The sequence below is a fragment of the Falco peregrinus genome, chromosome 7 (assembly GCF_023634155.1).
Source record: "Falco peregrinus isolate bFalPer1 chromosome 7, bFalPer1.pri, whole genome shotgun sequence".
NCBI lineage: Eukaryota > Metazoa > Chordata > Aves > Falconiformes > Falconidae > Falco > Falco peregrinus.
Window position 1 is genome coordinate 12,261,376 of NC_073727.1, and position 60,948 is coordinate 12,322,323.

The 60,948-nt window shown below is 36.9% G+C and overlaps 2 protein-coding genes across 7 annotated transcripts; one reads left to right on the forward strand and one right to left on the reverse strand.

Annotated features, from left to right (window-relative positions):
• Positions 1-2,821: 2,821 nt before the first annotated feature.
• On the reverse strand, positions 2,822-45,112 carry TTC13 (tetratricopeptide repeat domain 13). Of its 4 annotated transcripts, none has more exons than XM_055810356.1 (23): positions 44,878-45,112; positions 41,306-41,400; positions 38,329-38,404; positions 35,449-35,519; positions 33,252-33,317; positions 31,107-31,199; positions 29,891-30,007; positions 28,980-29,090; positions 26,532-26,614; positions 23,818-23,959; positions 22,334-22,508; positions 21,722-21,878; positions 20,513-20,643; positions 20,041-20,173; positions 19,448-19,540; positions 15,263-15,346; positions 13,698-13,782; positions 11,269-11,375; positions 9,756-9,891; positions 8,970-9,049; positions 7,737-7,815; positions 5,720-5,799; positions 2,822-2,972 (listed from the first exon to the last, which is right to left on the reverse strand). In XM_055810356.1, the coding sequence occupies exons 1-23, from the start codon at positions 45,095-45,097 to the stop codon at positions 2,849-2,851; spliced, it is 2,538 nt and encodes an 845-aa protein (XP_055666331.1). In that variant the 5' UTR covers positions 45,098-45,112; the 3' UTR covers positions 2,822-2,848. The 4 variants fall into 4 exon arrangements, with proteins under 4 accessions (XP_055666331.1, XP_055666330.1, XP_055666332.1 ...); XM_055810355.1 differs by having other exon boundaries at positions 11,269-11,378; XM_055810357.1 differs by lacking the exons at positions 35,449-35,519; positions 38,329-38,404 and having other exon boundaries at positions 11,269-11,378.
• A 163-nt stretch (positions 45,113-45,275) lies between these two features.
• ARV1 (ARV1 homolog, fatty acid homeostasis modulator) lies at positions 45,276-60,298 on the forward strand. 3 transcript variants are annotated; one of them, XM_055810026.1, is made up of 6 exons: positions 45,293-45,429; positions 47,685-48,236; positions 55,068-55,187; positions 56,857-57,010; positions 58,882-59,106; positions 59,576-60,298. In XM_055810026.1, the coding sequence occupies exons 2-6, from the start codon at positions 48,120-48,122 to the stop codon at positions 59,680-59,682; spliced, it is 723 nt and encodes a 240-aa protein (XP_055666001.1). In that variant the 5' UTR covers positions 45,293-45,429; positions 47,685-48,119; the 3' UTR covers positions 59,683-60,298. The 3 variants fall into 3 exon arrangements, with proteins under 3 accessions (XP_055666002.1, XP_055666001.1, XP_027644883.1); XM_055810027.1 differs by lacking the exon at positions 47,685-48,236 and having other exon boundaries at positions 45,276-45,429; XM_027789082.2 differs by lacking the exons at positions 45,293-45,429; positions 47,685-48,236 and adding an exon at positions 48,256-51,212.
• The last annotated feature ends 650 nt before the right edge of the window (positions 60,299-60,948 follow it).

The following is a 60,948-nucleotide window of genomic DNA, read 5'->3' on the forward strand; positions in this document are numbered from 1 at the left end:
ACCTTAGGTCTGCATATGAAATTCTGCTTCTATTGTTGGGTTTTGGTTTTGTTTTTTGTTTTTGTTTTTTGTTTTTTTGTTTTTTTTCTGGTGAGTGTTACTTGCTCAAAATTATACTCATCCCTCCAAATGGTTAGCAACACTACAAAGTGCATTAGTGCTCATTAATAGCTAACAACTTGATTTCAAACGGGTATTTTCTATATATTTCCTTGCATTTTGCACACTCATCTGTTACACATCCCCTGATCAGATAACCTATGCCTGAACTTACTTAATAATTTCCCCTGGAAACAAGCAGGAGAAGGGAAAAATAAGCTTTATGAAAAATGAGCTCAGACACGGGCATACCATTTACTTTCCGTTATTTGCAAAAAAAAATGTTTATTTCTACAGTTTGAGATAGCATTAGACCATTCTTCCCTTGGCTGGGATTTGGGTCGCTACTTTTTAATGAAATCTAACCATGTTATCACTGTAGCTCCAATACAGACCAAGAAAACTTTGAGATAGATTCTAGACCTAATCTCAGACATACCAGAATCAGGAGTAAAAAAAAAAAAAAAATATCTAAAAAAACCCTCTGCTTCCTGTTCCTTCCCCTGCCTTCATACAGCAGTACTTCTGCTGTGGTTAGTCTGGTAACAGTACCATAAGTTAGCATGGTAAGAAGTTAATACTGTAACAGCACTTTACTCTTAGGGAGGAAGAATTACTACACAGAGTAACATTTGTTTCTGCAATAGATGGTAAAAGATGTTAAGTGGAAGCAAAGGACATTCTTTCCCTACCCATGTACTCTCAATATGCAATCTTAAAATGCAGGAAAAAGTTCCCACAGGTATATATGCACCACTGATTTAATTTTAATTGGCAGCACACTTTTGAGGTGCATCTCCTAATTTTCTCCACTTACCACGTTTTGGTTCACAGTGCAGAGAGGTTTCAGAATACAAGTTGTTTCATCCAAAAGACATCCAAACTGGAAGATGCCTTGCTAACATGCACTCCAAATGCAATAAGCAGCCAGTTTCTAAGCTAGACAAGCAGATAAAAGTAAAGCCTCTGAAATACATATCATGTGGGAAGTGAGCTACTCATACTGGGTGGGATGCACTGCTTGCTAATGTAGGCATAGTATGCATCTACTTTCTGGGATTCATTTTCTATCTCTGAAAATCCTTCATACACGTAAACACTCCGGTCTCTAGGTACCCATAGATGTCTTATTCTGCCAGTGATCAAGGTGACAAATAATGAAATCTAACTTTAAATCAACAGGGCTTTTCTTACAATGGATGTCAGTATTCACAGCAGCTTCTAACTTAACCTGTGGCACTCTGCCCTCTCTCCCTCCACCAAACTCAAAACACACAAAACAGAGAGTCCACTTGGAATACTTGTGTGGAAGAACCAAGAAAAGACCCTCCATTCAATAAATCCAACCTGTTTTCAGTTCCGCTGTTAAAGTAGGTCACCTATATCAACATTCTTGATGTCTTGCTGTGTTTTTTCTTCCTGCGTTAAAGAGGGGACTGAGAGAGCCCTGTGCTGTAGCCAGAGAACAGCAATCACACTGCTGCTACTGGTACGCTTGCAGTATGTGGGATGTTGTCCCCTCTCCCCTGGGAAATAACTTATTCTTTAGCATATGTTGTATTACATGGTTAGGCCAGATATTTACAACTACCCTACAAGGCCCTAACCTCTGGAAAATCGGAAGCAAGCAAAGTAAAGAATAGACTATTTGCATAAACGATGACAGCAACAGAATCACAGTTTAGATCATCAGTATTAAACAAGTTAAAAGCTATATCTAAACCAGAACAGTTTTGTAGATTTTCTGAAATGCTGAATATTAAGGCAGGAAAAAAACATTGATCAAAACCACTGAAGAAACCAGAGATCTGCCCCACCGTTGCTTGCTGTTTCTGAAATCACTTAACCTAATAAAGAGTATTAAAGTCACTGAGCTCAAGCTGAAATGAGTGTAATTCAGTCAGAACTCACCAGAAATACCACCATCACTATTACAATCAGAAATTGGTTCATGGTGCTATCCGCGTTGTTTGAACTGAATTAGCCCTGCCCTGCAGGAAGCCTGCCTTCCCAGAACGCTGCCAGGCCCTCCCAACAAAAACAACTCAAGGAGCTAGCTTGCCCAATATACTGTCATTGATGTCTCTGCCAGCCACCACCACCAATGGGTACTTGGAAAGGGAGACTGATGTAGAGTTGCTGTGTTTCTGGCATTTACTCACCAAGAGCCTAACTCCAAAGATGTCATATGTTTGTTTGGTTTTGTTCCCAAACGATATTTTCCTGAAACCCATTCTTTTTAAGCTGACATCTGTTCCTCACTGGATTGCATTACATGAAACGCTTGTGCATTTACCAATTACTCACACATGTACAGTTCATGAAGTTTCCCATGCAGAAGACAGGCTTGGAAAAAAAAAAAAACCCAAACCCAAAACACCCCACAAATAGGAAGTAGTCTAATGGTATTCCCAATGCAGATTAAAAAAAAATAAAAAGAGAAAAGTAAATAAATTTTCACCTGCAGTATGTTCAGACCATAACTGTGATCAAGTTTCTTAGTGCTCTTCAGTGTGGCCCCTGAACAACTGTATTTCCTGTTAAGAGTATGTTTCAATACAAGAAATCAGCTGTTCTGTTTCTTTTTTCCTTTTTACCATTATTGGTCACAGACAGACTCTTTTTATTCTAGTGATAACTAGTCAAGTAAGTTTACTCTATTAAAAACCAAAACAAAACCGTTCTGATCATAATTTCCCCTTCAAAATAATTTACGAAGCAGTACCTCTTGGCCTTTTATTTGTATAAATCATACAACAACTATAGTTTTTTTTAAACAATGAGACGAGTCTGTATTTAGTACTTCAATCATCGTTCTCAGGGTTGGAAATGTCTCCGATACTGATGGCAGGCTCTTGTAAGAAGGTGAAATACTGAAAGAGAAGGTAAAAAAAAAAGTTACTTATCTTTTTCTGAGCTTTATGATTTACCTGGAAGTTAACACATTAGCTTATACTTCTCTTCATCCTCTTCTCCAACAAATCTGGGACCTGAAGTCAAGAATCTGTTGCCCACAACCAGCTCCTGCTCCTCTGACTCCTCACTCGCTATACAGAACAAAGATAATGACTACATAAAAGAGCCTTTGGAAGTGGCAGAAGTTAAAGCAAAATTTTATTGCTTTAAGTCTTCAAGTTTTACTTGCCTTACCCGCTATTATTCTTCTAACACAGACAAATTAGCCACTCAGGTTGATTACCTTCATAATATTACTTCAAGTCCTTTGTGCTGTAGTTCTACAGATATTTTTCTCAGCATCATGCAAAGCCAACTTCAGCAATTTTCGCGACTCTCATTCTTGCCCATTATACATCTCTCATTTGAGACAGCAATACTATTGGTGGGACTATGCTACGAAATGGTCTCAGTTAGAAATAATTTTTGGTTTTAACAAGCTTATTTTAAACACAAATCACTTCCCTGATCTGGTTTGCTATGGATTCCCATAAATTTCAACAGTACAACTGAGAGGGTCAGAAACGCATCAGTAGGGTTCAAATGGCTTAAGCTGACTTTGCTCTCAAGAGAGCAGTTCCCCTTTGGTAAAGTTATGTCTTAAGGAAAAAAAAAGAAGGAAAAAAAAAAAGAAAAAAAAGAGACACATGAACAGAGGACTAAGAAAGAAACTGAATATATAAATTGGGAGATTTACAGTAAAAAACTGTGGGAACCATAAATATTTTGTATTTCCAAGACAACCAAGTCACAACATTTGCGCAGACTACTTTTAATAAAAACCACAACTTGCTACACTGTAGGTTAAAAATCTTATTCCTTAATAAATTAATTTGACTGCATTTACATGTAGATTTTTAGCCTAAGCCCAACAAAGGTGCCCATGAGTCTTCTTAATAGCCATCTTCATTCAGGAAGGATTTTATATCTATTGAAACTTACCAGGGTGAGAACCACCGACAGGGAAGTTAAGCAAGGCTAAGCAGTATGAGATATTCGGCACTAACAGCAGCTGCAGAGTTCCTCAGGCTCTCAGAATAACTCGGGTTGGACCAGACCTCAGGAAGTCTGTGATCCAACATCTTGCTCAAAGCAAGGTCAACTGCCAAGTCAGACCAGGGTGTCAGGGTTTTATCCTGTCAGGTCTTGAAAATCTCCAGGGATGAAAAATGCACAGCCTTTCCAGGCAGCCTGCCCTGCTGCTTGACTACCCTCTGGGTGAAAAGATTATGTTCAGTCTGAACCTCCTTTCAGCTCATGCATGTTGCCTTTTGTCCTCCCACCAAGCACTGCCCAGCTCCATTTTCTTAATACTCACAGGTACTGTGAAGCTGCTGTTAGGTCAAAGCCTTTTCTTCAAGCTGAACAAGCCCAATTAACTCCTGATAAGGCATGTGGCTCCAGCCCTCCAACTATCTTGGTGGCTCCCTACTGAATTTGCTCCATTTTATCACAGTCTTTAACGCAGCTGCCCCCAAACTGGATACAGTATTCTACGTGTCGTCTGAAGGGCTGAGCATGCCCTAAATCTGATTATCCAAACCAGCTTTTTACCCATCTAGCTGTCCATTCATCCAGACCATAATGTGCTATCTTGGTATGAGAGTATTGTGGGTGTCCCTCCTGAAGTAACTAAGCAACGTCCATTGCTCTCTTATCCACAAATGAGTCATTTTATCACAGAAAGCGATCATATTGGGTCTCACAACATTTAGTAAACCCATATTGACTGTCCCCAGTCACCTTCATATACCCTGAAATGCTTTCCGAGAGGACCCACTTGATGACTTTCCTAGGGACCAAAGCAAGGCTGACCAGCCTATAGTTTTTTTTCCCTGGGTTGTCCTTCTGGCTTTCTGGAAGATGGATACCAGATTTCCTGTCTTGCAGTCACCAAGGATGTCCCCGGATGTGCACCACCTTTCACAGATTACAGGTGGCCTTGCAGAGGATATTGGCCAGATCTCTCAGCACCCTTCAAGTGTTTTGACCCCAAACTAAAGGATACTGAAACTGATTTTTTCTGGCCTGATTTTTAGATTTTGTATGGGGAATAACTGCTAAGGGACAAATGAAATGCACCAGATTTGTAACATTGACAAGGAATCAGTATGTTCAGTAGTCAAAAATCAATTAATATGAAAAACAAAGTTTTAAAGCATTGTACAAAAGTTATACTAAGTAACATAATTCTGTATATTCGTAACTGCCATCTGCTTTGAAAATACTTATTCTCCAAATTAAAATAGCACTAGAGGATAAGTAAGTGACTTTTGATATATAGTTTGAAGAGATCCATGAGAATGGGAAAAAGTTAAAATTTTCCCTCATTCAATCACCAAATTTACTAATGATAAAAAAAGTAACAACAAAAAGGCAAATCTGACCGCCAGACAAAGAAAGTATTAACCGAAATAGTTTATCAGAGGATAACACTCACATTACTGAATATCTAGTCTACTAACCACTCCGTTAGACTAGAAATATATTACTCTGTGTGTAAACTCAAATCTTTTCTTATCAATTCCTAAACTGTTAAAAAATTCACTGAATCATTTAATAAACTTGTAATTTCCAAGTACCTTTTTTAGTATAAGTTTACATTTTACATATAAAGTCTTTCATATTTTATTTTCCCATCCCCCACCTGAACAGAAAGACTTACCTTTTTAGATTCATCCAGCTCCTTGCTATCTTGCTAAAAGCTTCAGACCCTGGTGCTGTCATTGCTTCAAAATCAACCAGCTGAAAACGCAACAAAATAAAGGTCTTAAGTTCTCTCATTTCAGGAAGTTAATCCTCAAATATTCTTAACATATAAATTAAACTTTCAAAATATAACCTTCCTTTTGTGAGAAAATCCAGGGTTTTTTTTTTCTTTTTTAACAAGGTGTTTATATTAATGAGTTAGTGCCAGAAAATATTGACTGTCTTCAACCTTTTATGACAATGTTCAAATAAAAGGGGGATATTTCTCATTTCTACATACGGAATTCTGCAAAATACTGTATCACATGAGTGGTAGATTTATATTGAACTTTCCAGGCATTCTGTATTACTTCTTTCCACAGTGGGTTTTCAGACAAGTTTGACTACATATAGCCAAGAAATGTGTGCAACTTCGTATCTACAGCTGAAAATAAGTTTTCAGCAAAACAATGTTTTTCAGTTAAAAACCTTAGTTCACTAGTCCTGAAACATTTAAGCTGACACATTTGTAGTTCAGTGAACTTTGCCTGAATGCAAGGAGGGGTTCTGAGAGCATGCTACCTACATTCTTGTAAGACAGGAGTAAGCTTACTAACTAGTCTGTGCCCAGACTACTTTGTCCCTCATCACCAGTTTGAGAGTCAGCATGCATGCCAGGCACTAAAAGTCTCTGTGTGTTTGCACACTCCACCACAACCAACACCAGAAGCTACACTGGCCATGGCTACCGACTAACCTGCCAGGCCATTACAGGACTCTTGACTACTGGGCATCTTTGTCTTCAGAGCAGTCAGATAATACATGCTGTCATAAGCTTGGGACCAGACAGAAATACCCTTCTAAGAAATCTGGCAAGAAAAACAATTTCCCAGTTTCATTCAACTGGGGAAAACTATTTCTTCCAGCTGGTGAAAACTGTTCTAAAAAAAAAAAAAAAAAAAAAAAGTTTTGTTCCAATTCAGGCACTCTGTTTCAGAAAAAACCCTCAAATGTAAAAATGTTCACAAAGCTGCCTGTAGTCAGAAATCCTGCGTTTTAATAATGCTGAAACTCTGCTTGCCTGCATAAAATCAGACAAAATGTACTACCCTAGTAAGTCCTAAGAAGATCCATGAGAAAACCCACCTAAGTCTTTTACCTTAGCTTGAACTCCCACAGAATGGTGAAGATACCAGCTTAACGGCATACTGAAAAGGCATCTTGTTCTTAAAAGCTACTAGCTCATTGTCCTGAAAGGACAAACTTCGTTGTTTTCAGAAATTTCTAGAACAAAGGGAAAGCTGCTCTTTCTTCAGTTATCCACACAGGGTATTTTCTTCAACAACTTCAATTCTCACTGGAATTTCACTGATTCTTTGACGATATGTTAAATAGACAGAGGTGCTCTCACTCCTTTCATACGGAAAAGGTAACAGCTAACAGACCAATAGTTGAATACCCTTTATTGAGCAAGGTGGTATAATATTCAGATGTAGTCACTCAAAACTAGGACTTATTTTAAATTTAGCAGAATACAGAGGGGAAGGAAAAATCAAGAAGAGTTGCTAATACATTTCTATTTACCAAGCCCTAAATGCTCTGAAGGACATTGACAGCAAAGAGAGAAAATTTCTGCTGTGTGCCAGAAGAGTCATTAATTCTGCCCAAGTATTCTCAGAACCCTTCTCAAAGTGGAAGAAAGCAGCTCGGCACACTAGAAATGCTTTGGTTACAAATATGTAATTACTGTGGGACACAAACTGCTACAATTTGACTAACCAGAATTATCCCACATACTATATCTAAATCTCACTTACTGTCATAACAGCAATGAAATTTTCAAACCTCTCTCTGGCTGCAAGACACCATAGTATGCAGCTAATCCATCTCCAGTTAACAACTGTGGAACTTCTGTTCATTCTTGCAGCTCCTTCCTCACGTTTACAAGTGCTACCTCCTCCATCAAGGCTGAACCAGTGTATTTTGATACTTGCCTTTCCTTTAGGGATTTTTCCTGATACTTCCTTCCCACTTGCCATTAGTGCTCCCATGATCACTGAATAAGCTATCACACTAAAAAAAAAACATCAAAACCAAAGCAGTACAGTAAAAGTTTTTCCACAGTGCCATTTTAGACTACAAAACAAATACAGTACTGTTTCATAGAAGGCTAGTAAAAATTACTGTGCTAGTTACTATTTTAGAAATTTAAACAAGCATGAAACACTTAAAAAGTGAAATCACTGTTACTTTGCAACACCACTGGAATGAAGTTATGATCCTATGGAGTTTAACTACTGAAAAGCATTGTTTCTACAGTAGTCAGAACCATAATTTCAGACTTAGGAGTTCTTAAGACTCCATAGAGCTAAAAACCAAAGCAAACTCCTGTTCCCAATGAGCTTAGCTGTATCCCAGAGAAGCCGATGAACTCTACTGCAACAGAGCTAGAGGCGCTGTAAAGCTATTCAGTTATTTAACTTTTTCTTTATTTAACTTAAATTTCTAAAAATTGTGAAACTCAAGACAGAATTTCTGTTAATTTTTACATTCTGTAAGATAAAGGCAAAATCTGATTATAAAAAAGTCTCAGGATTTCTTTAAATTTTGTTTTCTACTGAACTATGTTTAATAATAAGATCAAAGATCTTAAGTGCTTTGTGGAACAGGGATTCATAATATAGTCTTAGATGTAGCCAGGTTTGAATTAAACTAGAATTTCAGTTAAGGATATCTGTGACATGCGGGGCTATTCTAGGGTTTCATCTGGTGACCCTAACAGTTGCAAAAAATTACCAAAATAATTTTATTAAAATATACTAAAATATAAGTTATCTCAAAGTAAACTTTATCTTAAATATATGTTTCAGTAAAGCTTCTTGAGTGAGATTACAGTGGTGTAACATAATACGGATTAGGAGCCAAATCACTGCAATTTTAAAATGACACTCTTCAATCTGTGAGCTGAAGTCTATAAACACAGACTACTCAAGATTTTCAATATACATGCAGCTCCAAATAGTTATCATCAGCAACTACAAACTAGCTTTTAAAACAGTACTAAGTCAGTACCCATCATCACAGCACCACAAGATGAGCGACTGTGCAGGACAAACAGCTCAACCCAGAGCTTTTTTAATATTAAAAAAAATCCTAAGATACTCCAACAAATTGACATTTTACAGCATGCATCCAAGATAACAGACATGATCAAGACAATCACTAACCTAGATCCTCTCGAAAGTGGCATTAAATTATAGAAGTAATAAACTAATGACAGGATCAAATTGCAAACAGCATCTACTTCCTAAAAGGAAAAAAAATAATTAAATAGCCAGGTAATACACTACAAAGAAACACATATAGGAAAGTGTTACGGTACTGTGATAATTTTTTTAAAAGAACCATTTCAAATGTGAAAAAAGTCAACTTGAGAAGATGAAGTCTGATTAATAGAAGTTTAAGCAAATTATTTTGTTACATCTTTAAAATGTAGGTGAAACAGTTCACCCACACTGTGTTAAAGGGTGAAGAACGGAAAGCACAAGCTCAAATGCAGTCAGATTCTCATTGCAATACAGATCAACAATGTGTTGATCAAAACCTTCACAATTCTAGTGCTTCTCATGAATTCTTGTTACTTCTGATCTTATATGTAGCCACCATGAGCCAAATCCTAAGCAATACTTTATAAGGATGATGAAACAGTGAATATAGACCCATGAGAAAAATAAAGAAAATAAGAGGAGAGAGAAAAAAATAAGAATACACTGCAATATTGAGACCTTGTCTGCACTCTCCCTATAACTGCAGCAAAGCACAGCAAATCTTAAAAGTAACAGGATTATGGCAACTTCCTATGGTATTTGTCATAAACGTGTTTAAGTAAACAGTCAGTTTTATTACTTAATATCTCTGTCAAAAAATATGAACCAGTGACTGTTATACGGAAGGTATAAAAACATAATAGAATTTTATCAAGGAATCCATAATTTCTATTAAAACAGCCTTACCCCCAGCTCTGCAGACAGAATTAGAATTTTTCCTTTAGCTGTTAGATCCTTATATAGCGCATCTATTTCTGCATGATACAGCTGTGTTCTCTCTTCTGTTGTCTGGGTTTCTACTGAAAATAGTATGTTCCCCACTCTATGAAGTGGGTGAAACAAAAAATGAGGTAAGACATTGCTGAACAGAACTCGATGCATAACCTAATATGCAGGGTAAGTTACAGAGGTACAGATGTTAAATACCACATCATAACCTTTTTCCTATCATTTTTCCTTAAGCAGGAGATTATGCGCATTGCCCCCCTTTTAATAAAAAAGAAACACCTAAAAAAACCTCATTGAATTAAAAACATTGTCATGTTGTAAGTTTGTCTGAAAGAATACATAAACATTGCTGTTTAATCACAGATGAAGTATTTCTATTGAAGAATACCTGACAAGCATTAGTGTTTCACTTAAAGCATAGTAAAAAATTAAGAAATATGGAATTTTAAAAGATTTTCATGGGCTTGAGAGTTTTGTACTGAGTGTAAAGTGTAGTTTTGTTAACTTTTAGACTACCAAAATTGAACTGTTTTGGTACAAAAGCATAGCTACAAATTATGGATCAAAACAGACTGGCTGATACAGAACAAATTTTGTGCAGAACAAAATTAGACTGTCTTACCAAGACCAAAATATTTTCCCCAAAATAGTGAGGCCATATATTTAATGCCATTTCACTGTATATAGCCATATGACTTAGAATGTAAGATTGAAAACCAAGAGATATGTTAACATTTTAGAAGAGAAGTTTGGCTTCCATGCCACTCATTGGAAGCACACAAGTTTTGGGAAGAATTCCAATGCATAGAATTTTAAATCCCATAAGTCCAAGTTTTTAGTTAGTAGTAGGACAGCACTTCAGAGCTTCAGATTAATGCTCATTCTTCAGGAAGACAAGGAGCCAGTATCCATAAAGTGAGAAATTTACTACCACACCCAAAGAGTGGCCCAAAGCCTGCTGTTTATATCCTCATACATTCGGGTACTATCTAAATTGATATTTGCAGATAGGTCTGCAAACATTTCAAAAAATAAACATTAAAAAAGGCTAACAATACAAATAGAAGGAAGTCTCTTCCATTCTTAGATCACATAAATTTCCATTCCATTTAGGATTTTTTCAGTCATCAGAGCAGATAAGAGTCTCACAACAAGAAATGTATTTTGATATGGATAAAGACAGAGATTTTCCCACTTCAGGCACTTAATCATATAAGCTGAGTAACAAGGTCTCTCCTCACTTTTGTGCTATATATTAGAGAATCATCTCAACTGGGCCTACTCCATCAACATTATCCATATTCCCTCTTTGTTAGGGAATGCAACAAAAATCAGAAGTTCTCAAATGAACCAGTTTTTCAGTTATTTACAAAACCCACTTTATGCAAGTAGAAATGGCATTTGAGAAGATTAGCTGCTAATACTTCATCATTAATTAATGTACTTGAACACCTGAAAATAGCAAACGTACTTATCTCCTGTTATTGTGATTGTGAAGCCATCATATTCTTTCCCTTGATCCTTAAGGCTGGGGACTTTTGTGTTCACAGTAAACCCATCTCTTGTTTTACTGTTAAACTGCTTTCAAAAGAAAAAAAGGTAACATTAGTGTGAACAGAGACAGACTGCCTGCCTAGCTATTGTTTTGAAACACCTAAAAATACATGGAGCAAAAATGAAAATGGGCAAAATGAGGGAAAAGAACAAAATGTTACTGTCAACTATATTATTTCATTTATTCTTTATTTCATACTGAAAAGAAATCAGATACTGAAGGAGGCATATTGACATTCAACTTTATAACCATATAGGGAATATAAAGTGGCATTGTTTATGAAAAGCAATTGTACATTTGAGCTGTACAGATTTCTTCCCAAACTGCATGTTGATAGCGACCTTTTGGTATAACAATGTAAATGCAAAAGCAGGGATTAGAGAGCCTGTTTTATGTTTACACTAAGCAGCCACATTAGTCTAAGTATGGATTCCAGAATAGAGCTCACAGCAACGATTTCTTGACTGTGATTCAGTTTCAGTTAAAGTTCATCACCATCAGAAGGAAAAATATCGCAAAGTTTAAGAATTTTACAAAGCTACATTATCTAAGTGTACTACTGTAGCCAAAGAGTTGTATAAGCCAGGTATTGAAGTAAAGCCAAGAGCCCAGCTTTTGATATTCAACATTCACCAGCTACACCAATAGCCAAACTACATCAGTATTAGCAGACTTTCATTTTATTACAGGCACTATTAATGACTATTATGCAATAGGATTGAATGAATTACTCAGGCTACTATTTAAAGAGAGAACTTGTGATCCAGGATGTTTTCTTCAAAGAGAATCTGCATTTATTTTAAAGAAACAAATTTAAAAGCCTCTAACGAAAGACAGCATTCCACTTTGATACAATTTGGAATGGGATGCAGGAGATTCAAACCAGAGGAAAACTTAGAGGTTATGACAACTAGGAAGAATATTTGCTGCTAATTGAGGCATTTATTTTGAAGTGTCATGTATAGTCCGCTGTTTATATATTTTCATCATCCTCTTGAAGTAACCTATATTTTTAACTCCACTAATAACATTTTTATGGTCTACAATTCCACAATAGCCATATTAGGTGATCTACAGGGACCTATTTGCACATTTGTCTGTCTGTAGAGAACACTTCATTGTCTATCCACTCCAACACCTACTACCTGTTCATCACAAGTTTTTGTTTAGCCTCAGTTAGCATCAACTTGGCTTTATCTTTCAAGGACAAGGACAATACAGGAATACAAAAAGGACCTCCAAAATTATGGTACGTCTTGGAAGACACTTATGTTAGTAATATATATTAAAAAATATATAGAAAAATTTAGTGCTTGAGCCACGTAGCTTCTGTAAAGGTATCTGTAGTGCACAAGTGAGCACTACTACTGCAAACAAATCCAAACCCAGTCTATCAGTAGCAGCAGCAATAAATCTCCAGAGAGCTCTGTTCTATGGCAAACTGTCAGCTTTGCTTAGATACAAAATTGCAACGTGGACACACCCGATAAGAAAGCAATGCCTTTGTCTTTATTTAGAACGACTTGCTTCCCATTTTTGTTGTAGTCTAAATAAAATCCTGTCCAATTCTTAAAAAAACAAGCAAACAAAAAAAAACCACAACAAACAAAACCCACTTTGTAACACTGTTTCCCCAAATGCAAACACTTACACACTGCTCATCCTAGATGAATTTGGGGAACTCAGGGGAGAGAGGCAAGAACTTTACTTAAACTTAGCTCAAGCCTTATGACTTAAGTTGAGATAAGAGTATAAATAACTTTGCACATCATATATCCAAGGTTTTTCTGAAGACCACCACCCAGCAGGTTTCCCCATTCCTGACATTCTTCCAAAGCACCAAAACAAACCAAGATTTCATTTCAGATTAGCTATTGTTCACTAAGGGCAATTATTTCCCCCGGCCAGCCCTACTATGTAGTGATCTGCACCAAGGAAGCTAAGGTAAAAAGAGCTTCCATGTTCCTACTCTCCGACACACACCTTCAATTTTCTCCTTCGTACTGTACAGACATACCGCGAGCCCATTATGGTGGATCTGACCACAAACCCTCCCCGCTGATAAAGCTGGCTTCAAAGAATTACATTCAGTGTTCTGTTTTCCCATCATTTCTTTACCAATTCACAGCTAGGCAAAGCCTTGTCAATATACATCACATATATCAAAGGGAAAGTCATACCCTAACACATGCAGATTTGAAATAACACGAGTTATTTAAAAAAACCTAGTGTTTGCAGTTACTCATTCTAAACTTAAGCACAATGGTTATATTCTGAGGAACTGGGTAGCTCCCAGAATAAATTTTGTTATTTTCATCATATTTTAAAGTTTTTCTTTAATTTACCTTCATTATGGGAAGAAGATCTTCTACTTTATGTACCTTTTCCAAAGCTTCTCGAACCTCTAATAGTCCTTTTGGATTATTAGCACTGGAAAAAAATTAAATATGGAATCACAATGGTTGAACACATAGCATTTCTGGAAATCCATCTAGCTTTAACCTAATTAGCCATAGCAGAGTAAGTTATTGAAAGTTATTTAATTATTTCTTTTCTGAAAATTAGTTTCTTTGTACTTGGCCACATGCTGTCTTGCTCTTCAAAAAGTAATTTCCTCCTATTTTATGTCAGCTTTTTTTTTTTTTTGGCTTCAAACTTCAACTTCAGGTTTATTTTAGTCATTTGCTGTTGGCCACTGCAAAGCATTAAACTGTTTGCATGAGTGCATGTGAGCAAGGGGTTGCTGACAAGGAAAGACAGAAGATGACTAGTGTTAATGTTAGAAATAGTCTTCTCAAAATACATGCATCTGTGTAGCCTCAAAGGTATGTAAATACTACAGATGCAGGCACAGATGGTCCATGAAGAAACCTATTGAACTAGTGCTGTAATACTTTTTTTTAATTACTGTACACCTAGATTTTAAGAACAGAATTCTTTTCAAAAAAATCACAACACAAATTGCTCTGGCTTAAGATCAAATGCTGCTGGCTCACTCCAAACAAACTTTCTCCCAACAGAAGAGGACAGACTTCCCAGTTACTACAGAACTTACACATCTCAAGCAACTATCATAAATTTTCTAAAACTTAAGTGTTTTCAACTGTTATAAGGATTTTTTGCACTTTCATTTTTTTATATTTAAGTAGCATAATGAGATTGAAAAACAGAACTCAATATTTAATAAAAGTTACCAGGCCAAAGAAAAATTAGAGGGTTTAAACCTCAAAGTTTCTTAATTTTTAATGTTATCAGAACACTGTTGCCACAAATGATCCACAGGTGGGCAAGACATTTTACTCATAAAAATCTGATCACAGTTTGAAATAGAAGCCAACATCAATTTTCAGCTTGAGTCACATTCCTTCATTCAATATTCTACAACTGTCTTCTGTTCCTGGACAAAGTCTACCAACCCATCTACGTAACAGGTAGTAAAGATTCTCTGCTCCTTTAAAACTACTTGTCAAACACCAGTTTCAATTAAAATTACCTTCCATATATTCTTTTCTCTTTTCTCCTCACTCCTACTATTTAATAAATTAACCTCAATATTCACAGAAATTGTACTCCATTCTACCAGGAGGAAACAAAATCTTTAATAAAACGCATTTTTAGAAAGAATTGAGACACACTCATGCCAAAACTGTGGCTACAAATTCAACACTGTTAATAGTTTTTAGGTATACTGTAATTCACAATGTTTTTTCCTATTAGTTAAGTTTCTTTACATAGCAATAGACAAGATTTGCATTTCTAGTAGGAAATAAGACAATTATAGATACTAAGAAAACTAGAACTTACTAAAATAAAGAAAATAGCCCTCAGATTTTCTGAAATGAGTATTATGTAAATTTCAGACCAATATTATCAGGGGAGTGAAGCAGGGAGAAAAATATCAGTAATTTACCCATGATAAACAAGGATCCTATCTTTAATAAAATGAAGAATTTTCTCAAAATATTCCAGGTACCGCATGTTAATGACTTGTCCCCTACAAAGAAAAGGAAAGGTTTTTTTCAGGTCTTGTTTTTCAACCCAACATTCCAGGGCTAAGACACAAATATTACTTACTCATTAATATTTGAACGAGTTTTATTCACAGATGCTTTGTAAATTAAAGGAATGAACGAGAGGTTTGAAGTGATGAATTGCCCATCCCCCATTTTAATATAGCTTCTGCAGTGAACTTGGAAACGCTCAGTGCTGTTGTTCTCTGATAAACTACATTTCATACATATTTCCCCATTTTCAGTGTGCCCATGTCCAGTAAGTCTTATCTAAATTATAATTATCAATTTGTACAAAAATGTAATCTTTCTTAGTTATCTGCACTTGTAGATATTGCAGAACTAGGACAATTCTCAATCTGCACATTGGTTTACTTTGAGAACTGACACTCTTCAGTTTACCATTTTTTTGCCAATACATATGCCTATCTGTTCTGACAGTCTACATACATTTTTCTTTATTCACTTATGTCCCTCTATTAAAGCAATTTTCCTTTGACTCCTAACAATTACAAGTAGTAACTGTTAAACAAAAACATCAAAAAGGTGTTGTTTTTTTCCCTTGGATTACTATGGGAAAAAAAAATAGTAAAAACTTGAAACAGTAGAAACCTGCTAGGATTATAGCCACTCTGCGAGCAAAAATTACATACCATTATTGCTTTTGTAGGAGTCCTTCCTCTTCTCCCAGTCTACAAAACAAGATTTTATAAAGCAAATGTTATCGCTCTCTGACAAAGCAAAACCACTGTCAATCACAGGAAGGTGTGTACACCTAGCTTAATTCCACTCTGCACGATCTTTGCAGCTTAAGTCCCTGTCTAATGTCTCACTCTACAGTCTCACACTTCAGTAAGCCTAGTCTCAGAACAATGGCAGAATCAGTCTTTAAAAACTGAACAGAATTAGAACACATACACATATCTGCACATAGGAAAGGGAGGTAGGGAAAGCGGAAGGATGAAGACAAATGTATATACATAATTTGCCCTTGTTGTACGTCCCATCATTTTCCATCTGTTTTAAAAAAATATCTGTACAACAGGCAGAAGCGTGTCAGTATAAGAAACTGGATTTTCCTTTAGTGGCATCGTGGAAAATACATCAAAACGTGACCTAGCATTCTGTAAGGACATCCAGAAGCAGCAGTACCAAGAAAAGACTTTTGGTGGGTGGTCATAAGTGATTTGTGCTTATTCCCACTCTTTCTCCTTGTTTAATAAACACTACCACCAAGAATTCAAAAGTAGCAGTATTCCAGAGAGCATCTTCATTTTTTTACATAAGAATATTGAGTATATTATTAATGTTTAGCTGATCCCAAATCCTTGTTTTGCCTATGAAAATAACTTAAGCTTTCAAAAACATTTTCTCTACTTTAAATGAAACTTGGTAGCTTCGATCATTTAAGCCAGAAAGGAGATAAGCCAAAGTTGCACTTGTCTATAGACCCACGAAAAGTAGTGACAGACAATACACTTGCACCTTGAGAATATTAAGATCTGGAAGCTCACGAAACACTGCAAAGTGCAAGATGTTTCTAATACACCTTTAACAAGAGATCCCCAAACTGACTCAAAACAAGAAAAGGTTTTGTTTTCTGAGACTCTCCAAACATCTTGCCTCTCTGGAAAAGAATCTTTGATCCAGTAGTCACCAAATGCTAGTGTCTCCGTGCAAAGATTCATTTGACAGGAATCACTGAACAATAATGGACTTTAAATGCAAAGAATTCTGAGTAAAGAAAAAGGTTAACAGATATCTAATTCAAGTATTTTTGCACACAGAAATTACTGGTGTACAATTTAGATCAAACAAAACCTAGAGACAGCTTGAGCTCAGCATGACAAGATCTGTTACAAATACTAGAAGAAACTCAATTGCTATTGTTACACTTCTTATTTGACTGAACAGCTTATTTGTATATTTAATGACCATGAAGGCTGCCATTTGTCAGCCTAAATAATCTACTGTTACACCTGGTTTTCAGGTAGCCGTGCTACAGAACTTACGACTAAGGCTGAATTCTTTATGAGAATAACTTTGAAATTATAAACCAAATATAAAGCAATGTGTTTCTTCCCGAAAAACAGTCAAAAGACCATAAAGTGATCTCAATTACTAACAAAAGGGTGTCAGCTTTGTAGTCTTAGTATCTTCATTCAGCAGCCATTTTACAGTTGAGTAACGCAAGAAGGACATTATACAGATCTGTATAATCCATGAAGAGTAAGCTGTCATTTAGAAATCACAATGGACTAGAACATGCTTCAAAAGTGAAATAAAATAAACTTTAAAAAACCTATTACCACTTCATATACTAATTTCATTTATCCCTCACCTCATGTGAAATCATCAGCAGGGAATCCAAAAGCAGAAACAAATCACTACAGCAAGGTGACCAATGAAAGCAGCTACTGCTTGGAATGCAGAATGATCAAACAAATACAGGTTTCCAGAATCAAAAAATAAATGCAATCACTATCCGGTACTAAAGTATGATTAAATCGTGGGGCAGTAGTATGTAGACTGCTTCCCGAAAGTCAAAGCTGAACAAACCCAAAAGACTAGAATTAGATTCACTGTGTGCCTACCATTCTGAATGTTCAGGAAGCTTATTTCGGATCTCTATGAAATCACCAAAATAGCTGGAACAGTAAATCATGAGTTTTGCTAGCATTCTCTGATGAGAGGAGAATAAGTACCTTGGCCAGTGAAAAACAGAGTTGCTAACACAGAGATCCTGCACAGGGACATATTTCCCTAGATTAAATGTTATTTTCAGCATGGTAATCAAGTGTTGCGACATGAATGTCCTTCTGCCAGCACAGGTCACCTAGGAATTAAGCTTTTACTCTCCAATTTAAAAGTAAACTAGGAAGAAATAGATGTATGGAAAGCATCTTTGTCTCAAAGTACAGATAGGTGTGGCTTCTGCTGTGTTGTACGTGTGATAAGAGAGAAATGCAGCAATAGCAAAGATGGATGGAGCTTGGAGCCCAAATGTGATACCTAGCTTGAGAGAAGACAGACCTGAGCATAAGACTGTTCAAGAGGCAGCACATCCTGCAAGGCAACTACTGATCTGCACTGGAGTTTGATGCTACATTGTAACCACTCCCTAAAGTAAAGCAGAGGCTGCTGGTGTCCTCTGTGGAGTGGAAGGCAGAGTGTGGACTCATTCTCATCAGCCTCTGTATGTAAACATTACAGTATCACTTTTTCTCTGCCTGAAACAATTCTTAAGTCTTTCCTTACCCTCCTTTTTCCACACAGCTTCTCAAAAGAGAAAGAAAGAGATATAAAAGCAGAATGACAGACCGAAGATGCAATACTTCCCATGGGGGGATGGGGGTGGCTAAGGTGAAACCTGGCTACTAAACCTATTTACTTACACAAACACACTTTGCTCCTGTGATTGACAGTGATGTGGCCACATTGAGCCTCTCACTTTTACCGCTTCATGGGAGGTAGCACTGTCATGACCCACAACACTGAGTCTTGCAGCATGGGAGAAGATGGAACGTACAACAGTGGTTGAATCTTAAATTTTACCTTTCTTTGGAAGTGCAAATGTTACCTTCCACAGGTTACTTATTTTGTCATTTTTGCTTTACTTTGGTCTGCTTTGAAAACAACTACAAGAACTATGTTTTTCCTCTCCACTGTAAAGTGCTACTAAAACTAATTAAACAGCATTGTTTCATTAGTGCTGCCACTATCTTTGAGAAGCAGCATTTGCAAAAATTACAGCTGTGATGAACGTAATCTAATCTTCACATTTAAAGTAATGTGGAGTTTAAAACAGCATGTAAAAATATGCATCTTCTGGATCCTAGTTAGATCTTGCTATAACCCAGCTGTACAACTGAAATCCAGGAAAAAAGAGGAAATGTCACAAAGGAAAATTTGAGGTGCACAAAACACAGATGTTCCATTAGAAAATATAAAATAAATACTAAAGCAAAACAATAAGCACATATACATTCAATAAATACTGTAATGTGCTGTTTCATAAACAGCCAGGAAGTTTTGGTACAATCCTTTAGTGGATGTGGGAAGGCTGTTTGGTAAAACTCTCGTACCTGATTAAGTTAATGTGATTATTGAAACCTCTGCTAAGGCTTCGGGCAGGCATTTGGTCCAACCAAAGCACAGGCTGGTCAGGGTCAGCTATCCTACAAGGACAGAGAACATTAATATTGGCACACATTTCACTCCATGTAATATTTTTAACTGAGCTTTGTTTAAACAGAATAATTTTAGGCAAAAAATAGAGTTCAGAGACTACAAAAAAGAACTTTTTATTGAAATGCATGTACAATTTTGCTAAGAAAAAACCCAACCCATAACCATTTTATGTTGCTGGAGTTCAAAACTGTTTGTTTTTGTCAGCCTAAGCTAAAAGGTACCCTAAGGTCTTTCACAGCTTCGCCTCAACCTGAAAATGCTATTCCCAACAATTTCCCTCTCTTAAAAAAGAAGAAAAATTGAGTATTTTCAGAAGTGTACTCCCTGTACCTAAACCATCCTCTCTTATCAGAACACTTCCTAGTTAAGTGGCAGCAAGTGTTCATTTTCTCCTCTATGACTTCAGCCCTCCGGTTAACTGAAGCATGCATCATTATTACAACCAACGTAAGGCTTGCTCTCTTTTTTGGTTTTTTTTTACCATTACCTTCGCCACTTCACAGCAATATCAAACATATCTCTCCACTGCATCAGTCTGGTTTTCCCATTCATACGAACTTTTGAGTTTGCCCAAGTCCGCTGCACAGCTTGCATTACTTCTAAAGTGGCCAATCCCATTGCTGGGGGTAGGGGAGGAAGAGAGGGGGGCAAACAACAACACGAACAGAGAATCAGTTAGAACCAAACATTCATTTCTGGACAGACCAGAAAATTGAAGCAGCAAAGCGATGTATTTCTAGGAAAAGAATTGCCAACATCAATAAGATATGGGAAATGATCATTTCCAGTCCCCAATTAGGTCAAGAAAGTGCTGACATAACGATTATTTTAATTTTAAACTTTTTTATCTGACTTGAAAGGAGTGTAAAATTTGCAGGTAGCAAAGATACAGCATTAAATTATCACCACATTGACTTCCCCCCTGCCGCCCTCAAATTTACCAAGTATTTTCAGTATACCTCTATGTATTCTTTTATTTGGAAGAAATCCTGGTGTCTCATACTGCATCATGGAACCCAGATGATCAGCCACACATACAAGTTCTTGCACGTCAGGCTTATAGCTTTCAAAATTCTGAAATAACACATCTCTTACAGAGGAGAAAAACATGCATCAGACATAACTTGCCAACAAAAATCCTGAAAGTTGTAAAACACAGATTTGTTTGTATAATAATCAATATCATTTGTGTGAGAAATACTTCAAAACAGTATAAGGAACACTCATTCCTCCTCCCACACCACTGAATACACACGGTAGTTACACTTAATATCTCAAATAAAATTCCAGTCTTACCGAGTTCAATGGTGGATCTTATTACTGTCACAACTAGTATTTCATCTTTAGATTTCCTCATAGTAAGTGATACTAAATAAAGTTCACAGATAATATACTGTCCTTCAATGTTACATTCACCCTGAGGAATTTTAACATTAACAATATGTATAGAAACCAGAAGCCTTATTCCATAACTTCTCCTGTAACTCTGTAAAAACTTCTTGTGCTAAAAAGGTGGATTCTAATCTGTATACAGAAAAGCCATAAATTTTTAACTCAGCAATTTTTTACATAGATAAAGCGAGTACATCTAGAAACTAGCTTACAGCAGGAGAAATTGCTGTATTTCCTTTAACTACGTCTTTTGAAGCCTAGCCTATTAAATCCCATGCTTTGTTGATTGAAATAACCCTCCTCCTAAAATACTGGTTATCTAAATTACTGCAGAGAATTTTTTTCCCAGTGAAACCCAGCTACCATTAAAAATCTATTAAGGATCTAGGAAATTAAACCTGTAACAAAATAAAACCTTAACACACAAGAAGAAACTGTAATAAGGGTGCTACACAATGCTACACTGAGCATCTCAAACTTATCAACTCCTTAACATCAACTGAAAGAAAAAAAAAAATAGTTTATCAGTCAGGCCATAGAATAAGAAACAACATTATGTGAATATTATTCAGGTGAAGACAGAAGTGAAGAAAATCATCCCAGGCTTCATTCTTTCTCTGAGCTAAAGCAACTCCAATCCCCTATGACTTGAAAACTGTTTACAAACCACTTTCATATATTAAACTTTTATGCTGCAATGCCTCAGAATAGCACTTTAAAAAGCCAAACTGAATAAAACATTTGGAGTAGTCTTTCAAAAAAAAAAAATTACTCACTTTATATGTGGCTGTAACCCTGGCTGTTCCTCATAATTTTCTATAAGAAAAGGAAGATTTTTGGCCCAGTGGTCCTTGAAATTTCCAGGAAGATCTATATCAATATTATACTCTGCAAGGGGAGTATCCAAATGTGCATGCAAGTATCTAGAATACTCTGGAGTAAAGAAATAAAATTAAATACCGTTTGCATAATTAGCCTTACTACATAAAACCAAAAAAACCCAGATTATATGTCTGTCGGTTATCCAACATGACTTTAATTTAAAGTCATTACTCTTAGATAATTTCATTTTGCTATTAGCTAATTTACAAGACAGAAATAAGTCTATTTCAACTAAGTACTCTTTACCATTACAAAGAAATGTATATTTCATTTGTGGTCCTAGCATTTAATTGTATGAACGAGTAAGAATAACAAAAAAATATGAACAACTAAAATCAGCATACTTTTTTTTTTTTAACAGACATACTCAACAGTGCTGATGAGAATGTACAGAGTTTTCTTTAAAATGGCCATAACTACAAGCATACTTGCACTCTTAGGGTTCTCAGAGGATTTAAGAAAATAAATTAAAAAAAAAAAAAAAGAGAAAACCAGTTCCAACTTACCTCGGAGGTATTTCACTTTCAGATATTCTGGGCTGGCCTTCTGACCGGGTAGTGGATCATTTAACATAACTTTAGTCTGAGCTTTTATACCTTCATAAAACTGTCCCATTGCAACATGGCTGAGACCTTTCATGTATTGGCATACTTCATTGTATGGTTCTAGCTGTAAACACCTCTAGGAGATGAAAGAAACAAAGCACCCATAAATCAAGAGAGAGAATGGGTGTCTTCAAATAAACTAACCTATTTGGTCAGAAGACCGCATGGAAAGATTTACTGATTATTAAGATCCACTTCCATCGCAATTTTCTTTCAAATAAGGTGCTGAGCACTTAAATTGCTAGCAAATACAAGAAAAAAAAATATTTTCAGCTTCATTAAAGTGGGAAAAAAAAGATAAAAGGGAAGTATCCATGTAAATAAGCTTTTGATCACACTTTGCTAGGAAGATAGATCATGTTTGCTCTAATGATGTTAGCACTACATAAGTTTCAACATTAGTTGAATTAAATTAGATAAAACATACTCCTGACAATATTAGTAATGTCATTTTTAGCTAGTTCAATATATATATCATGCCATTTCTACCATCCATATCTTCACTAGTTCATGTATTAGTACACCTCATTATGTTAGTCAACTATTTACTGTATGTTAAACATAGAAAATTCATATTTATCATTCAAAAATTAATGTTCTGATTCTTCTAGCTCATCATCACGTCTTTAGAAGAGCATTGCCATCTTAAAAGTTAAAGTATCTTTTCAATTACAGCACTATCTACAAATCATGTTATAGAAGATGAACACATAGTAATTTACACAAAGTGTTCTCCTTGGGATAAGCACACACATTGAGAACGGGATGTAATCCTTTCCACGATTTACTTTGTTCTTGTTTTAAGCATACGGACATATGATTTAACATATCCTTTACTGTTCTGTCTACAAAATGAGGAAGTTATTTACTTTTGTTTACCTATGGAAACACACATACATTTACAAGCTCAATGAATCTCAACATATTCTGAGTTTTCAAAATAAAGAAAATCTCAGAATAATTAGATAACTCTTGGAACTTTGTATGCTTACTTTAAGCTTAAAATTACAAAGACGACTGCATTCCTTCTTCCATCAGATTTAGAAAAAGCGTTACATTTCAACACAAACTAAAAATGTTAGCAAGAACACAATTACCAGTTTAAAAAAAAAAAAAAAAAAAGATAAAACATTTCAACCAGAGCTTGGTTTTAGAAATTCATAAAACGGAGGAAATACCTTTGTTTTAGCAAGATTCCATTTTAATTTCAAACTTTAAGGTTTTATGTATCTTTTAAGACAGACTTCACAAGAAATTAAACTTAGTTCAAATGCACATACAGATTCAGCATGAAAAAAATTGAGATTTGTCCATTTTAATGCATTTGTTGAATACTATTCTTCGTTAAAACATCTTAATTTTGTATTTACTTAGGGCCTGCTTACCTTAAAATTCTTTAGGGCTTCATCTAAGCTCCCATGATGATAAAGCATCATTCCTTTGAGCTGTAACGTCTGAACATGATTTTGATTTAGCAGCAAAGCCTTCTGGAAGTTTTCTGTAGCAGCATCGAAGTTGCCAAGTTCTCTAGGCAATTCCATCAAGTGGAAAGTGAAAAATATAGAAGGCAACAGTGACAACGGAACTACTTGTTACAAGATGTTATAACACATCCAAAGGGGATGTCATTAAAGAGGAACACAGTACTAGTGGAAAATTTCTTAAACAAAAGCAGTAATTCTGCAGCTGTTCTTCAGTGTAATATCAGAACATCCGCAGAGTTTTTTCACACCCAGAAATGTGTACTCCGAAATACAACCCCACAAGATCACAAATCTTCAAAATCCTCAGTGGATACAAACCATAAACACGCATGCCTATGGTATTTCTTCAGAAACTAAACAAAAATTTCCACAGAAAGCATTCTTGGAAAACACTACCTATCACAGGTCTTTTTCACTTCCAAATATAAACACATTTTAAAAAATAAACTACCTACTTAAAGGCTGAATAAGAAGAAAATCATACAGTCTTTGAAAGCTGAAACTAACTAAAACCATGTTGACTGGAATTGCTCCATGTGCAGGACAGCTCTTAGTAAAAATAGCCATGGAGAAACTATCATTTAAAAAAAAACACCTTATTTTTTCTTTAGTTTTTTTATCCAGTACACTGCTTTTAAGTTTAAGATCATGGAAGTCTGTCCGCACCAAATAATATTAGATGAAATTAATCCAAACAAGAGCAACACTAGAAAAAAATACAAGATTTAGTAGATTTAAATACATTTGCCAAAAAGATTTTTTAGGCAGAATAGTGATTAACTACAGCTCTTTAGTTTTAAATAAATGCACGAACACCAAAGTCACTAAATTTGAAGCAGGAATAGGTAAAATGCTGTAACTCGCATTGCACAGAAGGACAAACCAGACTAAGAATTGTAAACCTCCACTATAAAAATAATTCTTTAAAAGGTATTTTTAAGCATTGTCTTTGAAACTTATTTCATACAGAAGAGAGAGAGCATGAACTTAAAATACAAGATTTTAGAAAGAAGAATTTGACAGCTGAAGTTAACAGTGCCCAGGAGAAACGAGATTATTATTTCTGCCTGTTTTAAGACCTGAGTGTTCATGGGAAAGTATTTCAAACTTATCATAGCTGGTGACTAGTTACAGTGAAGAAGGGGGAAAAAAAAAAAAAAAAAAAAGGGGGCAGAGTTATTCCTTCTCCTATTATTTCCTGAGGATCAGAGAACTATTGGAGGTAGAGGACAGTGAGAAGGAATTAAAGCAAAAAACTTAAGCTTCTTAGGAATACTCCTGTTAAAGTGACTTCTGCTTTGTAAAACAACAATACAGTGCAAAAAGTGGCATTTCAAGGCTGGCATTTTTCTCTCCTTCAAAATAAAATTTCTTCTGATTAAGGTTTCTTGGGCACAGGGTAGAACAGCTGATTAACTAGAGAGGCAGTTCCACATCCAAATACAAAAAGTTAAAGTATTTATTGGGAATGTAAGGCAGCATCTGCCTATCTTCCAGGCTAAATTACTTACTATTATTTAGCACCTTAAAAATATCTACACACCCCAGTAACAAGTATCACAGAAAAACTCATGAGAAAATTAGTGATTCTACATCAAGTTCAGCATTCAGATACTGTAGCAACCAAGACACAAGTCCACAAAGAAAAAAAACAATTAATTGACACTGCCTTCAGTGAATATTGCAGGTTCTGTATGCTGCAGGAAGCATAAAGCCTGATCATGTAATGCTTGCACACCAGCCCTACCTAACTTTAACCCTTGCTACACAAAAGCCATTTATGTTGCAGCAGCATCTATGCTATAGATCAGTATTTTCCAAAAATAAGTATGTAAAATAGGAAATAAAAAGCCAACAAGACACAGCAGGTTGGGAAATGAACTACAATGGGCAGAGATATTCAGTTGCTGATTACATTATGTTCTTGTTATACAAAAGCTACGTATACTTTTCTCCTTAGTAATTACCTGCAGACCACCTTTAAAGTAATACATGTTATTCAACTATAAAATAAATTTTATCTTTAATATGAATTTTAAAAAAGAAAAAAGTGACTAGTTACCTTACTAAATAGAGATTGATTTTTTTAATTATTTGATTAATAGGTAAGAAACTACATGTCTGTATTAAAAATACCCTTTTAAAATAAAATAAAAAAAAATTAGCTAAATTCTTAGAACTTAAATCTCTTTGATGAAAGTAATTGATATAGGATCTAGCAGTTCTATAAGCAATACACACTGGGCAATGAGTTTCATAAATTTAAGTAGCACAAAAATCTCAGATGGCCACTAATGAGTATATTAATCAACAGATCATATTAAATGTTTCCATATTTTAAAAATCCTTTAGCATACCTAAAACACATCCTACTGAAACCCTTTGAGTCTGGGAGATTCAACGAGCTACTGGAGACTGAATTTAAAATACAAACCAAACCTAGAAAACGTGTATATTGAACATATCCTGACATAGCCATACTGGCTGTGGGAGCTACCAAATACACATATGGTTCTGCACAGTTTTGTAACAAATGTGTAAAACTTAAAAAGTGCATTTTAAAGAACACAATCAGATAGAAAACTGACGTTAAAACCATTTCCAAATGCAATTACCTGTAGGCTTGTCCCAGACTTTTATATGCATCTATGAAGTCTGCTTTCTGCTTCAGAGCTTCTTTGAATGATTCAATGGCTTCCTGCAGAAAAATATCAACAGAAAAATTCATCACTTACTGCATTCATTTAATTTTAGCATCCTCAGTAGTTACTGGCCATGGATTTACAGTTATTCATGAAAACCTTTAGAAGGAACAAACAAGGCATGAATTTATTACAAAATCTATGGAGTATTAATCACATAATAAATGAAATAGTGCAACACTCTTTATGGTAATGACAGATTTAGCTGGAATTCCTTTGTCTGATAAGCCATGGGAATGAGTGATTCTTTTAGCATTTTAACAGAATTCAGAGATGAAATCCCTTCAGAGTTTGCTTTCAAAGCTCAATCTGGTCCCTAAGGCAAAGCAGTCTCTCCTTACAGTCTTCCTTCTTCATTTGCAATACACCTCAATTTTTGCAGTCCAAAAGACTCCTTCAAATCTGTACTCTGCCTTTCACGGTTTTACTGTGCTCTGTGCTAGTTGCACAGTTAGCAAACACCCCTGGGAGGGATTACAGAGTAAGTAATCACCTTCACACAACAACAAAGTATTGCTGCTGTGAGGAATACAATGTAATAAAAATAACATAGCTAAAAATAATTACATACATAAGTTCAAACAAATCTTCCTCTTCAAAGGATTTGATTGAGAACTCAGGTTTTTAAACTCGACTGGCTATATAAATTGGCAAACACAGTACTGAGACTTAGAATTAAGGAAGGAATAATCAACTACTTTGTATTATGAAGGAATGCCTGAAAAGTACCTTGAAGTCTATAGCTCAAGAAATTAAATGCTGTAAGGAAAGAATCATTAATACCTTTAGCCAATTCAGAGATTCTTATTCAGAAAAACTATAAAATATATTCTGAGCACCACAACATGCACAAAAGCATCTACTGAACAAAACTATAAGATAATCACCTACCATTATTGATAGGCTCACGTCCTCTAAATTAAAACCAAGATTATTCCCCCAAAAAAGATCCAAAAGCAACAATCTCTTTTCACTCAAAAATGAAAACTCTGCCACCCTCATCCCAAAGCTCAGTTTTCAGCAAGCCTAGTAAGACCTAACAGACGATGTGTACAGCCTTTGTCTAAGAGGCACTCAGAACCTGACTGGAAACTAAAATATACCTGGGGAAGAAAAGCCACTCATTCACAATCTCTCAGGACTTGAATATTAGAAAGGGAAGACACTTCCTTTGAGAAAAGAAATTGGGGAGGAGGTAGTGGTGGTGCAGAAATGTGTTGATCTGCATATCAGGGAAAAAAAAAAAAAGCTTCTATTTTGCAAATTGAGACATTTATCCTTGTCAGTTATACTTCCACCATCACTTTCTGGGCTTTCTCTGCTGTCTACACCAAAATCAGAATTTCAATCAGACTATTATTTGCAACTAACGCGTTTGACTGCAATAAGGTACAGACAGTAAGTTCAATGACAGCCTGAAGTTCTCATAGTATACACTGAGAGCATGGAGTTTGGGTACTAAGAAAGTGGAGAAGAAGCCTGTTTGCTAAAAAGACCAAACAAACCCAAACATGCAGTGATTGCCTAAGAAAGATACTGGACTGAAACTCAGGAGTCCTGGGCTGCCTCCAGGTTTTGTCAGGATTTCTTCATACATCCTTTAATGAATTTGAAGCTCTTAACGGAGGTTAAAAAAAAGAAAGGTTCCACTTTGTTGGAATTTAAGAATCACAGTTGCATCCTCACTTTTCAGACAACTTGTCTTATTACTCTCCCCTCAGGAAAACTGCAGCGATATCTCTAAACGCTTTACAAGCAAAAAACAGGTGCAATATTATCACACGTAAAACAGAAGGTTTGAGTCAGAAAATGGTGAAACACTAAAAAAAAGCATGGGAAGCACTTCCCTGCTGTTTTTTAAATCTGAGGGAGAAACTATTTTCCCCCAATTTATATAAGAGCATTTCAGAATCAACATGTAACTGAAATACACATTCACAGATGCAGGGCTTTCTATCATCAGTTTCCTTGATTACCTTCTAGTTCATTTGAGGAATTTAAAATTATTTTCCTGTTTATCACACCTAGGGAGTCTCCATTTCGTGGAAAGCAATGTTGAATATAACCATACAGATATTAGCAGAGATGCCAAATACAAACATCTTCCAAAGCACTCCACAAACACATCAGTTATCACTGATTTACCAAGAACCAGCAAGACCAGCAGTATTTACATGTCATACCATTAAGTACTACAGTCAATGGCAACTTTTCATTTTGCTTGCACTCTTTTGCCTTCAAAAGTCTCCCTTATGCAATACAAAATATGTATCAATACCAATGATATTTCTGCTATTTTATATAAGTAACTTGGAATACAGGGTATTGTTCTACATGAACTATTATTTAATACAGCCTTACCTTCAAAAGTCCTCTGTGAAAAAACGTTAAGCCTTTATAAAGCATAGCTATAGGCTGATTTTTGTTCAGTTCCAATGAGCGCTGAAAATCTTCATGGGCTGTTGCGTAATCCTGTGATAAAAGTAGAATTTCGATGACAGAGGAAACATCACACAAATGAAGAGGAATATATACACCTTTATTTTCATAAAAGTACAGAATTATGTTCTACATATGAAGTCAGTCTCAGGGCTAAGCAGCAATGATTGTCAACTGTCAGTCAGAATACCAAAGACTAAGGAATGCACAATACACTTCCAACTTTTACAGCAAGCTCTATATAAAATATAGCAAAGTAAGTGAAAAAATAGGTGGAAACAGAGTGAAATCAGAAGAATAAAGTGGGAAATCAGCTTTTTAATATTCATGCTATCTTTGAAGACAAAGTTACTTATTTTACATTAAGGCATAAGAACAACATGCACCGATCACACAGCAAAATATTAGCATTCTTGTAGGGGATTTTTGTGTGTTTGTTGTGTAGGGTTTTTTTTAAAGTATATAGAGCAGTTACCACCTTGGCCATAACTGTTTTCCTGCTTAGACTGGCATTTAACAATACTACTTAAATGCAGCTGTAGGTTATAAATCAAGTCAAATTCTTTATCCACATCCTACTCCTCAAACACACAAAATCTGAGATGTGCATACAAGGTACTTGCCCTCTGATTCACTGCAGATGAAATACTTGAAGAATACCTCTGAACTGTCAAAGGTCAACTACAGCAAAATCAGGGCTTTTGTTGCTATTTTAGTTTTTAATTTAAATAGGAAAGAAGCTCTTAAACAAAAGTAACAACTGGCAAAACCAACAAAGTAATCAACAACATCCACACAACCAAAACCAAACAGAATCCCTAAAATCCACTAACCTCAGATATGAAGTAAAGGGTACCTCTGTGCCTGTAGAGCCGTGCTGATGGTTGCAGCTGAATAGCTTTGGTGAGATCAGATAATGCTTCACTGATTCGTCCTAGTGGGGACAATATCTAAGAGTATAAAACAAATGCATAGTTTAGAGCAAACAGGCTGAATAGATTTGTTTTAGAAATATGAAGATTATTTTTTTTTCATGTTCAGCTGCAACAGAGTAACTGTATTTGCTAGAACAGGCTGTAAAGTTCTACTATATAATTTTCAGTACTTACTGCTTTTTAAACCCCTATCAAAGAGAAAAACTGAAAGCATTTTTCTCCAAAAAAGTATCAGTGTACATGAACATAACCAATAACATTTGCAGAAACCTAGTATTCCAAATAAAAACAAGTCAGCCCAAGCAAAATACTCTATTTCAACACATTGAACTGAAAATCTAATTAAAATACTCTCAAACTTTTCTATTTTGAACAATATTCTCCCCAATGGAAATGGTCTACTTTACAATTATTTGAATGCCTTTCATATTTTAGAGCAAGATTATTATCAAATGTATTAATAAATCATTAAAAACATGAACATTGTGAATTACAATTTCATATTATGGCAGTTACCATTATACAGTATGCTGACTTTAATAAATATTTATGCTTTTGGTTTGCCTACAAAGCTGCTTCTTGAAATCCATTTTCTGTAATTTAGTTGGCAAAACAAAATATCGTTTTCAAAATGAAAAATACCTGTGTATCTGAATGATATTTAACTTATATGCATTAAAAATGAAACCAAACCATGCGTTAAAAGCTCATGCTTTACAAGTTCAGTGTTTTACCAACTAGTCCTAACAATACATTTACTAAGGTGACACTAAGTGCAAACAGTAAGGTCCAAGTGACATTTAGGTTCATTTTATTAAAAAAAAACCACACCAAACCATACATGATCTTGCTATATATATAGTATGTCAAAAACTAAACACTTAGACATAATATATGCCATTCTATTGGCTATAGTAACTCCATATGGTATATGTTTCATTTAAAAAAACCCATTCCATCAACTACACTGAGAGCATATGTGTGTATCTTAAAAGGAGGAATGTTCACAGAAAAACACAGGTAAGAGCTTTAGTCATTAAATCACTGAAGAAATACTTGAGAACACTGTGTAATTGCACCTTCTCCAAAAATCTGAAAAGAGAAAAACACTCACTTCTGCTCGCTGTTCAAATACTTCAGGATGATCTGGTGCTAGACTAATCACCCTACTGAGCTCAAACAGAGCGAGTTCAGCATTTTTCATATCCTGAAAAGGAGAGAAATGAACAAGGTAAACAACTGTGCATACTTACAAGTAACATACCATGAAGTCTGAAGGACAACAAGATTACCTAAGTTTCTGCAAGCGTATCAGTTCAGATGAAAAGCCCTTCACACCTTTGCTAATAAAATTAAGATGCAGTATTGTACAAACAGCTAAAAAACCACCCCCACCTATCTGCTATAAACAAGAAAGCTAAACTTTGCTTGTACACATCATCTTTGTGCTGTAGCTCTAATAATTTAATAATATAACTGAATAAAAATTAGGTTTACAGCTCCACAGATACCTGTCTTGGCAGCCAAGTGTACCCTCACTCACCAGTGTTTTCATCAGTACTATCTGTAACCTAATCCAAGTAGTACTGGTCAATGTGTTGATGCCATCAGCATCTTGGCTAAGTTTTTACGTTGTCCTCAATAAATTGTAGGGTAGAATCAATTACTTAATTGGGAAAAAAAACCCCAAACTGCTTATATAGCAAGTACTAGATTAGATTTCATTGATCTTTTTCAAGGCAAAAAATTTTGCGTGTTTAATTAACATAATCTTTTTGTCTTGGAAGTGTCACTCGCAGAAACTTTTACGAAGTGAAGCTGTTTCAACATCTAGCTGAACTGAGGAAACAAACTCATGCTGGTGTTTAAAACATGCAAATATGAGGGACTTCAAGCTCCTGACAGCACCACTAAATAATTAAATATTCTGCACAAAGGAAATTTTCAAGGAGTTATTCAACTATTCTTTCTTCTAGAATTCCAGCAACCATTCAGTCACAATTCAACGAGCCACAAACTCCAACTACAAGGACCATAGTCTACTTCTAAACTTATATTTACTCAGTAAATTGAGCAGCCAGCTATAATTAAGTAATTATTAAAAAAAAATCCAAAGTTAAATATCAAGGTGGTATATGTATCAAGAGGTGCCTCAAGAGGCAAGCAGCAATACAAAGCCCATTGGACTGAAAGAGCTGATGATGCTTCCAAGCTGCAATAGAAGACTTTTGTTTCCAGATACAGACTAGATGTGGAGACAAATTCAGTGGGACTTCATAAACCTGCCTCTCACAGGCAAGATACTGCCTGTTTTCCTATTAGATAACTCTTTACAGTGGCTGTAGCTCCCAGCCTTACTATCCACCACCCACAGCTGTGCTTGTATCATCTTTTTGCACCCTTGCTTCATGCTGCTTTGCTTCCGCAGTCTCTTGAATGAAATGTACCCATAGCTTGAGCAGTATGATCCACTAGATCCCGCTATGTTATGGGGCACCTACCAAGGGATGAACACATCATTATAGTAGTGTTGTCTCACAGAGTTCGTTATACCTGGTGTGGAAAAACCCAATCTCACACACAGAGCTGAGATACTATTTATTGCACGTCTGCGAAGAGATGGGTGCTACATGGTAAATCCACAAAGCTAGCGTGCCTCTTAACACATAGTAAAGCATTTTATACACTTTGAACAACTGTTCATAATTACATTTAGTGACACTTAACTCTCATCGGTTCTTATGGACCTCATCTCCATTTAAAGGTACAACATTCTTTTTTTTCCACCCCATGTTCTGTAGGGAGGGAGCTTTGTTAGTAGGGGCTTTCTTTGCTCCAGGGTAGATTTTTTAGTATGCTCATTAGAAGAGTTCACACATAGTTCAAGTAATTTTCTGTTTGATCTCATTAACCATTTAGTTCTCCTTGAACTCATAATGTCCCAGCTTGACATATTTATGGTGTCTACTCCTTCTCCCAAGGCCATGTTTTGTTAACTATTTTAACATCCTCTGTTTTCCAAATTCTTTCTTTTTTTCATTATAGATATTTACATAATTTGTCTAAATTTCAAGTTTAACAACAGACTGACCTTCTATTAAGCACATAAATGCAAGCTGGTTGACTACAGTAGAACTGCATAAAGACTTTGGGATGTACCTATCAAGTCCTAATCAGTCTAGCTCCTGTAAAGAGTCCTTCTTATAGTTTGGATTCAAATAATTCAGTCAGATATTAATTTAAATAATTATCTGCTTACATGTAGTCCTTTTTTTCCATATGCTATCCCTCGTCCATAAATTGCACTAACCAGCTCCGGTTCTTCCTGTTAAGATTAAAAATGAATACAATAATCAGTTGTGGTTGTTCTGGTAGTGGTTTTGTTTGCAAAAAGATATCTCTCTCCAATATGTATTTAATTCTTACTGATATTAAAAGTATTAAGCAATGAACAATCACAGCTGTCAGGTAAGGAAATTGATTGTATTATACTCCATACAACCATAGCTGTCCAAACTTCATTTCTTGTAACCTTCTTGGTAATTTTATGCCTTCTTTTGTCTAATGTCACTGAAGCAGTAATAAACAAACACAATTTTCCATTCAAAGCTTGTTTTGTTTGTAATTTAAATTTGAGATTTAAAACTGGGAAGCAGGAAGTTGTGACATCCTGATGAAATTTGTGTTCAGGCAGCAACTAAAACCAGAGGTGTTCTGCCCAAATAGTTCTGCAAAATTCAAACAAACTTTCCTTGGGTTAGATTTAAGTCCATGACTTTCCAGCCACCTAAGGGGAAGCATCTTAGATAGGCAATCTATTTCTTGTTCAATGTTATTTACTCTGGCCATTGTTTCCCATCCAAATTTGAAGAACTACAACAGCAAAACTGATCTTCTTGGCACAATGCCTATTGCAGTCAGTCTCCCTGAAAACCAGTCAGGAATCACACCATCTTCACACCTGCAAGCAACACATCTGTGCTACAAAAGTTTGTAACATAGGCCTCCTCTCATTTAACTGGGACAACTGCCAAGAAAGAAATTCTTTCCTCCACAAAACAACAGATACGTGCCACACCAATGCTGACAGCTTGCCAGACTTGAGCAGATTCCAAGTGTATGCTTGCCAATGTCAATTTGAGGTAACTTCCCTACTTTTAATACAGTGGCTAAGCAAGGCTTTTTTGTTCTGCTAAAAGTTTTAATACTCACTTCATACATATTTAAAAGTGCTTTACAGAAGACAGAGTGAATAATTGTAACCAATTTACAGCCTTTCAGGCATACAATAAGCATCATATTCATTTCAACTCAGATGTGTGCATTGCAAAGATACTGTATCATAAACACACTTCTCACAATATCTTTCTACAGTCACTGTATCTTGCTTATCTTCACTCACATTAAGCTTCCTTCTTAATAAAGAGAAGGCAGGAAACAAAGTCCAGTGGTTTTTGAAGCTGGATTTCTCATTAGGGTTAAAAAAAAATATATAATAATTCCTCACATTAAAACCAAATGAAAGACAGATATCACTAAACATCTAAAACAAACAAACGAAAAAACCCAACAAAAAACATTCTGGTTCTTTGATAAATTCCCTGGAATAATTCCACTGAGTTGCCACACTTTCACTCAATTTAAGTACAGGCCATACGACATCCGAGTTAAAAAAAAAATATATGCTAGTATTTGCAGTATTGCTTTCAGTTTGCGTTTGTGTATTACAACCAGTTTAGATCAAAAAGCAGGTCCGTGCTTCTGATAGTTTAAAAGCTTCAGCTAAAGCTGATTTCAGAATACTGTATTTTCATGGCTAAGAAACTGAAACTATTTGGGTTGGTTTTATTTTAGAAGTTGCTATCTTTACTTCATAGAAGAAGATTCAGAATTCTTTACCTTAGTCAGAAAAAAAAAAAGTTAAAGTATTAGTTATATTTTACTTATATATTAAACTCATCAAATGCTTACCACAGAAGACAGATAAACCCATCATACAAAAATCACTTAGCACTGTGAAAGCAACACAGTACTTGCCACTAGCAGTAAGTGATCTCTGTCAGGTTTTTTTCTGATATTACTGGCAACATGGTAACCGTCACCCAAAAAAATCCACATTAAAATGTCTCAGCCTACACATTAAGAAAGCAATTAAAGGAACTTCAATTTTGCACAGGTTGGATTTCTGAAAATGCTTTGGTTTTTTTCTTGTCAAAAGTGCCATAAAAAGTTTATTCCTACAGATGAGAAAAATACTCACCAAATAACCAAGACACTGAATCACCTGATTTTAAGAGTATGCTTATGTTTGGTTAGGGAAAAAAAATGAGTAATAGAATAATTACTCATACTAAATTCCTTAATTGAATCTTTCAATTAAATAATTTTGAATAAAAGTGTATTGTAATATCCAATTTCATAAAGTGATTTTTTAAGGTTCCAAACAGAGAACTCACCTGCAGCATTGTTGAAAAATGTCGTATGGCTTCATCATACAAGCTGTTGCCAATCAACACGTAGGCAATTGCTAACAAAACATTACAAATGTAAATAAAAAAGCAAAAAACATCTGTGGGGATTTTTTAAATATATTTTTTCAGTTTCGTTGTATTTAATACAAGTTCCTGCATTGCACTGAAGATTTAAGAAGTCAAATGATTTCTGAACTGCCACTGAAATGACTTCCCTCAACCACTACCTAGCATTTATTAATTGCTCAATTCATATTGTGCTCAGCAGAATTGTTTTGGGGTTTTGTAGTTTGTTTACGTTTTTTTCTCTTCTTTTTACAAATAGTTCAGGAAAGGCTCCATGTTTGTTTCTAAACTACCAGGAAAAGTACCATGATCCCATTTAGTAGCCCTAGTTGCTTTCTCAATTATATGTGAGCCTGGCTAATACTGGGTAACTTTTTTTTGTTAATTCCATTTAGAGAACATCTGATTTTACTTGTTTGTACACATTTTGCTAAACTTCATTAGCTCACAATAAGTTTTTCCTTCATTTGAATTATCCAGAAAAACCTCAACTAAAGTGATTCCATTAAAGATTTGAAAACTACAGAATCTTTTCCCATGTTAAAATTACGAAAAGCTTTAAAGTTCTTTCATATCCTTCTGCTCTGGAGTAGAAACCAAATGTTTGAAAGAAACAGACCATTGTTTTAGAAACATGTTCCTGTAATCTCCACAAGATATAAAAATACAGTCAAGTCACAAGACAAGAAAGCTGTGGTTGCACTTGCATGACTGAGGTTCAGTTCTCACAGCTGAATATCTTAAGATTGTTTCATTTTGCATGTTTTAATCTCTCACAGTTCTTAACTCTGGACTAAGCTCTGTCTACACTGCCCACAGAAAACAAGTATCTTGCGGACCAGAGCTGTGAAAGTTAAACTAAAACTTTTCCCCAGGCAGTTCGCACAAATGGCTGACAGTGGAACTAAGAACAGGAATTCATCGTTCCCTATACTTCTAAAGAGTTTTAAGACTCATCCAAACAGAATGGAAGAGGCACTTATCAGCTTAATTATTTACTCAAACATGAGAAGTGACAAATAAGCCAGGTAGAACAACAGTATTTTTAAAAGGACACTGACACTTAACCTTCCTGCAGGCAGAGCCACATTGTTGTTTTGGCAGTGTTGCTAAGCTCTGTTCATTAAAGAAGGAAAAAAGTTAAATGAAAGAGAAATAAGACATATATTTAATCCAAAGATTGTCTCATTCTTGGAGCATTCCTATTATGCAGAAGGCAGTATTTGTGTGCAATATAAGCTTTTTCCTCAATACAAAAAAAGCTTCACTTGGTACAGATATATAGCACTGCCAATGAAGGAAAGAAAACTGGCAGGGTGAAGGATAGGTTGAAGAGCTCTTGAACTTTCCTCATTTCAGTATCGTCCAAGACTACACAGTTCTTAGTATCATCTTTACAGCTCCAATCCCCAAATACAGAACACTTGACACATAAAGACAGTATTAAGGAAAAAAATGGAGGAAGCAAGACAAAGACGACTCATGGTCTTGCTGATAGAGTTTATTCTGTTAATCCAAGACTCCTGGCAAAACACAGGAGGTCGTAAGACTATGTCTGTAAAACTATTGCAAGTTATTGGCAACTAGTAGCTGATATAGCATCAGCTTCTTTTAAAATAACATCTTTTAAATCTTTTCACCTTTAATTGAATACTACAAAAATAAAAATAAGTACTTTATTACAAAAAAAAAAAATCTAGGAGTTAACAATTGTCCATTAGCCCAAGTATTTGGGTACCAACACTGTTCAGAACACCCCATTCACATTTTTCTTAGAACAACTAAAAGTAAAACGCATAAACAAGAAGGACCCAGGCTCCTCACATGACATACTTGAAATAAAGTGGGTAGGGAGGTGCCAGCCTACAGGCCAAAAATGAGGAAACAGACCTTCCTTCTGGCATAGTCTTCCAAGGCTACAGAGCAGATACTAAAAGCATCAGACATTTTCTGTTGGATGGAATTTCAGTATTTGCAGGATTTTATGAACATATTTAAGTATGCTATGAGCATGAAAAATGATTAAGCTCCCAAATTTTCCTGGGCAAATTTGTGAAGGCAGAAATTATGTCACAGAAAAATTGCTGACAATTTAAAACAATCATTTTAATTTCATTAAGCAATTTAATGAGTACAGTCTCCCTTTGCTTTTATATAACAGACAGTCTGCTGCCTTCTTTGACATACATCCTTAACAATCTCTTTGCTGCCTTATAGTATCCTGCTTCCTACAAAGGATACATTTGGAGAAGCAATGCAAGTAACTCCAAGTAATTTGAGAAAAGTGTTTCCCATTGCTTCCATTTTCTGCAGAGTGTGCTTTGAAAAAATGTCAAGTAGCAGCCTGTGTAAGGACATAATTCAGAAAGCCTTCCTGCTGTTTATAAGTGTTTATTGGAAGAGTACATAGAGAGGGGAAGACTAATCCAAGATCTACCTTGATAGAAAGCATTGGTAAAATCTTCTGGGTGTTTTAATAGTTTTAGTCATCAATAATGACAGAAAAAGGGAAGGAGGAAGTAGCTGAGACTGTTTAACAAGATTAATCAAAATGGTTTTTGGACACCTGCTTAAGCAGTCACGGTGAAGAGTTCTAGTGAACAAAGCAGAAAAGATTTTTAGGAAGAGAGATACATATTTTCTTTGCGTGACCAGAGAAAACTCACTGTATTTTCAGGCTTACTGGGATCACTTTAAAATTAATGCATCACTAAGGAATCATCAGTTTAGTGTCAAAACATTCAGTGCTAATAATTAGCACGTAATTCACCTGCACAAACCTTATGTACGGCATCTTACCCAATTCTTCATTTGTGTTGTCATTATCAGTAGCAAATGGAAATCGTTTTTGCTCTGCAAGCAACTTCGCTTGACTCTGTAAAACATCATGGTTTTTAAGTGTTCAGCAAACAATAGTAAAAAATTTAATAGAAAACCTGTGTCTTAAAACCTTAAGAGAATGCCTTAAATTAAAAAGTTAAGAGTAATGCGATTGCTTTAAGGTAACTGAAAACAAAATCATTCCCAGTTCTCCACAAAGAGAAAAATTGCCCTTCAGTCAGGTGCTGCTGTTATCCTCTCTAACACAAGGCTAACCAGCCTTTGAGATGAATGGACATTATCTGCCTTTTACCAGTGTCTGATGCTATATCTGCTTAACATGAAGTTTTGGAAATCTTTCTAAGACACATGCTACTTCATATGAAAGCTTATACTCTTTACTGCATTAATTATTCCTTCATCTCCTTCAAAGGGTACTACAAAAGAGTAAACACTGACAATGAAACGCTGAAAAGAATATTGCTCCAGAAACAAAGGTTAAGCTTAACTTAACAGTGCTGTACTAAATTAAAAAGGCTGTCCTTTTAACAGTGGCTTTGCCAGTTACAGACTTTGTTCAGCCAGTTGTAGCCTCATCTAAGATTTCTGTTCCTCAAATAATGTGCCTACAGAAACCAATACTGCCAAAGACAACACCTCAGAAATAAATAGTCTTCATTTTCACAAGTATTTTCTATAGACAGCTGTAAGCCTACCAGAGCAGTTTATGTCAGAAAGGTACAAAATGCTCATTTAACTAATAGGCCTTCAAAACTGTTTTAGGAAGCAAGAAGGGGAAAACATTACTTCTGGTACTGCTCAGTTCTCTTCCTTTGCTTCAGCTAGACAGCACATATGTACATCTTTAACTTCAGAGAAGACAGTTAAGCACCTTAAACATCAGAGAATATATTTAATTCATCATTTCCTCTACTAAGAGGACTGCACTTTGTCCTTCTCCCGTCTGCTTTTTTTTTTGCTTGCTCAGTCAAAAGTAGCCTTGTTACTTGTCTGCATGACAGATATTTCAGAGATCTACAAAAAGCAAAAAGCCAAATCTCATTGCACAGTTTCTGCCCTCTTCATCCAATAATCTTAGGAATGAGAAAAAAGTATGATCTGCTCTAAAAATTTGGGTATTTTGTAGGGTATGAATGTTTAGCAAAATCTTGTTTTTACTGCAACTGGAGATCATGTATGAGCTCTACATTACCCTGTGACATTCTGAGTATTATTACTCCACCTACTGCTGCACCTACAGTAACAGAATGGAAAAGTTCTTTTATTCAAGGAAAAAAAGTCCTTAAAAACCAGCACAAAAATGGGCAGGGTTCAACAGGTATACCAGTTGGAAGACTAAATCTACTTTGCAGACCACATATTCATAAATCACACACCTCCAAACACAACCTTTTTGCATCATTAATGGCCTTCAGGTAATTTTCAGAAAGTGATGGTCAGTTTTTAACTCTGCAAAACATATTCTGTAATTGTCTTAATGTTAGAAAAAAAATCATTTTTACTGAAGGACAACCTCTTCCTTGGTGAATTTTACAAAAAAAGGCCTACACTTCTTTGTCTGCAGACATAAGATAACATAGAGCAAGACTCTACGCTGGGTACTGGAAAAGCTATAACCAAAAGAATCTGCCATTACATTAACACCCTATGAGTGACAGAGCTGCATGTGACACTCGGCAGGAAAAATACCACAGTTTCCCCCGCCTTCATCTACCTTGTCTGTTGTGTTATCATAGAACAACAGAACACTGTTTGGTTCTTGGGGTGGTGGAGGAAGGGGATACATACTTCTTCAACAAATTCTGAATCCAGTTAGAGGTTAGAAATCCTGCAGCTCTAGATGCAAAAATGGCAAGTCATTCTGCCTTCAATAAATGAGAAAAGAATTTTCACCACAACACCAGTTCCTGATAGGTTGAATTGTTGCTTTCTTCAAAACATTTTTTTTTTAAACAGGGAAATTTCTTATAAACTAATACACATTTTGCTTACTTAGAAAGAATTGCTAGTACCCCTAGGCTAGACTAGACAGAAGGTCTGACCGGTATCTGAAGAAGTAAGGCCAAAGAAGAGTATTCAAGTGAAATAACTGATTTGGTGGAATTGCAGTAGAGTAGTTTTGTTTCTGAATACCACCTCTGGAGAAGTTGGTTCAAATTACAATATTGTTTCCATGCCCCCTCATAGCCAATAATTTCCACAAATTTGCCGAGGCTTCTTTGTATAATCACATGTGAATTATTTGAAGATTTTATATATCTGTGACTCTACTGGACTGAAGAAGTAACAAACAACCTGTGTTCTGATGTAGACTGATGATCCTGAACAAGATCAATAAGTGAACAGTAGCGTTGCAAGAAAACCCAAATTCCAAAATAATTCTCTTAAAGTCTCCCTACCAAGAGATACTCTCCTTTTGTTGGAATGTTCTCCACATACCATGTCTGTATTACGTTTAGTGAAATATGTTCTGAATTCTCTATCATCAGTGCCCAATGTTATTTCTGCAGTGATTGCAAGTCATCACTCCTACTCTTACACGCATTTTGTGGTAAACCCCCTCAGGTAGTTAAATTGGGTAAAAACTAACACACCTCTCCCTTTTTCAGCCATAGCCCCTGCACACCTAAAACTAAAAAATTAATTGGGAGTCTAATCCAGGTGACTGTTAGCTTTCAGTGGAAACATCAGCTTCAATTAGATGAAACTGCTGACCGCCCTAGAGATTCATGATGGAGTACTACGAAATCATACTTTCATGAGCAACTTCAGTTCATTCATATTTAAGCCTCTGGGGACCTATGCCTACTGATCAATAGATTCTATCTGTTGTTATTTGCCTGAACTTCATTCTAACTGGTTATGCAGCTAAAGTAATCTGCAACTTCAGCAATCTATTAAAAATTATTTTGTAATTATATTCTTGATAACATACCAGAATTTTTTCTGTGTTGAGAGAAAGCACAGATTCACAAGATGAAGATGCTCCTATGTCACAATCTGATTCATGGAAGTGCAAAAATGATGAATCTGGGGGAAGAGAGAGAAAATACTTTTATGAACTCAAAGAGTTACGTGTATGTTCTATTATAACATCTCACATTTCCTCACGTTCATCTGAACAGCTTCCCCATTGGGCACTCCACAGGGCAGAGCTTTCATGAGGTGCTTTCAGCCCACAGCACATCCAAACAGCCAGGGAAGCAATAGCTGACACAACTGCTTTTATATAATTAGTTTTATCACTACTTCTGCTTATGCTTTTGGCTAAAGATACATGAAGGGAAAAGAAAAAGTGCTGGAAAAAAAAAGGGGGGGGGGGCAGGCAGGATAAAAAGGGAGGAAGCTGAAAACAAATAAGAAAAGTTTAGGGTAAACATGTCCCCATTTGGCATTATGATTCTGTTGTTTGGCCCAAGAAGTTAAAGATAAAATTATCATTCCAATCCCAGAGAGGAAAGTAAATGGAATGGACCATAAAGAGTAGGGAAAGAGCTACTGCTGGAAGTCTAGGAAACAGAGGTATAAAGACTGTGAAAAGCACAGAACAGTAAACCATAATTGACTGAACATCTGCAAAGGTCCCCATAGGTATGTTACCAAGAAGGCCATTACAAAAATGTTAAGATTGACTGAAATCTATGAAAAGCTAAACACAGCCTGTTGGCATAGCAGAGAAAAAGTGTAACAAATGAAAGAAATACAGAAGGAACAATAATAATCAACAAAATCCCCAAGACTGATAGACTATAGAAGTCCCTATTTTACCTACATGGTACTTTTAACTGCTACCCCAAAAGAATTATTAGCTTTCAAATCTTCAGATAAAGCTTCTATTAACTTAAAATATTTCAAGAGTAAACAAGAAAAAACAAATCTCTTTGATTCCATGTCAAAAATACCGAATTTTATCATCTCCCCTAATGTTTGTAAATGTAAGCTTGATGCCAAGTTTGAAAGGCTGGGGGGCAGTACGTGTTTCCAATTCACTTTTATAGCAGTGCTATTCTCATATTTTGATTACATAATGGTTGCAGTTACTTACTCCCCATTTCTCACAAGTACAGTGCTAAAAGAGAAAAAGAAACAGTCTTCTTTAAAGAGACGTCAAAATGGCATCTAAAATCATTCCCTGTAAATAGAAACTTGGAACTAAGTTGGGCAATAAACAATAACTGGTGGGAGAAGTTTTACAACAGAAGGAAGAGGGGCAAAAAGCAGAAGGTCAAAGTTTACAGTCAGACAGTTCCAAAAGAACAGTGTCTCATCACTCATAGTTTCCAGAAAAAAAGTTGCCAGTAAGAGGTTTCAACACTGCCCTTTGCTCTTCACCTTGGCCAAACCCTCCCGTGCTACGGCAGCATTATTAACACATTAGTTCTGTGTTGGTGCTTGGAAGTCAGTGACAGTTAAAAGCCATTTCTGTGGATTCACTGAGCAGTATTTGCTTCACAAACCAAAACAAAGTGGTGCATGCGCAGCCTAGCCTACCTCCAGGATAACTTCCTACTTAATAGCAGGAACATAGGGAAGGAAGTTTTTACTAAGGTGCCAGGGAATAAGAACAGCCTGTTACAATCTTACAAGGGGAAAAGGACCCTTCAAATCTTGCAGTTCTTGGGGCAACAATCTCCTTTACTCGTAAGGAAGAATGGATCTGTCTTTTTCTCCAAGTTAGATGCAGTCAAACCTGTACCACTCTGCCTCATTAACAACTTTATGAAAATGCAAAAACACTAACCAGAGAAATTACCCTGGACCCTACAGCAGGCTACAAGAGAAACTATCAGAGATAAAAACATTACCAGCTTTTGGGAAAGCTGTACTAAAACAAAGACTGAGAGCTTATGGGATTTTTTTCAACTGGCAATTTATTTAGCCACAGGATTTCCGTAGCAAGGAGTGAACTGCTATACAGCTATTTCAGGGGAAGTATGCTGTTCTCTAATTAAGGGCTATCTTACCACCAGTGTATGCAAAGTGTCTGGGGTACCTGATGATTTAAGCAGAATTCCTTATATCAATCCCAGTTACACTGGTCTCTTTCAAACAACAACCACCATTAAATCTAAATTTAATCTTCCAAATACACTTCTGAAGGAGTATCCTGAGTCAATCATTCACGTCCAAGTAACAGAAGAGATGTAATCAAATGCTTTGCCATTTATTAACTTGTAGGGTATACAGATTTTATCTCAACACTGAGTGAAAGTACTTTTTGTTTTATGCTTAAGCTTGAATGATTTGGAGCAATGGTCACCTGAGAGAAATGCTAAATCAGATTATGAAAGTTATGTACTGTAGCTTTCAGCCACTGTAGCCACCTAAAAAAAAAAAAAAAAAAGCAGCCAAAAATACCTACTTGACACAGCTGATAGAGATAAAAACCAGCCAAAGAACTTTAAGCTGTCATGACATACCGGGGGGCGGCGGGGGGGGGGGGGAGGGGGAAAGCAAATGTAGGAAACTCATAACAAGCTATTTCTATAAAGTTTGTAATTTTGGTGGATTACATTAACTGTATATTGTCCTTAGGGACCCACAGCAATTGTTGATATGACCACAGGCTTTACGAAATAAAGGGAAAAAAACTAAAACCCTGCAGACAACTATGCAGACATGACACATAACTGGTTATTCTCATATAAATAATTTAGTGTTTCTATTGTATTGATAAAACCTTTTTCTTCATCTGTATTACGGGTATACTGTGATCCAGACTGGTATTTTTGTATTGCACGTTCACACTATGCTTGTGATCAAAGAATGTAACAGATCACTTAATCACATGATCCTGTTGCAACGGATCTTTAAGAACATAGAAATAGTTTTAACTGTGCCTGGATTACAAACTGTCAATTAACTTGAAAAAGACCAGAAGATCTGCTGCTTGAACTTGGTGCTCATCAAGAGAAACAGCCAGTTCACCAGCAAAATATATATATATAACTGGAGACGAAAATGAATCACGCCACATTCAACGCAACAATCCGAGCACAAGGTGTCGGCATGTGTGTGTCCCACCGAGCACAGGGATTAAGCAGCACGCCGAGCCCAGCAGCCGGGCTTGGCAGGTTGGCGAGTGGGACCACAGGAATCCTGCGGGATGGCACAGGCCCTCGCTTCGCCCGTCCAAGGGCCGAGGGCTCTTCCCCCGCTCGGCGCCCCGGCGGCCGTCTCTGCTCCGCACCACACAGCGGTACAACGCGACCCGGCGTGCAGCTCACACACAAGGTGCCTCACTCCAAGTCAGCGGAACCGCCGCGGCGGCACAGCCCCGCCGCCCCGACCCCACGCCGCCCCAACCCCGCGCCCACCCGTGGTGCCTCAGCGGGAGGCAAGGCCCGGCCGCGCTTCCCTCTCCAGCTCCCACCGCCGGGGCGAAGGGAGGCAGCGCTCCCACACCCCCTCCCCCGGGCTCAGGGCTCCGCGGGGCCGCCGGCCGAACGGTCGCCGCGCTCCCGCCCCGGGGCTGGGGCGGTCACCATAGCAACGCCCCCGACTCACCGCACTCGGCAGAGTACTGCTCTGCCCACTCCCCCGCCGAGCCACAGCCCCCCGCCGGGCCCTGGCGCTGCCGGCGCAGCTCCTGCTTTAGCAGGGACAAGGCCGGGTACTGCTCGGTCAAGGCCAGCGCAACCCGGACCAGGGCCAGCACGGCCAGCGGCACCCACAGCCCCCTCAGCGCCCCGCAGCCGCCGGCAGGTGCCATCTTCCCAGGGCGCATGCGCACCACTTCCGCCTCGGCGGGGGACGGGGGCGCCCCCCCTGCGGCAGCGGCAGCGAGGCGGGAGCCGCCGCGCCGCCCTCTGGGACATGAAGTTCCGCGCAGGTGCCGCCCTGCCGCCGGCTGCAGCAAAAAACCACAACTCCCAGAGCGCACCGCGGCCCGGCTCCGCCCCGAATGCGGAAGCGAGGCTGTCTGAGGCGCTGACAGGCCGGCGCGTGCTCTCACCTGCCATGGCGGCCGTCGGCGCCTACCGATGCATCGAGTGCAGCAGGGAGGCGGCGGAGCTGTACCGGGACTACCAGCGCGGGGTGCTCCGCATCTCCATCTGCGTGAGTCGTCGGTGGCGGGCGAGGGAGGCCGGAGGGAAGGGGAGGGGAGCGAGGGGGAGGCCTCGACGTCAGCAGGCGGCGGCACGTGCTGCCGTGCCCGCCTGCGCGCGGGCGCCCCGGTGCGGCCTAGCCTGGCTCGCCGCGGCCCTGCGCCGGCCCCGCGGGGCCGAAGCTTCCCCGCTGCCGCCGGGTCGGGCCCTGACGCTTTCCGTGGAGCTGGGTGTAGAGTTTCCGTAGTCCCTGCTGCCTACCGCCGTTTCCTCCGGTTCCTGCAGGGCACCGGCACTGTAGCGCTGGCCTGGGTGGCCGCTGCGCGCCTGCACGCGGGCCTGCTGCTGTGCTCTGCCTTTTCCTCTGTCTTTTCCTCGCTGGAAGGCAGAGCTGAGGGAGGCTCCGTGGTTAGACAGCCTCACTGCAGCTGGGAGACAGCTGGACCTCACTGTCAGGCGCTGACTGAGTATTATTCGGGGTACGGGCGAGGACTCGTGCTTTGCTTACCCACCTACAGCGGCTGTGCTTTCCATAATGGTACCCACATGTTCTGGGTTGTTCGCTGCTCTCCCTTCCCACTCTGCCTCTCAGAGTTCATTTTTTTCACACTGTCTTTTCGTAGTGTTAAAATAAATTTAATGTCTCCTATGTTTTTTTGGAGATTTCATAGCTGCAGAAAAAAAAATACCTTTTTAAGAAATGTTTTCAACTATTTTTAAATTACTGTTTTCAATTTTTAATAGGGTTTATTTAGACTTGTCTCCAGTGGTTAGTTTTTACTTTTTCAATGTGTGAGAAATTGGATTACTTAGCAGCCTATATTTCAGTGTGGGCGGGATTTTGCAGATCATACATCTTGACTAATTTTTTCTGTGATTTTGTTTCACAGCATCCTGTCTGCCCCTTACAAAATTGCAGAAATCTTGTGCTTGAACCAATTGTTGAATATTTTGTATGGAACTACTTGTGTATCATTCAAACTTCCTTTGTGGTTGTTTCCCCCAGTTTTCTAGCCCTTAACATTTTGAGAATACTGATAGAAGATGAGTTAATTTACTAACCATGAAGCTATAAGCATAACAGATGACCAGAGAGTTTTGTATGAAACCTGTGGTGAATTCTTTTATGACTTTATAACTTTAAGTAATTCTAGCATTTATTAGATCAAAAATAGAGATCATAGGCAACCAGATCATTGAGGCCTATGGTCAGTTGATATTTGGAGAAACAGGGGTTAGCTCAAGCTGAAAGACATACATGTTAGATCATAGCTTGTGTTATCAAGAAGAGGCTGTGGAAACAAGATACACATAAACTACTGATGATGGTAGAAAGAGCTGATTCACATCCTTCTCCTTTCCCAGCCCAGCAGTCAGTGAAAATGGCTTGTTGCTGCAGACCATAAACCAGCTGACAATGTACACAAAAATCTCTGTAGGCATTTCAAAAACTGGAGAGATCAGCAGTTTTCTTAGGTGAAAGACAAAGTAATAGAAGTTGATTTCTGCTGGCTTTAGACACGCACGCTGCATGGAAAAATAGATCTTTAGTTGCTTTTTTGTGTTGATGTATCATGTTTGGTAATACATATGAACTACATCAGATCATTGGTAGTCAAATCATGTAGTCAAAATTCATCATTGATACATGGTAATCATCAAAGATACATGATAAAATGGTGAATGGTTTCCTTTTGAGCTCTTTCGTGTGGAGCTTCAAACTCATCTTTGAAATCAAGGGCAAGTTGGATACAAAAAGACAAGTTTTAAGGCTTATGGGTGCAGCCATATCACATAAGATTTAGCACAGTTTATCAATTATTTAGCACAGGTTATCAATTCTGGTTATTAACTTGGCTGTGATAATCTCTAAAGCAAACTGAACGCCAGTAGATGGCACTCATTCCTCTTAGCATTTAACCATTTGAGGACTGAAGATCCTGGTCTTCCAGAGCTGTGGCATCCCATGTAGAATCAAAGATTTACATCGCAGTTGCTGTGTTAATCACAAATGCCAAACTCTTACAAAAAGTAAAGAACAGAGTAAAAGAAAGGTCAAAGAATCGTATGTTCCTAGCAAACTGGAATTTTGTCCACCTTCCTTCCTGCAGGTCCAGATCGGTACCATTTTTCACTTGCTTCTACCAGTCTGTTTCCTCTAAATTGTGTGTTATCATGGTTCAGCTTCAGTCCAAGTCCTAGTTGCTCTTACATGGTGCACATCATATCACCTCTAAGCCTTTCTCTCTATTTTTGGCCACCCAGGAAGTCCTGAGAGTCAGAGTGGTTCACATGAGGAACAAGTAATACGAAGCATGTTAGTAAGAAACACATTAGCTCATAGTTTATGAAGTGGAGATGAGAATGCTAGAAGATTGCCAAGATCAGAAGATTCCTTCTGTTGAACTGATTTGAATTCAGCTTTGTCTGTGTATTGCAGGAAAGTGCTGCCGTTGTCTCCAAGACCTCTTGGGTTTCTAATAAGGCAATTCTTGTTTTACTTCGTCCTTTTAATCTGGAAGGATAGTTTTGTCACTGCACTGACCCTCTGCAGGCATTCTACTTCATGCAGGCAGTGCAGTGCTGTACTCTAGCCAGAGACCTGAAAAGCTGGTCAGCATCATGCTGCTGACAGCAAAAAATAGTCAAGTACAGAATGTCATTTGATACCCTTCATAATCTTTCACGAGCAGTATTATAATGCATTTGTCAGTATTATGTATCATCTTAACTGAAAATAATGATAGCTTAGAAGTCTTCTCCACTTCAGAAAATACGAAGATTCCACTTATCAGCATGAAACATCATTTATATCAGGTATTTATAAAACTTAAGAATGTAGGCCTCTAAAAACTTACAAAAAGATGAAGGTATTTAAGAAACTTTGGTGGTCTGAGGTGAAGATTAGAAGGTGTGATCACCCAGCCTGGGAGCAGTTTTCATTTGTCTTTGTGGAATTAGAGCACCGAGTACTTACTGCTACTCTTCTGTAGCTTAAGAGAGAAAAAGTGAAAGGTACGTAGAAAGTTTGTATAGATGATACTTAAAGTGAGGCCAATGGACATTGTCTAGGTAATTTTTTTGTTAAAAAGCTTTAGGATACTTGTGTTCATTCCCATTTTCAAGTAGTACATGAAAATACTGACACAATGAGGAGAAAAAAACCCCATCAACCCAATATTTGTTCTGTATAATATGCAACATTAAGGGCCCCAGAAAATTAGGAACAAGCAGAACATTGCCAAAATCATCACTGCTTTATACTGACCTACAGACTTGCCCTAATCCTAGTTTAAAGTTATCCTTGATGAGTTAATAAATCTGCATTTAAAAGTTCTTTGCCATTCTCAGGATGTTCCTGTCATTCAGCACTCTTTGGAATATCATCTTGAGGTTGAAGAAGTTAAGTTCTCCCAACAGCATCTTCTATCTAGTCTTACATTTATTTTTAGGATGTGTTTAACCTGATCTGGGTGTTATTTTCAGGTGGAAGACTTAAGTTTGAATGTCTAAGCAAAATACCACGATTTTGTATTCTGTTATTAATCTGTTGAAGAGATGAATTGATTTTTTTTCCAGAGGCAAATATTAAAAGCTTCCATTAGGGAACATATGTTTCCAGCCCACAGTATTAAAGTACAGTTTTGGAAATTCAGCCTAATATGCATGGTGCTGCTTTAGTTTAGTTCCTGCAGCATTTGTTGTTGCTCTCAAGGTAATTAAAAGTTTCTTTGAGCTCCATGTTGTGATTTTAATGTGGGCAAGCATTAAAGACCAAGTGTTACTGTCCACTCTGGAAATAAATTTGCAACAGATATCGAAGAAACTAAAGAAACATTCTTCTATCAAACATAAAAGTCCATAGAGTAACATGAAGCTGGAGGTAGAAAGGCTGTGTCTTTTGTTAAGAGCTCTGGATGTTAACTGCCAAGAATTCTTCAAGTTCTGTTAACTTCTTTGTAATGTTTGGTTTAATGAAGGCCAGTTTCAGCAAAAGCCTAGCCCAGACCTCTGATGTTGTGCGTTTCTTCTTGCTTGACATTCACATTTAGTGAATGAACCTTTTGCTCATCCTGCACATATTGTGCTGTGGAAGTGCCATTACAAGAGACAGGTGGAGTATTGCTCCTTAAAAAGAACTTAAAGGTACTTAAAAATGGATAATAGAATTGAGAGGAGACACCTCCTCAGGGAGACCTGCTCAATATGCTTTTTCTTCAGCATGGTACCTGGGGTGGTGGGGTGGGGTGTGTGCAGTGTGCAGGCATGTTAGGATTGCCTCATTCAAGAGTGACTTCTGGTGGTCACTTTGCAACTCATGGGTCTGGTTCTAGTCCTATGCTGTGAACATGTTAGTGTTTTTCCCTATTCCAAACCAGAAGTGATGGTAAAAGTAAGTGTAGGTCGTTCTTTACAGAGGAGGTTTCTGTTAATTATTTTGAGATCCTTAGAATGTAAATGATCTGTAAGTAATACAGTAAATCTTCACTGAATATGTTATAAACCAACCATTGACAACAGTAACGAAAGATACCGTTCAGGTAACATTGCCACTTTTAATGCTATAGGGGGGAAAAACCCACATTCAGCTAACCTGGATTAAATACTGCAGTCAGAGTGCAATGAATATAAAAAGAAATTAGCAAACTTGACTTACTCAAAATAAGAAGGAAAAACATGCACATTTTTTTATTTGGTTTTAAATTACATATATGTTATTTTGTTTAAAAATAAAGTTTAAAAAATATTAATTGTTCCAGACCTTTACAAAGGGAAAGAAATTACTGATTGCGATATGTAGAGCTCAGTCAGGATCCCCCTCGTGTTTTGTAATAAGAAAGCCAAATTGCCTCAGCAGTGCACACTTCATTTAGCTTTTCTGCAATTAAAAAATAATTGAAAAGCTTTTTTATTGTAGCAAGGCAGAGAGACTGTAAATGCTTTGAATACAAAGCATTTATGCGGTAAGGTAAAGAATCAATCGAGAGTACAAAGATCATCCTAGAAAATAAAGACTGTTATTTTTCTTGTTTACGTAACTCAGCCTACAGACAACTCACTACTGAAAAATGTATCATATAGGAAAAATTATAAAACAGTATTTTAAATTTTGGTTTTCTGAAATGAAATGCATCTGAGACTTCACTGCTTTGTTTTTCAGCTTATTATGACACTTAGCTGCATCCCTAATTAAAAACCCATTCCTGAAAGCAGCACAGCTAATTACATTTTATTGTTTAAGGGTGCGACTGGGATTAAGGGCACTGTTGCAAAATGATGGGTCTGTGTGTTAGTTTGCTTTATGATCCTACGTAAATGGACCTATGTTCATGTTGAAGCTATGTAAATGCTGTTAGAATTTGCTGTATTTGTAGTCCAGCAAGAAATTATAGCTTAATTTTGCCAAACTTCAAATCCTGGAGAAAGGAATACTAAAATGAGGCTATTTTACTGGTGTGCAAACATACGCCTGGTGTGGCTTTCATGGTATTTTTAGTTCAGGATGAAGCTTGGTTATTTAACATATATTTTTATTTTCTGTCACGTCCTATGACTTCCTCTTCAAAACATTTTTACCTTCCACCACCCCCATCACAAAATACTGTTACTTAAAAATTCAGTTACATTTTAATGTTAGAGAGAAGACCCTCAAAAAGTATTGTTCATTTACTTTAGGAACTTTGCCCTTCAGTGACAGTAGGTATTTCCTCAAATATTTGTACACTTTATTGTATTTGGCATAAGTTTGTGTGCTGTGTTCGCAGCTGAGTATCTTTGATGAACAAAGAAGAGGTATGTCTTCTGAGTAGTGTTTTATAAAAGGCTGCTAAACATCCAGTCAGAATTAACATTTCAGTAGTTTGTCTAATTTAATGCAACTGAGATGCTTAAAAACATGTTACTTTCCTTAACTGTTTTGAATTGCTTTGATGAGAAAGAATCTGATACGCTATGCTGTGAAGAACATAGTTGTACTAACTTTTTAGTATTTTTTTCTTAAATCTGCCTTTGCTTATTTTCTTAAATAATGTTTTTAAGGTAACTAAGCAAATTTCTAAATTATGAAAATGGAAGTGGTTTGTTTTTTTTTTAAACAACAGACAAGCATAGTAAAATATTACTAAATATTTGATCAGTAAAACAATTCCTAAACTAATATCCATTTAAATTCATTACAATATTGAAATACATTCAACACCCTTTTTTAGGGTTGCACAGTATCTATTGAACTTTTGCGTGTCATTATCAATAATTTGTAATTTTCCTTAAATTTACCAGTTTAGAAGAAGATGCATAAATAGAATTTATGGTGTTAAGCTTGACCTTTCTCTTCTGCAACGTAATCTGAAAGTACCTTTTAATCAAAGTAACGTCTATTTTTTCAAGGAAAGATACCACTTATTTCCTATTTCTGATTGTCAGTTACATATTTAAGGAAGAAATTAAAAACTGGTTAAAAACATAGAGAAATCTAGTTGCTTTTTTCAGTCATTTTAAACTGGTTATGATAACTGAGGCATTTCTTCAAGAAAGCCCAAAGGAGGTTGAAAAAAACTCGGTTTTGTTAAAGATGTGCCTTCTTCAGTCATGCTGAACCAGTTGTTGTCTACAGTTGTGCAGAACTGCAATTGGGAATGAGACATGAGCACCATAGTTCACTGTAAACTGCCTGCCTAAAATCTTAAAAGTAAGCATGCAAGCAGTTCTCCATAGCTGAGCTGCTTGTACTGATCTTCTCTGAAAGTTGGTGATTATCGATGCCCATAAAGTTACATTACTTTAACTAGATAAAGCTATCTAGTTAAACCTATGTGTACTTAAACTGTATTAACCCTTGCTTGCATTGATTTTGCCTAAGTCAGGCTCTAGTCACAAGTTTGCTTCCTAGGCATTTAAGGTTAGTGTCATATGTTTTAGTAGTACAGCTGGAAATAACAAAAAAGGCAGGTATGGAGAACCTAGAGGTTCATCCTAGAGGGTTTATTAATTCTGTAATGTTCTCACGGTATAGCAAGTGTCATCTCATTTTGTCGCATTAGTCTATGGCAGTGCATATGTGAGGCTTTTGCCGTTAGTGGTTTGTAGGTCTCACGAGTCCCTGAATGAACTCACGCTGGCTAGATCACTGGCTGGATAAGCACAGAGGACGTTTTCTTCATACAGTCAGGAGTCAAATAGTGTATATTAAGAACAGGACTCACATGCAGCTCTAGAAGACAGTTAGACATGTGTGTCTGTGTATGAAAAGTCCTTGAAGTTGGCTGCTTTTTTGTGATATGGGATATTTTCTTTCACTGTTGAAGTAACACAAGAGAAATAGGATTCTTAAATGGTTGGTGGTGGTGTACTGAAATACTGAATTAAACATCACAGCTGCAGAAGATTCGGTTGTGGCTGCCAGAAGCCAAGAGCAGAAGACTCATTCTTACGGGTGATGCCACTATTTGTGTATTCATTTGTAGCAGTCTCCTTAGATATCTGCAGTAGAGTTTCTATATAGTTGATTTTGCCTGGAGGGTTGGTCTGATATATTTTAATTGTATAAAATTCACGACAGCTGGCAGTGAAATTTTTTCAGTACCCCTTAACTGCAAGTTTTTTGGTTGCTGTTTGGTTGGGACCCTCCACTTGAAAAGATCATTCATTACTCTTCTCAGAAAGATTTTCGACCCTGGTTAAAAAATGTTCTGTTACAGGAGAATTTGAGACCTTCAGAAATCCTGGGGTATGTAGGCTATTATTCATCTAACCTTCATGACACCATTGTATTCAAGAATGTGCTTGTGTGAATAAGCCTATAAAAAAAATCAGTTTTCCTATGCTACATCAACCCAGAGATTTGACATATATAAATTACCGCCTCTAAGAATATCTGTTCATGATTTCCCCATAGAAAGAAATTAAGCAAGACATTGCCTTCAAGTTGCAATTTCTATTTCACTCTATTAAATCCTGTAGCTGTGGTCTTCTGTTAATTATGTCCTTTCTTCCATCTCACTCACTTTAGTTTTAACCCTATAAAACTGTTTGACAATTGAGTCAGTTTTTTAATTCATTGCCTCTAACTTGCATACTGTTATATACAGTATTTTCTTTTCTAAATTAAGCGAGTTTGTTGGGTTGGTTTTTTTTTTGAGCTAGACCAAGAGAGAGTTATTAGTGGTGACAATGTGTCCTAAATACTCTATTCTATTTATACATTTGTTTGGATGTTTTTCTTGGTATGGATATTGGGACTTTGAAGTCAATTTGACAGTAAGATTTTGCATTCTCAGATTCTCCAATAATAATTCTGGCAAATAGCAAGGCAAAGTTAACTTTGGACACAAGGAATCCCTATAAAATAGAAAAAAGCTTTGTTCCTTCCTGGGAGTTTGTCTGTAGGTGTGTGTTGTCTCATACTGCATTTTTGACTGTTACAGCATTTCAGAAAGCTCTATGCATAGATTTCTCTTCTGGCAGTGCACAGCTGTGCACTCATTAAAATGAAAATAGAGATTGTTTCTATGACTTGTGCTCGGAGCACGGCAGCTAATGTGAAGGCCCAGGGGAGCAGCACTAGCTGAGGACACACTGGGAGGAAGCAAGTAGCTGAACTGGAGGATCTGCAGCTGGAGAAAGCTGACCTGCAGGCGAGCACGCTTCTGCAAGTGCATTTTTTGGAGCTGAAGTGGTTGATGTGATCAGCTGCTCCTCCTTCTCAGTTCTCTGCTAGAACGAAGTCTTACAAAAGGCTCATCTAGCAGACCGTTATTTAATCATCCTGTTGAAACTTAGTATAGTAGCCTTTTGTTAGCCCTTCTCATTTAACTCAAGTCAAGGAGCGATCACCCATCCTGGTAAGTCAATAAGTCTGAAGGGGGTTGATGGCAAGCAGTTCCCAGTGGTCTGGGCGAAATAACCTCTAGGAGGCACAGCAGGAACCAGCTGATGTATTGGGGAAGTAATGATCTACTGTCTTACTACTGTTCAGTAGCAACCTCTGACTCTTTGGCTATACCTCTCTGTGAAAACTACTTTATCAGTGTTCTGAACGTATTGGTGTTCATTCAATAATGGAAAATTAGTTGAAACATCCGGACAATCTACCCATATGGAAGAACAATGCAACAGCAAAAAAAGTTTACTGTCTTCTTGAAAGCAAGAAAAAGGTAGAATAGGAGGATAAAGCATCTCTGAAAAGAAGGAATTGATAGATGAAATTAATTTTCTTTCAAAAAAATACAACACACACACCCTCTCAAAATACCCAGTAGATGAGCCACGATAAGTTAAACTTTAACAAGGTACTGGTTCATTTCTTGAGTCCTGGAAAGGTGGTTTGGTTTTTTACATCTGTAGGGCACAAAATGATAACTAGGTACATCCTTGCATAGTTTATTATTTGTGTTAATCTGAAGCTGGTAAAAATCGATAACGTATCTTTGTTTTATAAGGGAAGTCTGTGTGTCAATTGCAGTGTCAAGGAGGGGGGAAACATTTTTTCTGTATGAATTAAAAACCTATTGAAAAGGAAGATTATGTTAAGGAAAGACTAGTAAGAATTGAACAGCTAGATTGGATTTATGCAGTTTTGCTAAGATTAGAGGAACGTTTCATAAACTGTCTTCCCTCCCCTCCTAATTCTTGTTATTTTATGACTTTCAGAAATCCTGCCAGAAACCTGTGGACAAATACATTGAGTATGATGCTGTTATCGTCCTGATTAATGCTATTTTATGTAAAGCACAAGCATACAGGCACATTCTTTTCAATACGAAGATAAATGTAAGTTGCTACGCCCCTACCCTGTGACTTGGTTAAAGGTATACTTAGATTTGGTAAGTCGATTGTAATAGTTGTAGAGACTGTTCTTCTCCTGTCCTTTCACCAGTTCCAGCAAGCTGAACCAGTTATATCATGATCAGAACACATGAAATCTCAAACTCCAGCTGCTACTAAGAAAATTACTGGCTTCACGGTGGTGATGCCACAGTACCAGCAAACACAGCAGCTATCTTACATGTTAAAGAGAAGAGAAGGAACTGTATGGAACTGTTCATGCAGTCCTCTACACTGTCTAATTTGCCTGTCATGTTAAATGATGTTAAAAGGGTGATGTGCTAAATTACATTGGAAGAGAAAGATCTGATTTCTAATTAATTTCCAAATTATGTTTCTGTTAGAAACAATTCTTTTCCAAAATGAGCTATAGTAGTATAACATACCATAGTAATAATACCAACTAAACCTACTGTACTAATTTCTCATTACTTTCTTCGTGAGTAATTAACCATGTCCTCAAAACTATAGCATTATATTATGTATATATATATATATATTACAAAAGTGTAATATAAAGTGTTGTTGATGCAGAGTTACATGGTCAACTTGGTTGTGCTGGCCAAGCTGGAGTGTAAAGGCATAGCTTTTTTGACAGAATTGCATATTATTACTTTAAGGATTGATTTCCCAGGAGAGGGAAGATAATCTAGAGCAAACTATCCAAGCCAAAGTGTATGTTGTGTTCATGTTAACACCTCTTGGCCAGTCCAGTGTTAAGCAATGTAGATAAATATAGTCGCCTCATCTTTCAAGCATAAATCTGACTAAAGATTTTGAATTAAGTCAATGCTTCTGAAGACTGATAATGATGTTTTCCATGAGGCTTCTGGAAGAGCTATTCCGTCTGTGGTAATTTCATGTATTCAAATAAATTGAGTTGAATTTTAAACTGGCTTGGCCTGTGCATGTGTGTGCAATTGGCAGAACTAGTCTCTTAATGGAAAAAGTATGATCCACACACAGAAATTGCATTGGTTTATTTAAATCTGTGTAAAATCAGAATTTATTCCCCACACACACAAGCTTATAGACTATTTAATGTGGAAACACGTTAACTGTGGGCCCTCATGACATCATTTTTGCAGTCACTTCAGTTGTTTGGTTATATTGCTCCATTTATTTTTGGTACCTCACCCTTATCTGAGCTAAGAAATGTTTTTAGTATAACTATGCTACCAGTTTCTTCTAATCGAGATTGTCCCAGGGTAAAAAAGAAACAATGCTATTTAAACAAGTTCGCTGAATGGAGTAGTTGCCCTTAAATTTAAATTCTTGATAGTATAATTCTTCTAGCTATGGCACAATTTTGTTTTTATATTCCTAACTGAGGCAGACTTACCAATTTCAAAAAAGCGTAGGGCAGACTTTAGAACCCACAGTTCTATAGCTTTTTCTGTATGGAACTGTTCATGGGAGTTTTCTACACCCTCAAATTTGCCTGTCATGTTAACTGATGTTAAAAGGATGATGTACTAGTGGTTCAACAGAAGTAATTTGCTTATATTTCTAAACAAAAATAATAAACCTACAGAGCTTGTTTGTGTAGAGATGTTGAAATGTATTTTAAATACCAATTTCATACTAATGCTTTTATTATTCTTTCATTGACCAGATTCATGGGAAGCTCTGTGTATTCTGTTTGCTCTGTGAAGCTTATCTCAGGTGGTTGCAGCTACAGGATTCAAGCCAAAGTACAGATCCAGATGACTTAATCAGATATGCCAAAGAATGGGATTTTTATAGAATGTTTGGTATAGCTTCTTTAGGTAAGATTGATGATTAGTTCACGTCACTATCTACTCTTTAAGTATTGAATAACTTCACAAGTTTTTCAACAAGTCTATATTGCAACAACTAACACAGAAATAGATGTCATGTGCAACTCAGTATGGTTAAATGATTATACGCATGCTCTCTAATTTGCCTTCATTTAATGCAAATGCATATTTTGATCCTGATTGCAGTGCAGACTTGTATGATCAGCGTTATATATCAAAACATTGAAAAGTGGCAATATTCAGAAATCTTCGTCTGAATTAATTTACATGATTTGAAGACCAGTGTAGAGCTCAGCCTTATTCCATATTTCACGTTGACTTCAAGGTTCATTATTCATTAAGGTGATACAACATTAAGGGTGATCCTTACAGAAGTAAACAAAAATTGGGAATAGCTGTATCTGGGGTTTTTAAATGAATACACAAAAATACAGAGCAGTGTCATCACTGGTAAAAAGTAAATACTTCTGTGCTCCAAGACTACATTTGAAGGCAGGTTTTTGGTTAATACTTTGTCCTGGTTTTGGCTGGGATGGAGTTAACTTTCTCTTAGCTAGTACAGTGCTGTGTTTGGCTCTGATGTGAGAACAATGTTGATCACCGCACTGATGTTTTCAGTTGTTGCTGGGTGATGTTTCTACTAAGTCCACAACTTTTCGGTTTCTTTGGCCCTGCCAGCCAGAGGGCTGGAGGGGCACAAGAGACTGGGAGGGACACAGTTAGGACGGGTGACCTGAATTTTAAACTGGCTGCCAAAGGGATATTCCATACCATATGACGTCATGCTGAGTGTATAAACTGGGGGAAGAAGAAGGAAAGGGGGGGGCGCGACACGGACGACACACACTACACACGACATTTGGCATTATGGTGTTTGTCTTCCTGAATAACCGTTACACGTGATGGAGCCTGGCTTCCCCGGGGATGGCCAAGCACCAGCCTGCCCATAGGAAGTGGTGAATTAATTCCTTGCTTTGCTTTGCTTGTGTGTGTGGGTTTTGCTTTACCTATTAAATTGTTCTTATCTCAACCCTTGAGTTTCACATACCTTTCCGATTCTCCTCCCCATCCCTCTGGGTGACAGGCAGTGAGCGAGTGGCTGCATGGTGCTGGGTTGCTGGCCAGGGTTAAACCACGACATACTTTCATTCTCATAGTTTTTCCTCATAATAGTGTTTAAATCAAGCCCTCAGACTAAAACTGGTATTTCCCCAAGATATTTGGAGTTTAACTTCAGTCATTGATTTTTCTGATGTTGCTCTAAGCAGGTTTTCATAACATGTCAGTAAAAATGTTGGAACTCATTTTTCAGTAGTAATTCATCTATTACAGGTGTCGTGAGAGTTGCTTTGACATCTGCATTGATTTCAGTGTTACACAGGGATACAGTGTCAAAAAAAGTCTAATAGCTCAATGATACTTTTACCTTAGTGTTCTTTCTCATGCTGGATAGGAAGGGTTCATTGCTGGTAACCTTTTCAAAGGCGGCAAGTATTGACTTTTTTTACAGGCTAAAAGGCAGTTGGAAGAAAAATCTCCTTTTGTTAAAAAGGAACAGTAAAGAGGTTCTTATGCTAATCTTCCTGTGCTATATCGTATCAGAAATAATGAGTATGACAAACCTACAGATAGAATTCTGTGATAGAATTATTCTGATACTGAATTAGTTTAAGTAATAGTAATATTTGCCTATTAAAATGAACACAGGAGATGGAGGACATGTTCATATTTGCATACGTTTTTTAAGTAGTGGTGGCTCAGTTGCATTTGGGACATGCCATTTCACTGAAATTCATCCAAAAAAGGACTTGATTTTGGTTCTTTATTCTCTGTTTCCCACTCCTCTTATTTTCTCTTAGAACAAACTTCATTTTTGGTTGGCATTTTTATTACCTTATGGTGGATGAGACCTGAGATGCTGAAAACAAAGTCTGACTTCATTTTACTTCTCAAAGCACTGCTGTTGTCCAGCTATGGAAAGCTTTTGCTAATTCCAGCTGTTATTTGGGAACATGACTACACTCCTTTGTGCCTTGCGTTTATAAAAGTATTTGTCTTGATATCAAATTCTCAGGCAATTAGAGGTACGTTTTTGCTTTTTATTACTACATCAGTTGTATAGAATGTGAGAGTGCAGCTGTTAGAGAAGTCATTATTATTGCTGTTACATTTTTAATTGGTATCAGATATGTGACTGAAATAGCTCTAGCTTAAAACTGTCTTATTTAGACTAATAGAAAGTGAATGAAACAAACCACTATTAAGAAAAAGCACCTCTTATCTCACCGTAATCTCTTAGTATATGCTGTATTGTATCCATCAGATCCATCAGTTAGAATTTGAGACAATTCGTTATGGGTCATTGAAACATAAAATAGAATTCTTTGTGTGTCTGGAAAATTAAAATTTCATGTTAATTTTATGCATGGCATGGAAGCAGACTTTTAATAATTTGTGCGATTTCTTATACATACAAATTAATGTGAATTCTCACATGCTTTCTATGATCTTCTTAAATGGTAAGTGATAAATTTGTTCTGTTTTCTTTTTCAGTTACATTGAACTTGAATCGAATGCTCCCTTGGTTGGCCATCTTCTTTGGATTAATTTTCGAAAATGGTGTGGTCTACTTGTTCCAGAAAACGGGATGGGATGTTTGAAACATCAGCCTGGATCTAAAGAAAAACCAACAACGTGATCATTGTTTTTTGAAGAATGATCTGTACCAGCAGGCTCCAAAGACACTATTTTCATAGTGATAAAGAAGGTGATAGATAACAAAATCTTGCATTAGTAGTGAGTGTAGACAGTTTTAGGATAAGTTAAAATGAGAACCTTTGGAAGTTTGGCTCTTCATGTGGTGAGCCATAGAACTTCAGCCTTAGCTTATTTTTCCATTAAAAAATCTGAATGTGCCACTATGCTAATAGCTTTATAAATCTGGCTGCATAGCTATGGCTGTAACAAAAAAGATATACTTAAAAAAATTCAGCACTGCTACCAGTCACTGAATTTTGGCAGAAAGAGGAGGATGAATTGTTCCCTTAAGCAGAAGGAAGGGAGTTAGTGGAAAAATGTAAAAGCTAAAATTTATATTTCCACAAAAACAGATTTTCAAAGATAGAAGTGAACATGTGCAAACAGTTTATTAGAGAAAAGGCAAGTATTTCAGAGTAAAACTACAGTGGGAAAACTAGGTTGCATTCTCTGGAATGTCTATGTAAACAATCCAAAATAATAAAGTATCTAGTTCTAGAGTAATCTCTAGGAACTATAGTTTTAACTGGCTTGAGATTTCATGTGATCTCATAAATGCTGCTGCTTTGTTCTGAAAGCTGAAAAGAGTGAAAGGACTCAGATCCCCAGCATACACGGTTGTTTGGGATACTGCTTCTTCGGCATTTTTTAAGCCACATCCCCTGCAACCCCGCCCTCATCTGGCAGCAGGTTTAGTGGAAGCAAAAAGTGAAGTATGAGGCTGCTCAGCAATAGAGTAGGACCTGTTAAAACAAAACAAAACAATACAAAAACATGTTTAGGCCTAAATTAGTGAAGAAACATTTATAGAAGTTCTGTACCTTTTTTCCCAGCAAAGGGAGGGCTAGATGGCCCACAAAGGAACTGACAGCATCAGTTTCTACAAGACAGTAATTGGGACACAAACCAACTTCTTTTGTGCAGACCAGTTTCTGTTATGTTCCATTCAATGTTTAATTCTTCTGCTTCAGTTCTGGAAGGCTGTACTATCTATAGGTACCACTTCCGTTCTTCGTTTTCCTCAGATGCAGTCTCCTATCTGTGTTTTGCAACAAATTTGATTTGCATCAAATAACATTTTGCAACATCTTCAAGTTAATTCCAAACAGGTTTAGAGTATGTCTAGCTTATGACCACAGAACACATCACATTTGTCTGATGCAACTGTC

What these genes read in the sequence shown, in the direction of transcription:
- TTC13 (XM_055810355.1), bottom strand. Translation starts at nt 45,097, where the DNA reads ATGCGCCCTGGGAAGATGGCACCTGCCGGCGGCTGCGGGGCGCTGAGG. An exon ending in GAAAGTGAAATACCTCCGAG is followed by an intron (nt 21,879 to 22,333) that starts GTAAGTTGGAAC and finishes TCTTTACTCCAG; the next exon opens with AGTATTCTAGATACTTGCAT. An exon ending in AGCTGGATGAATCTAAAAAG is followed by an intron (nt 2,973 to 5,719) that starts GTAAGTCTTTCT and finishes CTTCTCTTTCAG; the next exon opens with TATTTCACCTTCTTACAAGA.
- ARV1 (XM_055810026.1), top strand. Translation starts at nt 48,120, where the DNA reads ATGCATTTGTCAGTATTATGTATCATCTTAACTGAAAATAATGATAGC. An exon ending in TTTTCAATACGAAGATAAAT is followed by an intron (nt 55,188 to 56,856) that starts GTAAGTTGCTAC and finishes TTCATTGACCAG; the next exon opens with ATTCATGGGAAGCTCTGTGT. An exon ending in AAATTCTCAGGCAATTAGAG is followed by an intron (nt 59,107 to 59,575) that starts GTACGTTTTTGC and finishes TTTCTTTTTCAG; the next exon opens with TTACATTGAACTTGAATCGA.